Here is a 71,039-nt window from a genome sequence, read left to right as displayed (position 1 = left end):
ACAGGCACCTTAATTACTTTATTGTCTAGCACATTGTCTAGCACAGTGAAGCATCAGAGTGGAATTTCTCAGCAATCATACCCCAACAATAGATGTGTCTAAGGCCCAAATTCATAGCAAGAAAGTATAGTAATTGTCTCCTATTTATACAGTCAGAGACCAATCCCCTGTCAGAGTCCTCAGATTAAAATATTTGACTGCTACAGCATCAAAGTGCTTTTAGGGTGCTTTGATAGGATTTCTTAAAACTAGGACTGAGAAAAAATATAAGTCTACATCAATTTTACTGCCCAGGTATAAATCAGCTCATTCACATTAAACACAAAACCATACACTCCAGTCTAAACAGACTCTAGAGGAAAATGAACAAGTTATACAGAAAATGTATAGCAGAAACAAGCTGCACGGTGACACTGCAGAAAACTTACTCAGATAGTTAGGTTTCACACGCTTTGTGCTACTTAGATGATAGAAGACAACTATAAATTATTTATATTTAATATCTGTTAAATATTTATATTTACTGTATATAAATATATAAAATACATAGATATAAATATATTTATTAAAATATTTATATATTATTGTTAATTATATTAAAAAGGCCAGTTAAGCCAGGTTTATGACTCTCTTGCATAGTGATGTGATGCTAGTAAGTACAAGGGACCCTGGAAACATGGGAAGATGACGTGTACTTAATACATATTTTCCTCTACAATTCTCTCTATAAGCCTGGACAAGTTTATCAGCATTTATTTACAGTACATGCCCAAGAAGAGGGTTTTAAGTGGAATTTATACCAAATTACTTCAAGGAAGAATCATTTTTTGAACCAAAAATTGAAATAAAATTAAAATATCCAACTGCAATTAAGATTTTTTTTGCCTTCTCTCTCAGCCTAGTAAGTAAAATAGGATGTTTTATACAGAACTTGTGTTAAGCCAAATGTAATAGTATATTCCATGCACAGAATAAACATCTGTCTTTTTTTCCTTTTCACTACTCTCATATTGTGGCTAAAAGAGCAATGTGCCATAGAACCATAGAATCATTTAGATTGGAAAACACTCTTAAGATCATGGAGTCAAACCATAAACCTAAAACTATGAAGTTCACCACTAAATCATGTTCCTAAGCACCACATCTACACGCGATGGTAGTGTTAACTCAAATATAAAATCCCTACATTCAGGTCACAACTCAATCAACTGCCTGCTCTAAACCAATCTACCCTAAGACAAGAAGCAAAACAAAGCCTTTCATTTTTCTTTTAATTATGCTATTCATTTACAAATGCACCTCTTAGAGCCATATTCAGGAAATACCTTCCAAAGAGGACTTCACAGAACATTCATACATAACTTTCTAATTAAAATGTGAAATGTCATTATTTGTGGCTTGATCTTCAGAGAAACTGAGCACTTGCTGCTGCTAAAGTCACTGGAAGCTACAGATTCACATCACTCCCAAAATAAAAATAAAAATCAGACCATGAATTTCTAAAATACTTCAAGATCTTTTGATTGTAAGTGTTACAGAAATGAAACTGTAATTATTAAAATATTCATCATTATTAAATATGCAAGGCACTTGCAAATGAGTCTTTGGATCTTCATTGCAGCATAAGAGAATGGGACTCGCTTTCTTCAGTAATGAGGAGGCTAGTGATCTCCAAGGAGAGTAGCAGATACCTGCTAGGGCCATTACAATTATACGAGTTGTTCACTATATACTACTGACAAATTATTATGAAGTTTGAGGGCTTACAGATGTGCAAAATATGGTGAGAGGTTAAGGCAGGTCAAGATTTTTCTACAGCTCCCTAAGCTTTTTTTTTTTTAAGAAAAAAACCTGGAATCTAGTCTAAATTTTGATGGTTAATTTTATTGTTGCTCTCTCCCATCTCCCAGTTATTTAAAGACAGGATACAGAGCCTGAATCTGCATCAAGAGTTCCAAAGTCTCCCAGCCATCAGAAAATGCAGAAGGAAACAAAACAAGTAACTCTGAAAAGCAGTATGCAAGGGAAGGAGAGAGCTCCCAATGAACAGAGAGCAGGAAAAAAAAGCAGTTTCTATATTCTAAGTCCTATGGCAGCAAAACTTCCTGCCCCTTCTCCTGGAATGTCTTTGACTATGTATTTGTTAGAGACTGGTTTCAATCACAGTTCAGACACTGAGTGCAATGCAGTAAGCGCTGTCTGGCTTGTGGTACAGTTTCTGTCTGCTTCGTACCATCAAGATAAAGTTAAGGTGGCAAAACAATCATTCATTTGCAGATTAAATTGTATATAGCCAACTGCTAAGAGACATATATGTACATATAAGTACAGATGCTACTGATTAATGGCAGAACATCATTCTTACTTATAAACTCTCCATAGGGCCAGCAGCACTGAAAAAATACAGCTGGAGTAGCAGAGGACAAGTTCTGGCTCAAAGTACATTCTGAGATCCCATCTATTTTCCCTCACTGGTCCAACTACTAGTCTCAGGGTAAAGCGAACCAGAGGGTCCCAGTGCACAGTAAACAGCCAATCTGGTATTAGAAGGAACTGCAGGAGCCATTATATCAACAGCAGGTAACAGACAAAACCAAAACCCAACAACCCACGCAGAGCAAACAGCAATTCTTTATGCAATCAATAGACATTGGTTTAACTTTTAGCTGAATCCTAAACTGTAATTTACAGGGGAAAAGTTTACTTTATCCTTTCTTCATCTATTCACCATCAGTGAGTTCACAGAGCAACTTGAAGTTGTCTTCATGTCTCAGATAGGTTTTCATGCAGAATTTTTAGACCCAGTAGCACAGGAATACATTTCATTTGGGGTGCTCGTACAACAGTGGACTGCAGCAGCTGTGGTGAAGTCCTAGTGTGCGAATCCTCAAGAGAGATTAATATTCTCTTCTCAGCAACTCTCATGAGGTAACTAACAAATTGGTACAACAATTTCAGCATTTGCTGTTTGCCAGGAAGTTAATTGATACCCCTTATCACTGTATATCATAAGCACATACACTTCCAACACTTGTTTTTTCTAGGATGTGGGAGCTGCAGCAACTAAAGTCACAAAGAGCATCAGACAGAAGTTGATAAAGGTGGATCCAGTATCCAAAATGCAGAAAATGAACAGTAATAAAGACTGGCAACACCACAAGGCAGTATTTGTTACAGGTAACGTTAATGAACAAAAAGCAGATCTTTCAGGATCTTGCTGAATGTGATTGTATGCACCTTTCTAGTTTTTTTCAGTGGGAGATATAGCAAGGGCATATAAAGGATTAGCATGGTACAGAATGAAAGAGAGGGTCCAGACAACTTAATTTTTTGTGGTTTTGCTTGGTAGTTGCTTGCAAGATCAAAGACCAGGGAAAATTCTTGTATTTAGGGATTATTTTGTAGGTTTTGTGAGTGGTAATAATCAACTGTTATTAAAACTAATTTCATTATTATTAAGCCTCAAACAAGACATATCAAGCATCACTAAGAGTCAGAATTATTTTAACCACACTTAAAGTATGAGGGTTTTTTCTTTTTTGTTTTATATCAAAAGTCAAGGATTACAAATTGTATTAACAAGCAGACACCGTAGCTAGATTTTTTTCTCTCTAGACCATGCCTGTAAAGCAAAAAATCCCCAAGCATGTCTACTAAAGCATGCACTTACAATAAACATGGTTTGAGGTTATTTAGGCACGCCTGTTTGCATTAGGTTTGTACTTCAAAACAGAAAGTTGGATTTTGTTGGGCCTTACCCTGTAGGCAGCAGACTTAAACTTGTGCAAAGTTAACCAGCAGGCCAGAGGCAGTACAAAGCTCACTACTCACCTGTCTCATATTGCAGCTTCCCTCTGCTGGATGTCATGGCCTTCTACCATTTGTCCACAGAAGAAACTAAGTGTGAGCATTTAATCTAGACAGACAGCTGTGAGCCTTAGCATTTAGGAAAGCATTAGAACAGCAGTACCATTGGTTAGAATGAGATAATTTATTATAGGTTAGTAGTTGTCTGCATCGAAGTCTTAATGTTTTCCCCCAGGTTGTCTGTCTGAAGCTCACTACAATCCTGATCATGCATTTGTTGCACCTTTTTGACCATAACAATGAAGATTCAAAATAATATTATTGGTGTATTTGACTAACTCAAGTGCATGAAACAGAATAGAAGCCGAAACACCAAGAATAAAAGTTTTAATATGAAGAGTCACCAACTCGTATCGTAAATTCTCTTACCTAGAATGGGATTTAGATGAAAAAAATACTTTCATTCTATTCATGAGTTTTTCTGACACTTTGTCTCACCACAAAAATATTACATAAATCCAAATATAAAAACAATGGTAAAAAGAACAGATTTACCTCTGGACTGAAACATTTGTACCCTGAATGAACAACCACCACAGCATCCCCAGTGTCAGCATATCACTTAGATCAAGGGTCCTCAAACTTTTTAAACAAGGCGGGCGGATGAAGTGGCAGGCAGTCATCTGCAGCTGCTTGGTTTCTCCCCCCAACCCCCGGTGGAGGGGGGGGCCGTATCTGGCCCGCCGGCCGTAGTTTGAGGACCCCTGACTTAGATCAACAATGTACTACTGCAACAGTGATTTGGCCATATTAAGGTTTGGAAAGCTTTCTGTTTTTCCAGGAAAACCAAAAGAGAGCGACAGGGAAGAAAAGGGCCCTGTGCAGAGACGGCTCAAGGCAGAGCAAGGTGACTGGAGGCCAACAGGCTGTGGCCAGCACACTCACTTCCCTGACAACCAGCCTCACGAAGATGGCTGTGGCCTCCCCCCAGCTTGGGCCACTTGCCTCACAACAGTCACCCAGCCATCAGCACGCAGGACCAGTGGGGGTGCAGAGGCAAGAAATGGTGCTTGAGGGTGCAGGCAGGGACGTGCACTGAAGCAACTCCCATGCAAGAGGGATACAAAAGCAAGAACAAAGATTTACTCAGCATGTCTCTGCCTGCTACTGCAGCAGGGCAGCTCTGCTGCCAGCCTCCACCACCACAAGATAGCTGCCTCCTCAGGGTGGCTGTGCCCCAGCACTGAGGGAGAGCTGGGCCCCCTCTCCTCACAGGCACCTTCCCAGCCCTTCGGAGGGGCAGCACAAGGGGCTCCCCCCAAGGGCATGGCACTGGGGAACCTGCCCCCTGGCTCTCATTTTGCTGGTCCCACAGCCTCACAGGGCAGCACCTCCCCTCACAGAGCCTGGCCCTTTTGCCTGCCCCATGCCAGGCAGAGCTCCACAGCAGCCCCAGCTCATTTTTCACCCCAAGCACAGGTGTAACTGAGCTCAGGCCACCCCCACAAGCATTTATCGAAGCAACAGGCTTTCTTTCGGTTTTTATTTGCCTAAGCATCATCCACACAGGCAGGTATGGGATGAAGCTATCACTCCTAGAGGCTTTTGAAGCTTTCTAACAGGTTAGTTTGACAAGAGAAAGGAAAGAAGCAGCTCCCACCTCCCATCAGGCCAGGGCAGCGTGTACCCCAGGACAGCCAGGCTGAAGGTGATGCCAAGCCGGTTCCCCACTCCAACACACAACCAGGCCGCTCCCTCAGATCCTCCCCAGGGACAGGTAAGACATGCTGGTTTCTCACCTAACCCAGCCAACCTCCTCCTCCGGCCAGGCAGGTGCAGAGCTGTCCTTCCTACCGTTAACTGGAGCTTCCTCTGAGGAAGCCCTAGCAGAGGTGGAGCCCCCTTGCCCAGGCGGGCTCCTGTTCACGCCCTGTTTCACCCTTCAGTACGGAGGCTTTCCCTCACGCAGCGTACCCGCCTCAGCCTGACGGGAGATGTTTTCCCGCCAACAGCAAGAGGCAGCAGCACACCGGCGCCAGCGAAGTGGCACGGGACACAGGGCACTGAGGGGCGCAGCGCGTGCAACCCCCAGCCCGCCCGTCCCGCGGCCAGCAAAGTCCGCCCTTCCCAGTCGGTGACCAGTCTCAAAGAAATCCTCGAAGCCCTCCCCGCTGTCTTCTTTCAAAGGGACAGTACAGACCAAGGTAAAAAGGCTGGTCGGGTATGCTCCAGAGCTGTGTCTTCAATCCCTGCAGCTCCTGGAAAAGTTTTCCTCAGTTCTAGTTTAGTACCAGAGAAATACAAACTGTTTGTAACCTTCCCGCTTCACCATAGGGATCCTTTAGCTGACTGAGCAGCTACCAGACTTTTAGGTTTTTTGAGTCTTTACTTGTTTCTTCAGAGTGGCCTCTTCTCTGGAATTAGCTGAAACCCCTGTGCCTGCCCCCTCATATGTTACAACTTCAAAACATTTAGAAAAAAATACAGCAGAAAATATGAAGCTAGCAGAGGTTCAGAGAACACAGCTTAAGTAGAAACATACTGGGACACTAAATACTAGGAAATTAATGTAAGAGTCACCAGATATCACAAAGGCAAGCACCTACTGGAATAAAAACAAAACCAAAACCCAAAACATTTACCATATAGAGAAAACAGGCACTACTGGCCACAGTGACAGAAGTCCCACATAAGTTAAATCTCTTTAATAAGTACATAAAGCATATCTCAAGAATTTATATCCCAGTTCATAACAGATAAACCATCACTCACAGAATGTCAATTTGAAGTACATTATTAATTATATTCTTGTTCAGATTCCTCTTGGAAAATGGCAGGAAGAGAAAATCTACACAGGAAAAGGTAAGAGTAGAAAAGGCAGAAAGGTGACAGCTACAAGTGGAGAACAAGAGGAAGGAACAATAACACAAATGGAAAAAGAACAGCGAAGAACAAGTGGAAAAAGTGAAGGCAGATCTGGAAAAGGAACAACAGAGGAGCACGGAGAAGATGTGGTTAGTGAGGATAATGTTCTCATTTGAGAATGGAAGATTTGAATGGATTCATGACACAGAACTACTGTAGTCTTTACTTGTTGTCAGCCAAGCATATGAATCCAAACCCATCAGTATTTCAGCATGAAGAAACATATACATAACAATATTCTAATACAATAGAAGACTAATAACACAGAGGAGTGTGAAGGCGCCAGCAAACTGATCCAGTACCCCTGGGGAAATTCCAAAATAGAGGATAACATCACAGACCTTTTCATATGAAGCATGTGTATACATAAAGTTCCATCTTTTAGCAGCATATTAGGTTTTCCTAAGTTTAGTGTTATGTTTAAGTCTACTAATTTAACTTCCTTTTTTTAATACTTTCATCCACTTATCGTTACTCTGAATTCTGAGTATGTCCTAAAATTACAATTTTCCAAGTCATTAATGAAAAATCAGTATTGACAGTGAATCAGTCATTAAACAAATCCAGTTTTTCAACCAATTGTACCTAGCTTACAGTGAGTTCATGAAGATTATATTTCACACTTTCCATATAGCACGAAAACCACTACTGAGCATTTTCCTTGTTCAAAAACCTCAGCACGGTTACAGCTACATGATTATAAAAGACATATCATAGCAATGTAGGTTATTCCTTAATGATACAAGAATTTTATGCTAAAAAAAAAATGCAGTCAGAGCACTTTTGCTGTTTAACTCTGCTGACATAGCTTTAGAGGAAAAAAACCCAACCACCAAATACTTAAGGCAAAGCTCTGGAAACCCCTTCAGTATCGGAAAGAAGCTCTGGTGTAATATAATGATCACATTTCTATTCACCTTTTGAAATATTCTGCTTACACTAAACAACACATTCTGACACAATCTCATTGCTTTGCTTCTGCTGCACTTTTTCATCAAAAATAGTATTTACTGGGGAGAACAGCGACCTCCTTGGGTGATTTTGAAGAGCTGCAGCCTACCTGGAAACGACTGAACACCTCGGAGGGTATCCGCCTGGTCACAGGCATCTGTAAGAACCTGGTTTATGGGAGTAGCATGTTTTGATCAAATGGGTGAAAAGAAAGGAAATATCTGACTTATAAAGCATTTTTCGAGATTAGCGCAATGTCCTACTCAACTCTTTTTCAGGAAAAGCAAGTAGGCATTCAAGTCAAACTGCTGGACTGAAAACCCTGAGTTACTTCAGAAATTATCTTAAACAGCACTCAGTGGAACAGAAGACCTTTAGTTTGTTTTACCTTAACTTCCATTTCCCCAAAATAAGGAGACTATTCCATCGCTTCATGAATGCCTTGTCTTTCTTTCATGCTCCTTACTCTCAGTGCAAGTCCTCCTGCAAAAATAGCCTATTTTGACCACCATTCCATTCACACCTAAATCTCAGCCAAAGACTTTGCCAAACCATTGCCTCCTTGCTTGTTGCATAGGTTGGGGTTTTGTTCTGGGATTTTGTTCTTGATCCACAAAGATGCATTCCAATTTTTTCTTCCAGCTCTTGTTCTCTGAACTTTCCTAGCCATCCTGGTGCTCTCCTCCATCCCTTGTCTCCACTTTCTTGTTTCACGTAAGCTGTGTACCTATATCCCATAGTCCTCACACATCCTCCTCAAAAGCACACATGTAAAAGTTACAGTTCAGGTTTTCACGGCCTTACAGTGTGAAGGAAAGTAGACAGTACATTTTTTTAATACTAATTTGCAGAACTAACCAGGCATAGGTCAAATACTACTAACCAGCACCTGTTCTCTATTCTAATTTCTCTCCGCTTTGGCAATCTGCTTAGCAATTTGGGCTAGAACCTGCTCTTCTGGCAAGAATGTTCAGCAAACCCAGCATTGCTATAGCAATTAATAATCATTTATTACAGAAACAGAAACTATAAGAAGATGAAGGCACCAGGAGGAGGAGGCAGCAAAGAAGCCACAATTAGAGAAAGCAGGCCAAGAATGTACTTGGCAGCAGCAGGAGGATTATCATGGAAAGCTTTGGCAGCTCCAGAAGAGACAGCCAGAACAAGAAGGAGCAGGTGGTCTATAGAAAGGCTAATGCTTACTTTAGCTGCAGACAATTCATCTGAATGGATGATTTCTGGTAAGGACACAGACTTAGCCTATGTGTGACACCCTCCCAGACTTGCAGTACCCTCAGCTGCTCCTCATCCGTTAAACAGATGTGGTGACCAAAGTCCTCTCTTCCAGTCCCTGCAGCCTGAAGGGCATTTCCACAGCCAAGCTACGATGCAACTGCACAAGATGCTAGCAATAACAACATTCATGCTACATCTGTTCATTTCTTGATGTTTCCATTATACACGTTTTCTGAAAGCCTGAACCCCAGTAACCACAGCTGGAAAAAAAACCCCAGACATTCCTCTGCAACTATTTATTAGAAGGCTTGAAAACTTGAATGCCAAGCATATTAAAAAAAAATAATTACCCAACTACAATTTAAGATAAATCCATGTGTTTGAACCCAATATTAAATACTTGTAATGTCAGTATAACAGTATTTTCTTTCTATTGCTAATGGATGAAAAAATTATTTCCTAAATAGGAAGTATGTGAGCAACTAATAGTTGTTGGTGATCTGTTTCCAAGAGGCAGAAAAATGCAGACAGAAAGAAGGTGCAATGGGGTTAGAACACCAGCAGCTGGTGGAGATGGCAGAAGAACACCTAGAATATGGAAGAAGAAACTGGGAGAAGACATGGTATGAGGCTGAGGAGCAAATGAAGAAAAGAGGAAGATGCTAGATTAGTTCTAGAGGAAGCCAAAAACACAAGCAGAGTTTTTAATCAGGTATGTAGCTATTAAGAAGTGAAAGGTTTTTTTTCTCAGTAATAATAATACATCTTTACACCTAGTGCTAGTCTATACAAAAATACTTTAGTCAGGAGTTCTGTCAGTGTAGTTAACATTGAAGAGCAGCATCAGTACCTCAGTAGTTAAGCTGCCTTCAATTCAAATTCCCATACACAATGCAGTTCTTTTGCTATTTAACCAGTTTCCCTATGTTTCCCCAAATTCTATCAGCAATTCACATACATCATATCCATAGTCTTTAGCTATTTTAGAATTTGTAACACCTATCTACACTACAGAAAAAAAACCCAACTAGATTTCCCCACCCAACTGAAACCATGATTACCTTTACACAATCCATCGGCGCAGACTCCAGCACACGTGCTTCCTGAACGATCCCTACAGCACCTCAGGAGACAGGAACTAGTAGGATGTATACCACATCCTACAACACTGCAAATAGCATGATAGGCCTTCTTAAGGGGGAAGCCCACATCAATTTTTGAGCCACAAAGCACTATCAGGAGTAAGAAGATACACAGTAACTATGGCTAAGCAGTAATAACTATCTCCTTCTTGCTCTATTCATACTGCTGTGACAAAACATACTGGCCCACAACAAGGTATTAGCATAAGCCATATTTTCTTCCCCAACCCATTCCAAACCTTGCTCAAAGTCAACTCCTGGGGGGAAATCCAGTCTCCTGTCCAGGCTCAGTGTCACCGAAGGCACTGTATGCACTGTGGCAAAGTCAAAGAAACTGTCAGTGAACCAGCTCACAGAGCGTGTAGCTTTCAAGTTAAAGTTTCAGCTTTCTAACCCAAGGAGGAATTCTGTCCTTTGTCTGCAATCTGCTTTATTAACACTGTTCACAGACAAATAGCAGATCTGCAACATCCTCTGCAGTTCCAATGAGCACTACTAATAGAAGCTACCAGACTAGAACACGCTCCAGATGTTCCTCATCCATGGAGTTTTCTTACTTTCAGCTGCTTGAAAAGCTAGGCCTGAAAACCATATGAAAGAAAGAAAATACTTGGTGCCAGGAATGAATGGGTCATTGCAGTGAACTCTTTCAGTTGCCTTTTCAGGACAGGTGCTACTCTCACTTACAAATCTAATTTCCCAGACTGCAATAGTAGTCTGTGTGTACATCCTATTGACAGCAAGTAAAGCCATTTATGTTTCATCAGCCAGTAGAAATGAATCCAGACAGATCCGAGGTGCCAGATGGTCCATTTTGTGTTAAGAGAGAAAACAGTGAAACTATCAGTTTACAGAAAGGTATGAAGACCTCAGTGTGGACTTTTGGAGGAATCCCCCAAACCAATAAATTGCAATAAACGTGCTACTGTTTAAGAAAAGGCTAATTTCAGATTCAACAATAAGATGACATCAGAGAAACTATAGCAAGATAGGAACATTTCTTCCCTGGTTAATCTCATTTTCTGCTTCTCCAATATTATCTAACAGAAATGTAACACTTGTGGATCCCAGTCATATTACAGTTTCCTGTAGAGTCTCCTGTGGAGAAAAGTAATCAAATTTTGCGGTCTCTAAATTTAAGCTGAACTTCATTAAATTAAGTATGCATTAAGTACTGGTTCTAAAGCAAAACAAACCAGTTTACACTACTTCCAGCTTGCATAATTCCTATAGCTCTCTGTATGGTGCCTCAGAAGCCGATATTCTCATTTAAGAAAATTTACCTGAACAGCAGTAATTCAAAGCACATACAGATGTGCAGGTCAGCTCAGATATGTTAGTACTGTAGTCTTTAAAATAATTTCTATTTAAAGTAGGAAAAGCTAAAACGAATACACAGGTTGTAGTGCCTCTAAAAACATACATGGTTTAGTAAAATTTTCATGGCAGACCAAGTTGTAGCATTATCTGGCATCCTAATGGAAGTCCAAATCCTACCAACACTTACACATTTAACTTCAAAACAATCTCTTTTGTCAATAGATGATCACGTAAACATCTTTACATTTAAAAGAATGCATAAATCCTTAAACACATCAGCTTTAAGAAAGCTGTTGAGACTGATAGTTTTGTAAAGCACTTAGCAATACAGCTTTTATATGCCACTATAGTGCATATTAAATATATTAATTTCATAATTAGAAATAAGGATTAGCTTCCACCTCCTACTGCATAACTGAGTCAGTGAAGAGTGTTCATTCTCCACCACCACTTTTTTTAACCGCATAAAACCACCATCAACAGCTGAACTCATTGTTCTAATATACAGGTAATGACATAAAAAAGAAAAATTGCAGGAGGAAAAAAAAGATTATTTCCTGGTTTTCTCCAACATATGAAGGCCAACCTGAATTTCAGTCATGTACTTCAAAGCTATGAGCGGCTTAGAAATTCCACTCCAGACCATCTTTTCCAAAAGAAATTCTTTGAGAAGTATTAGTTCTTCCAGAGAAATTAAGGGAATTCAACTCTTGTCTACTGCTTGACTTCAGAAATTCAGGTTTTATTTCCATGTACAACTTCCAAGAATGAACTTCCTTAAAAAGGGTACTAGTGCATCTGTGTAGCACTCATTTTACATGAAGCTCTGAATACTAATCTTTGAGGCAGAGTACAGTTTTCCTGTCATTACCATTCCATCAAGTTATAACAGTACAGACGTTGCTTTAGACCAGCAGTTCTGTTGAGGCACTAGCAGTTTGAGGCTTTACAAATCTGAGAAAAAGGTCAAATCAGTTTCAGTGGTACCACATCCACTCTTCTATAAAGAGATGTATTTTAGGACAAGGTTACACAACAGAAAGAAATCTTCCCCTTGAGCTTCACCTTACTGAAGCTGCATTCTGCAGGAAACCCTCCTCAATCTCAAGAGAACTAAATGCAGTGCTTTAACTAGTAAGCCAATATAAATGAGCATAAAAAAAGATTGGGAACAGCAAGAAGCAAAGAAAGTTGGTGAAGCAACTGAGTAACCCAGGGATCTGGATTCACTTCTCAGCTCCACTTTCAGCTTCCAGAGTGAGCAGAGTAAACTACAATCCCCTGCACCTCAGTTCCTAATTTACAGAAAGAATAATGGAATTTGTCTACTAACAAGCGATTATATAAATTGAAATTAGAAGAGAGCTATAGATAATCACAAGGCTGTTTTATTTCTGGTATTCTGAGCAGATATATTTAGCATTCTAAAAAATGCAAGCGGAGTAAGTGCAAAAGAAGCCACGTTGGTTCTACAGCACAGTGCAATCCCTCTTCCCCCTAAGAATTAATTACATAGAACACTTCAAGAAAACCCCATATTCTGACATTTTGTAAACAAAAATTTTAATCTTTAAAAAAATTGCTTAGGTGCAAACTACGTGTACACAAGAGTATTACTAATCAGAAACAGGACACAAAAAAACAGCATGAAAGAAAATGCATTTCTAGCTTTACCGCAAGTGCCATAAAAAAAAGTAATCATCCAAAAACTGGTAATTTCTTCCAAGTATGCCAGTACTAAAACGTCTTTAATGAGCTGGCATTCATAGCGAACTTAATTTACTAACCATAAATGAGTCCCATTGTCCTGCAGAAAAGCTGAAGCAGGGACAGTGCAAGAAATCTCACCACACACACTACTCTGCCTATACCTTCCATCTCAGCTTTCATATCCTGCAAACATGTTCTCAAGTGACCATTTGAGAACTGCAATTAGGTAGAACATGAAGTGGACCCTCAATGATGCCGGATGAACTATCATGAGACACTTCCATATCATCCATAGAGAGATTATTTAATGGTACCATGATCATATGAAACAGACATTAAAAAACCATCTTCGTATTTCCTTCCAACCTGCTTTGCAGTTTAACTTCGTGTCATGAAGTGAAGCTGTATGTAACTGTATGTGGATATTCTCCAACAAGAAAAGGAACAGCTATTAGTCTCAAATAGTCAGCTGCAAACCACACAGATAAAGTATTTTACTGGGGCAAGTAGAAAAAAGTTTGTTGTTTTTTTTTTTAAAAAATGAGGTATATTTACAGAGCACAATTTTTTTCTGGCTTGAACATAGTTACTTGAAAAGCATACCCTAATTATAACCTGGTTTTGGTTTTGCTCATTTCCAAACACTTGAAAAGAAAATGCAAGTTGTTTATAAAATTGTTTTTCTTGTTTATTTTAAATGAAGCTGGTACAGACAATGTCCATTCAAAACCCACGTCCCAGGCCAAAATGTACAAACAAGAGTGTCAAAGTAACACCAGTTGTCTGCTGTGAACATTCTTGCATGAATACCTGCATGTACTAATTGCTATATGAAGTTAAAATGCTTCTGGGCTCTTCTGGCAAGATTTAAGAATCATAGGGTTTTCAATTTTATGTCTTCAGCAAAGCCATCTCTGGAGCAAGGTACAGATGACAACAGTTCTAGCTTTTCCATTTCCAACTTGGTAATCTTCTTCATTGGGCCATCAGCACAATTTAAGCAAAATAGCTCTGAGTTATGGATACACAATTTCTCCACAGTTTAGTTCTCTGAAAAACTTCATCTCGCACTGAAAGTTATAGTCCAGGAGTGAAACAGTCACACATCAAAACTTCAGGGCAGATATGGAAGTCATTAAGAACACTCGCCCACCTGGCAGATTTTACAGCCTTCCGTGCCCGAATGCACGAGACCCAGTGAACCATACAAATGCATGTGTGTACATGTATTGCTAAAGGGGGAGGGCAGAAGGGAAGAGGGAAGCAAGGCTGAGAGCTGGTTCACAAAAGTTCAGCACAATGAAAACAAACAATAGTGTATAATGAGCACGGGAATCAAAATACCAGACGCTTGAAAAGAAAACTCCCAGAGATGGGGTGCCAGTTTCAAAATTCAGTGTTGAACACCACATTACAAAAGAACTATTATTTAAAATAAAAAAGGATTAAGGGGGAAGAAAACAAACAGAAGGATCTAAACTGTTTGAGTGACCCCCCGTCTGTTCCTGATAAGCTTCAATCACATCTTCCTCCTCCATCCCCAGCTGTGAGAACAGAGAAAAACAGCATTAATTGTTATAAATCTGGTGTACAGAGTCGGAGCAGGGTCCTAGACAAGTTATACACGGTTTCTTCCTCTGTCCCACCACAATTCAACAAAGAGTGAAACAATGTCAGGTTGTTTCAATCTCACCAGCCAACACTCATGATTTTAGTCCTCTTCCTTCAGTTTGATACATCCCAGTCAAAGCAAAAGCCTGTTGTGAGGTCTAATCTGCTTGTGGAGCAGTACACATCAGCCTGGAAGTTGCTCAGCTTTACCTTTCTCTAAATCCCTTCTTGGCAACAGATGCACATAACCAACATCACGTGAACACATCAGCTGTACAGCCACGGAATTGAGATATAGCACACGACTAGCTCACAATACAGCCACAACCTACAGCTTGCAACTCAAAGCCTGCTTACAACGGTTCCTCAAAGACGGTAACTTTTTTCAGTTCCACAGTACACAATTCTTAGACTTTCAGAAGGTCATTATTATAACAGTGTTTCCTCCTGCTTTGCTGTAACAATTGGTGGAAGTCACTGGACAGCAGAAGTAACCCATTTTCTGTTTATTTACACTTTGATCTAATAAACGTGAACTAAATACATATTTATTTCAAAGTCACACCGAAGTTCTAGCTCAACAACTGGGAAGTTCACTTAGGGTTTCCCTCCCCCCAGGGTAAACAGTGACTACACCCTCCCTTCTGAGACAACATTACACATGAAGGTCCAATCAGCCTTATTAAAGATACTAGTTAGACAAATATAGTCAGAAAGTTGGCTATATTTAAAGCAGCACCTTTATTCTGGTTAACAGTTTAGCAGAACAGAGAAACTAACCAATTTGATATTTAATTTCTCCAGTGAACTACTTAACACTTTCTAGAAAGAAACTTACCTCCTTGGGGGTATGATTATCAGTAATTCTCTGACCCTCGAAGAGGAACCTGAGTGAATTCATTGGAACACCCTGAGAAAAAGGAACAGATGTAAAAGGGAAAAAAAAACACTTACTGAAACTTGTACAGATTTACAAGAAAAACAATTTTAATAAAAACACACCTGAAAGTCAAAACCAAGGAGCTCAGCTATTTTGCGGCAACCAGGTAAGCTATGAAGTGATTCAAGGAGCACAACGGTGCTGAAATGCATGTTTATTCCAAAGTCTCACTGGAGTTCTAGCTCAACAACTTGGAAGTTTCCGTAGCTTTTTTTTCTTGTCTTTATGTTTATTTATAAAGTACTGACTACATCCTCCCTTCCAAGACAACATTACACATGAAGGTGCTGTCTTTTTCTGAATTGCATATCAGCCTTATTAAAGATCCTAAGACAACAGGAGGAACGTGATGCATACGTGATGCAAAAAATGGGGGAAAGAAAGAGCAGAGCTGAGGGGGAAAACAAGGAACAGCATTCAAACAGAGAGAAAGGAGCATACCAATGGTGAACAAAGTTGCAGTACATCTGTTGTACAGCGTGCCTGTGTTACAGAAGAATAATACTTCTGTATTATTCAGACACCTCATCATTTTCTTCCCTTTCAAGTTATGAGCAAAAGACACACAAGTGAAATATGACCTGGTTTGTGCATCTATGAGATCTCAAATATTGCCTGCAAATAGCTAGGCAGAAAAATTCATAGGAAAGAGCAGCTCTTCACACTGTTCCAACAATCACTCCGGCCACCTTGGAAGAAGCGTTCATGGTCTCTTTACCAAAGAAAGGCTGCCTGACACCAAAAAACATATTGACTGCCGATGAAGGAAATCACAGACTCCAGAATTCAGCCCAGGACACAAATACAGCTGTGTTCATTCAAACAATTTTCTTTCTTAAAAAAAAAAATATTCCACACAAATGCATTTTCATCAGTCAATAAGATGGCTGCATGAACTATTTCCAAAAATCTTATTTTAAAAGTTCATGTTTTTCATAGAATCACAATTTTAATCATTTGGATACCAACACATACTGGGTGTTTGATCTTTCCTTTCCCCTACTCCAGAAGGATCATAAAAAGAACACTTTCTACAGAAGAACATTCAACTGAACAAGTTCAACTTGTCTCAGGTATTAGAAAAACCCAACCTATTATTCTTGTATCTCCTGAGCGAACATTCCAACACAGTTACTCAAGAAAAGGCCACGCAAGGCATCTGTCCCCAAAGCTGGGGGTAAACTAGGCCAGGGCTTCTGGAAATAGTAGCAGTGAACCCACAGTATCTGCCACAGAACATGGACGTGAAAATTCATTTTTGTTCTGTAACAGTAGTTAATATTACCTACACAATTAATGTTGTATATTTCTTTAACTTAGAGCATAATAGCTAGTGTTAATCAATCACCACATTAATGGCTGTAACAATGCCTAAAGCTGCCTCTTAATCCTAAGCTGCAGGTATTCTACAGCTTTAAAGAATTTCACTTGGCGACAGAAGATTCACAGCAATAAAAGCATGCACTGGGCATTTTAAAATGTAATGTCTATGTTTTCTGAGCAGCCACTACATATTTTCAAACAGTAATTTTAACTTACTACAAATCACAACCATCTTAAACAGAAGTACCTTTACTTGTCAGAAAAATTAGGAGATCCATTATATTTGTACTGTCCAGACACCCGTCCGCTGGTACTAGACAGAAGCTTCAATGTCTCAACAAATGTCCTTATTGAAAGAACACTGAGAAAAGTAAAGCTGAGTGTTTGGCGTTTCTATTTCCTTTTTAAGGAGAATCATCATTGTTTCACAAAACCTGTCCTTTGAAGTATGATTCTTTGAGTTTCTTGAGGTGTGTTGTCATATTTCACCTTGAAGTGAATTTCACTGCTGTCCTACGGACCAGAAAAGAAAAAGTTACTTTCTTTGCAGTAATGCTTGCTTTATCTATGCCAATTTAAAGACTTTCATTAAGAAAAATTTACATAAAACTAACACGGAATGCAGTTTAACTATCACCATGCATATATCTTGATGCATCATAACATGAACCTCCAGGATGATTTATCAGTCACTAAATTCATCATGCACTTCCACAGGAAGCTCAGTTTTAAAACAGATGGCATAGTATAGCTTTAGGTTCACTATGGAGATTGGATTTAAAAGTACTAAAACCATACATGGTTCAGCCTGTGCTTCCATCTACCCAGCTGATGTACTTACAAAATACAAACATACATATGCAGGGACTTCTGCTCTAAGATTCCAAGAGACAAGTTAAAGCTTGCACTTCAAATATATATAAAACCTTGTTCAGTTACAGTAATTATGTAGAAGTTAGGATACAGATACACTTGGCAACACAACACTAACCTAAGGAGGAATCTTAGGTCTTATTATTCTATAGTGCTTCCAAGTAACTACAACTGTCAAAATGGCTACAGATAAAAGAGACTGCAAGAGGTTTGTGCAAAAAGCACGTGGGTCATATTCAGCTTTTGCATGTGTTCTCATCATGCCGATTAAAGCAGCAAGAGGTAAGCTAGTTTGTGTTAGTCCTACTTTTAAGTCAACCATCTCCAGTCATAGCACAGCAACGGTGCCAATAAACAATACTGAGTTAAATCACATGAGCTAGGGGTTCTTTGCACAGAGGACTTCTGTTCAAGAAAGATCTCAACATTCACATCCCAACAACTTGAATTTGGACTTACAATCCACCATTCACATCTATCAACACGTCAGCCAAGAGAATCCTCTTCCTATCCCTGTTCAAGAAAAAATGACTTCATATTTGGTGTACTACATGCACTCTAAAGACCTGATTTTTTGATTTTGTCCTGTATTTCATTCAGTATCCCTTGGATAACTAACCCCTCAATGCATCAGGTCCCCTAGTTTTAGGACGGGGATCACACTGACCAAACCCTGAGTCATAGGGATAAATTACTCAAGCTTTTAAAAAACCACACCAGAGAGTACACTAACACACATTACTGGCAATTGCCAAGTAGTTTATAGCAGGGGAGGATCCACATTGGAGAACTGGAAGTAGCAACTTGCATTTGTTCATTTCTACAATACAAAAACCTCACACCTCCACGAAACGTCCACAAATAATTATGTAAAAACTCACCTGCCCAATGACTTTAAGTTTAATGTATTCCCCTTCTTTCTTATCTCCTAAGTCCTCAGCTGAAGGTTTTGCTTCCTGCACAAAAAACATTTAAAAAAATCTGATCAGTTCAGCACGTTTTTATTTTGACTGGACAGTATGACAGCTGTCATCCTCTATTACAAGAAATCAGAATATCCAAGGCACCTTATTTCTTCCTTTCTATGTGTGAAAACAGCTGCAATATAGTATTATGAAAGGCTGTCTGTGAAAAGTTGAATTAATGACAGAAGAGAAACACTATGAAGAACGTAAGAGATGAGAGAAGGATCATTTGGAAATAGATGACAGAAGCAAAAATGAGAAGCATGATTTTATACCACTACCTCAAGGTCAACAAACAGACTGAAAAAGAATAATACAGGAAGCAAACTAAGAGGCTCAATATTTTACAGGAAAAAAAACCATAATGAGGAGAGTAAACCGAAAGCACCTATGACCACTATCAATGTAGGGTGAACCATGCAAACATTTTTCAGTGTACTGCATCAACAGTAGTCACGACTTTCAAAAGGATGGTCAGCCACCTTCTTTTCTGTAACAACAAAACATCATCAAGTAACAGCTTCCTTCTCACATGTTTTAAGACCACAATTCTTAAAAGTTGCCATTCTAAAGAACCATAGTGTTTTAATGTCTTTCCAGAACAAGAACTGTACAAGGCAAATTTGATTCAACAACTCGAGCACTAAAGCTTATCAAAAGGGTTTAAGTGTTTATGTTAGATAAATACATGAATTAAGGACATCAAGTTTTCATGTTAGCTGCCAATAGATAATACATGATCTCTCACTTGTCTTATTAACCCCATCTCTTGTCTGTCAATACATATTCTGACCAGGCCTTTAGTTATGTTCCACTGCAGCACAAAGGGATTTACACAGATGCTGCCTTCAGGTCCAGATGGTGCTCGATGAAGAAATCTTCCCAAGTAGTCAGAAACAAGGATCCCTGCTAATCACATTTCAAATCTTCCTTTTGTATTTATTGCTTAACATAGTAGACAAATAAGTAAATATATACAGGTGCCTACCACATAAGTTTTCCCAGCCCCAAAGGGACTTTGCTGAGTATACAGAAATATCCTTTTATGGGTGGACTCGAACTTTAGGATCAAATGCCAAAACCATACTAACCTTCCATATTAAGTCCATCCAGATAGGTCTCTACCTCCAGATAAAATAGCAGACAAGCTTTTCAGGGCATTTACTTTTTCCTTACAGAGGTTAAACATGCACAACTTCTTTGAATGTTAAAAAGTTCAAGGAAGGACAGAGGGGAAAGTTTGCGAACACCTGCCCTATCTGTACCAGTCTCAGGTCTGGAGGGAAAAAAAGAGAGAGGAAGTGTTCTTTTGCATCAGTTTGACTCACTCTGCCTCAAGCCAGATCTATTCAGTTTTCTGTGACAGCAAAAAAGTATGAGCCAGAGAATACAGCTGGTTTGAATACTTTTTTTTTTTTTTATGCCCACCTGGGGCACAACCTGGACTGCTGGGACTGATTCATCAGCCCCTTCAAGCTCAAACCCCAAAACTGACCCCAAGCTTTCAAGAAACCAGACACTCAGCCTCAGGTCTCCAAGCAAGTCACCTTTTGAAGTGTGAAAGGAGTCCTTCACTGGTACACAGTCACAGCACTGTGCTCCCCACCAGTTCTTCCCTTTCTAACATATCTGAACTTTAACTTCCTGGGACTATTTGCAGGAATAATATATACGTGTTTCCGACTCCCGACTAAAAAAGAGAAAGAAACCAAGAACCTGTGATTTGTTCTGTTAACTTGCACAAGCAGCATTTTATTTTCCATGTGCAGGATTACAACCTTCAGAATCAAAGAGAACCAGATCTCTACAGGTCTGAAGCATGTAACTTCAAAACTATCTCCTGTTTTGCTATCACTGGAAGATTAAGAACATACTGTCCCTTTTACATGGCATTTCAGAGTCAGTCACTGTCTTAATTTACTTTGCATAGAACGAAATGGCACAGCACAGAAGCATTTGTAGTAGTTTATTAATTCTATGCATTGTAACAGATCTACCTACTCACTTTCAAATCATCTTGTACAAGGTATGACAAATCATCATTGCTACTGTGACAGTGCCTCTGGCCACTAGAGTGGAAAGCAATGATTCTAAGAGTTTGATTCCTACCTCAGGGAAAGAGGGCTCTAGTACTAAAAACAAATAGGAGAAGCAGCAAACAGTAGAAAAAGCAGAGGGAATTGGAGTCTTGAAACGTCATACCATAAAGATGCTTGTTTAAAGCCCCAGCAGCTTCTCACCCACAAAACAAGAGTGAACAGAGCTGCAATTTCAGGAGAAGAGAAATCAGATCAAATCAATGTTGACAATGCCAATAACTGAAGCTTAAAAAAAGCACAAAATATTTCAAATCAGAACATAACAAGACCCAGCAAGTCTGAAACAGGCTCCCTGCATTTTCTCAGTGAACTACTGCCATTCAATGCCAAATGGTAAAGCCAACACAAAAACACTCAAGAACAAGAAAGCAAGGAGACTGCAAAGTTACTAAACTACAAGCATTCACTAACAAAATCCTGGATCAGCAATCTCCAAGCAAGCCTCCAGACTTTTACTTGAACCATGAAAAGAACTGGCGTTTAGGGTATCTCATGAAACAGTACATTAAAAAAAAAAACACAAACAACAAAAAACTGTACAAACAGAACAGGAATACCACAACACTCCAAGTTTAACTTTTCATTAGATGCCTAAAGTTTTAAAGGCTTCATTCCTCGGTTTTCTAAATAGAACAGAACAAGGTTCCTAGTACTGTCTTCACATTATATATCAACATTAAATTCATGACCGTAAAAAGCACCCAAAGTTTCTTGGAAACACACTGGTATTGCTATTACAGCTAATGAAAACACAAAACAAATATTGTTCAGCAATATATTGCAAGTTTCCTCCTCCAATTTTCTGAAGTGCTCAAACTTCAATGTCCAAGTTTTAAAAAAAAAGTCCTACACTCAGCACATGTCAGATAATGTTTAAAAAAAACCAACAACAAAACCCACAAATTTACTAGACGAATAGGACTACAACACACTTCCTAACACAGCAAATAAACTCTTACGTTTGTTATAGGAATGGAAAAACGCATACAAACTATAGCATTCTTTATTAGTAGTACATGAACAGATAAAATGCAGCATGTAGATTCCACAAAAGCAAAATAAGCGTGAGACCCTAGAGTGGAAAACCAATTTTTTTTGTTTCTGCCTAGAACCCACCAAGAGGCCATGTGTTTTTTGACATATGACCTTCTTGCAACTAATTTTACTTATCATAAAAGTTAATTTTCTATTGGAAATAAAGTAACTAAATCAAGTATGTGTCTTTATACTAAAAAGACAAGCCAAAATTATCATAATTGGTGAAAAATTATGTCATCTTAATTATAGAGTCAAAAAGAAAGACACTGTAAGAAATCTACAAGTTTGGGTAATCTAATTATTCCTGTAGGATTGATAAACAGAGCAATGAGGTTTACAGCAAATCACTACTGTATCCTGTACTGTTACTTAAGCATCTGCTTAGCTCTTGTTGCACAGTCCCCCCCAAAGTGAATGACACAACATATAACAATGTTTAGCTTATCCATTAAAAAAAATAATCAAGGTTCTTATTCAAAAACCTTTAAGTTATGTATCCAAAAAAGCTTATCACACACAATGAATTTTACATACTTCAAGCAGTCCCAGAGAACAAACATGTATGTGTTCTTGCCTGGAGAAGGAATTAATGAAAGCTGCTATGTGTTAAAACATGCCTTGGTTCACAGATGCAGACAGCTACAGAGCAGGTCACGTGAAGATCAATCTACAAAATCTAGTTCAGATTTATTTATTTTTTTTAAACCGCAGTCACTTTCACGTATTTTACTACACTGGAAACATGTCCTAATGGGTACCAGCGAGAGCTGTGCTCCCAGCAGCCACTCTGCAGACACAAACAGCGGCACCATCCTCACCAGCAGTTGCATCGTGCTTGAAAGTCGGGGGCGGGGAGGCAGACCACCAGCGCATGTAGCGATGGTTTCTATTCACGGGGCATAATCTATCAAGGCTATTCCTCAAAGCAGACACCGTAGATACTAAGCTTAGCCTTGTCTCTGGGTACTTTTAATTTCACGGCTGGCACTAGTACTACTCTCGACTTCACAGCCCTGCAAGAAACATTTGTAGATACCGACACCGATTTTTTCCAAAGTCAAATCATCATGACAAAGTTAGAAAACAGTGCCATATGAAGGCAGTATGAAAAATAAAGCAAAACAGAACGCAAATTAAAATCGGAATGCTGTTTTAACTTTCCACCAGCAGGTTACATAGCCTAAAGCAGTAGTTGTAAGCAAAGGACTGTATACACACCACAGCAAGCCAGCCAGGAACTTAGGGTAGAAGTAAGGATCCGAGTCCCCCGTTGAGAAGCCAGAATTAGATGGGGACATTAACGATGTTCAAGGAGCGAAGGCAGGACAGAATCTTGGTGAAGGGCGAAGTGTTTAATACAGGCAAGCAATGCTCAGCTAAGACAGACTGGTGTCTTTCTTACATTCGTGTCGTCCCCGTCTCCCCCCACCCCCCCTTTGCATTCATTCCTAAGGCAAACAGAGGACCCGGCAGGTCTAGCCCAACCCGCACAAAGCCTGCTGCGGGGAAAGAGCATCCTACCACGCACCTGGGAAATGGAAAATGAAAGCAAACAGCAGTTGTGCAGCACGGCTCACCCCTCGCTGCACTCCCGTGTTTCCAGGGCCAGGGCTGCCCCGGCAGCGATCCCGGCCTGGGCCCCCGCGGGGTCGCCCCTGCTCCGGCCGGGCGCCGAGCCCCGGGCCCCGCGTACCCCGCGCCAAAGGGCAGGGGGATTAAATAAGGGCGGGGAGAGTGAAGGGGCGGGCGACAGAGTTTGGCGGCAGCCGGAGGCTGGCACCCCCTCACACCGCCCCCTCACTGAAGGCAGCGTCACTCCCAGCGCCCGCGGCCCCGCCGGCCCCCCGCCGCCCCTCGCAGCGCGCTGGGCCGGGCCGGGCCGGGGCTGCCCCACGGCAGCCAGGGGGGGCGGGGAGAGCGCAGGCAGCTCCTCCTGCGCCCGCGGGGCTGCGGGGCCTGCCGCCGCCCCCTCCCCCGCGCCGGCGGCAGCTCCCCCCGAGGCCGGTGGCGCCCGTACCTGGTCAGACATGGCTCGGCCCCGTTGCGTGCGGCAGGCTCGGCTGGGCCGCTGCAGGCGCTCCGCTCCTTTCTCTGCCCGCAGCGCAAACACAGGCCGCGGCGCGGGCGGGATTTCCTGTGCGCCTGAGCTCACTTCCCGCCCGGCGCGGCCCGCCGGCTCCTCCCAGCCCGCCCCGGCACCGCCTTCGGCCCCGGAGCCCCCGCACCCCCGAGGGGGTGCCACCGCCCGCGGCTCGCCGCGCCGCCCCGGGCCCGCCAGAGGCGGCCAGGCCGCAGCGCGCCCCGGGGCCAGGCCCGCCGGCGGCGGCCTACAGAGGCCCGGCTGCGGGAGAGCACCTAACGGCAGCCCCAGAGAGGGGCAGGTAGGGGGGTTATGCCCAGCCCCCGAAAGCAGGGTCTGCGCGGCCGCCTGCCCTGCCTAGGAGGGCCGGGCCGGGTCACGGAACCCTTCCAACAAAAGCAGGTTTTACAGCAAAAGTCACGCCCGTTATACCTACCCGTAATAATTTACTAAGGTTTCTACTAAAAGATACATGTAAGAACAAGACTCACTTTTCTATTTACGCACCGTTTGCATTTTTTTAGTCACTGCAACCACACAAGTAATGGGGTCCACAAGCATTAAGCAAATGATGTACACTGAGGCAGTTGCATTTGCACAAACTTCTCATGATGCACTGTACTAGCACGGAAGATGTCCTACTTTACATTGGCACAGCACAGCTATTTAGAGATTTGCACAAGAAGCAACACCTACACCTTAAAAACATTACATTTAGACTTAACCAGCTGTTCAGACTGCAGCATTGCAGTACTAATATCACTCTACAACAACTAAGGCATTTCCTGCACGGTATCACTGCTGTAATAAGTGCACACTTGGCTCTAAATCACCAATAAGTAGAAAAAAAAACAAAACCACAGGAGAGCCATATAGTAACAACGTCATTGTGAAATAAATGGATCAACAGAAGACAGCCCCACTGAAACAGATTCTTTCCTGGATGCTACTGGACCAGTTTTTAACTTCACCACCTACCTTTTGGGCGATCTCTACAGCCTCTTAAGGCTCCGTGTGCCACATTCCTTTGTTGTAACACAGAAGCAGCTGCACTGCATGCCTGCATTGCTGCATTTCATTGAACAGTGTTACAAACATAACTACACCAGGGATGCACTTTCACTAGACAGTGAAACTATGCAGTATCCAGACTCACAGGAATTAGTTTTCATCACAACTGTTAAAACAATTCAGAATTAACAAGGGAAAGGGAGGGGGAAAAGCCTAAGAAGAACTAAACCAGATGCTAATACAGAGCTACAGAATTAATGTGATCTTTCTTAGGCAATGTCTAGTAGGCAGGAAGGCCAAATATGTTCATACTATGCCAAGCTCACAGTAGGAACTTGTTATGAGCTTAATAACACTACACAAAGCACCAAAATAAGTCATTCAAGGGCTTCACAGCAGCACATGATACTAACAGAACAAAAAATGACAAATGCTTCCTCCATCCTAAACACCACTACTATTCATAAATGAAATCAATTTTAAGAGCAGGGAGAGTAGCCTTATAGCAATAAGGCTAAGGTCTCAGGCTCTGGCACGAAACCTGAGCGCAATTTCTCATGTTACCAATTTTTCTATGCAACCTTGTAATAAAAAAACAGTACTCACACGTGTCAGAATGCAGTTACCTACCCCTATGCACAGCGATGAGGACATAATGTTGAAACATGCACATCTGCATACACAACAAGTAACAGTAACACCACCTCACTTTACTCTCTTCTTATTCAGTTGGCTGTGGACACATTACCTGTTCAAGATACAAGCTACATTTGTACAGCATCTGTAAAACTATTCTTTGTTCAGCCAATAGAGGTACCAGCCCACTATGGAGATATATCAGTAAAACTCACACTTTTCTTCTTTGACAACCCAAACTCAACAAATAGCATACTTCAAATTAAGGCACAACAGAAATAATGCTGTTTTAAAGACTAAATATACCTATGCAAGCTTCTTCCCACAAAGCCACCCTTACTGTAGCAGCCACCATGAAAGCTACTTACCCTTATAACCTCACTTAATTCTCAGGTGTTTTATAACTTCTCTGATTTCCCTGCAATCACCTGAAGTCAATAAAATTCACCTCTGTTCTTTCAAGTTCTGGCTAACTAGCTTCACCAAAGCAGCATGTATGGTCTAAGAGCCAAGAACTGTTAATGGTTTTCTGAAAACTACTAGCCTATGTGGTCTCATACAAAGCCTTTTCAGTCCATCAAAACTAGATTTCTTAATCTAGTTAATTTCTTAATCTTAGACATTAAGGTAAGAATAATCTATACCTTATAATACCAACATGTTTGCTTGAGAGCAGTTAGTGCTAGCAAACATAATGAATACAGTGTTTAAGTCAGACAACTGAATGATGTTTGCTCTTCACAATAGTAGTATTCCCCCTGAGGCAGCAGCACCAGTACTTTAGAACAAGGGGGAACCTGGAAATTCTTTCTAGTTGAACACAATTTCTTCAGCAGTATTACCAGTTGTAGGACTTAAAAAAATTGGTTATCTAAAGCACAAAAAGCTTTCCTTAAAAAAAAATATTCTTAGAATTATGTGAATCCCCAGATTTCTCTGGCTGTTGGCTTTCTAGCGTATGCCTTACATGAGAAGCAGGAGAGGAAATGAAGCCATGCTGACTCATAGAGATGGTTGCGTAAAACGCAGCACGAACGCCTGATATAAATCAAGCCCAAGTGTTGCTTGGAGCCTCTCTTCCTGCAGGCAGGAAGAACTCTGCCTCTATTTTCGTTACAGGTAACCCTCAATGTGAAATAAGTGGGAACTTCTAAGGGCAAGGGCTGGCGCTTTTCGCCTGCGCTCCACTGGCGTGCAGCTTTTCAATTATTCAGTAGGGCCCAGATCCAGGTGCACAAGTAGGTCAGGCGCAGCAGCGCGTACAAAGACGCTCCTTGTCGAGACAGCAACCAGTAGGCGGCACAAACGGGACGGCTTCGGGCGCCTGCGGCCTCTGCCTGCCCCCCCACAGGAATGCCCGCGTCCTGGGGACACTGCGGCGGCGTGGGGAAAGAAGTAGCCTTTAAGACTTATGTTTTATATGCACGTGATTTGGTATTTCCCTGTTGGAGAAGCAAACCTTTAACATGCACGCAACTGCACAGTCGCCACAAATTCTTCACGCAGGAGCACTGTATCTGTATGGCGGCCCGCGGACAAGGCCTCAGCAACCTGCCCAGAGAGCCAACCCGGTGCGGAGGCCCGAGAGCCCGCCGACCCCGGCGCTGCCGGCTCGGGCCTGCGCCGGGGCTGATCCGGGAAACAAGAACGCCCAGCACGGGCGCCAGCCCTCCGCGGCACGGGCCAGCCGCCGCGGCCGTCCCCGCCGCCAGCCACGGCACCTGCAGCGCCCTGCAGGCACTGGGCAGGGGCCCGTTGCGCCTGGAGGAGCGGGTGGGCGGCTGCGGCGGGGCCGTGCCCAGCGGCCCGTAACGCGGGGGGGCGCCGCAGGGGCCGCCCCGGCCGCATCTGAACGCGCAGAGGAGACTCGAACCTTAACGACCGCGCAGCAGCGGGGCGGTGCGGCCCCTGGGGCGGGGGCAGCGCTACCCGCAGCGGGCGGGCCCTGAGGGGCTGGGGGGGGGAGGGCGGAAGGTAACGGCCCTCGCGCAGGCGCGGGCCCCGCCGCCCGCCACGTGGCTCGCGGGAGCGCGCGCAGAGGGCGGCCCCACCGCTTCCCCTTCCCGCCACAGCTGCGGTCGCTTCCGCTGTCGTCACTTCCCTTTCCGGCGCGCGCCTGTGCTTGACTGGGGGTCCCGTCCGGTCGCGCACGTGGCCCCCGCCGCGGGCCGGGCCCGCCGCCGCTATGCTGGTGCTGTTCGAGACCGCCGCTGGGTACGCCATCTTCAAGGTGAGGTGCGCCGTGCCGGCCGGGCGCCGTGCCTCCCGCCTGGCCGCGGCCCGTCCCCGCCCGAGGGGGTCTCGGCGCGGGGGGCGGCTACCGTCCCGGCGTGAGGCGGAGGGGAGAGCCGGGGGCTTCTCGGGGGGTTACCCGTGCGGGGGGCCGGGGACCGGGCAGCGGCGGGGGGAGCAGGAGTTGGGAGGCCGTGTGGTGAGGGGGGCGCGGGCAAGGGGGTGCGCCGGAAAGTGATTAATGGGAGGAAGGTGGGGGGAGGAATGGGGGGGCTGCCCCAGCGTTCCCGCCAAGCGCCACCCGTGGCTCTCACTGCCTCCCACCTGCAGGGGTCTTTGTGAGGGGCCGTGCCCCTGCCCCCTTCGGAGGCTCTGGAGCCGCCCATGGGTGGGCACGTTGCCCGCCTTTACCCCCCCCGGCTCTCCGCCGCGCCCGGTGTTCCAGCAGGCCCCCGCCGATGGGGCTGGCGGCGGGTTCCCCCGCTGCCGCGGCCCGAGCGTTCCCAGAAGCGGGGCCTGCCCGCCGGCCGCACACGGGCAGGGCAGCGCTGGCGGGCGGTGTGCCGCCCCGCTGGGGGGAGCAGGCCGCTGCGCCGGGCCCTGCCGGCCTCCCGCTGAGGTGCCTCAGCGGTTCCACGGTGGTTCGAACAAGTCCAAGCCAAAGCTGCTGCGGTTTTGTGCTCCTCTCTGCTCAGTTCTCTTGCTCGAGTGTTGGTGCTCATACAGTTCCACCAGTTTGCTTATGGAATTTGATCCTAACACTTGTATCCTACCCTGCCAATTTAGTCTGCTTTTTTCTGAGTTTAGCTTGTGTTAACACAAGTGCAGGTGCAAAGAGAGCAAGGTGGTAGTTTTCTTAGTCAGCTGCAGAACTACGCCCTTGGTGCTCTGCAGAGTATTACGTTTACTTGATCTGCCCTGAAACCTTTTCTCCTCATTGCAGTGCAGCTGTGCAGTTCAGGCAAGGAGAATTTTAAGGTGTAAGCCTCAGGGAGAAGACAGAAATACTTCTGTCCTGTGCCCCCTCCCCAACACTTAGACCTGGGAAACTAACACGTGCAGTGGTCTCCCTGAAGGTTTTGCTCACTGGATGTTTACACTGGCTAATATCCTGCACCTTCCAAGTTACAAAAAAAAAAAAAAACAACAAAAAAAAATACCTTTTGAGTAGGCTCGAACTTCTTGTGTGGTGCACTGTGGCTTTTTAATCTTTCACAGGAGCCAGGAGAGGCTTAAAATAACCCATATTTTAATTTCTGAAAGCAGGGTAGACATAAAGCCAAGGTGGGAGTGGCATAAAGAGAAATGGAAGTTCTGCAGAGGTGCTGCAGCCCCCTGCTGTAGGTGTCGCCGGCTGGGGCGTGGGGTCTGGCTGCCGTGTGTGTGCAAAGCGGCTAGAGGGCACCAGGCGCCAAGGCAGCGTTAAAGGCAGGCTGTTAAGCACTTGCTTCCTGGGAAATGCAGTGGCCTGCAGGTGGTGTCTGGGCTGGATTGGATTGGGAGAGAGGTGAAAGCGGTCTATCGGATCTGAGCACAAGTATTTTATTAAAATATATGTTTTGAGACAAGCTTTGATTTTCCATGCCGACGCTCTTTGCAGCTGCCAAGGCCAGATCTGGCGAGCTCCAGCCACTGCACATCTGCAGGGCAAGGCTCTCAATCACATAGCTTTCCTTTCCTAGACAGGGTAGCTGTTCAGCTGCAAACTTGAGTCATTGTTACACTTGTATGCTCATTCTGTATCAAAATATTCTCTTCAGTTTAGGTTGGTTTGGGTGGTTTTTGTTTGTTTGTAAAGCAGTCTTTAAAGGTTGTCACTGCTCGTTTTGTTTGGGGAGGGTGTTAGGGGTGTGTGTGTTTGGGGGGTGTTTTTTGTTTTTAGTTACTTGAATGTTGAACAGAATTTGTGCTGCTGAATTTTGGGAGACGGTCATGGTCACAGAATCACAGAATGGTCAGGACTGGAAGGGACCTCTGGAAATCATCTGGTCCAACAACCCCCTGCTAAAGCAGGGGGGTTCACTTAGAGCACATTGCACAGAATCACATCCAGGTGGGTTTTGAATGTTTCCCGGAGAAGGAGACCCCACAGCCTCTCTGGGCAGCCTGTCCCAGTGCTCTGTCACTCTCAGGGTAAAGGAAGTGCTTCCCCATATTTGTAAGGAGGTTCTTATGTTGCAGTTTGTGCCTGTTGCCCCTTGTCCTGTCACTGAGCACTGCTGAAAAGAGCCTGGCCCCATCCCCCTGACACTCGCCCTTAAGATATTTGTGTACATTGGTAAGATCCCTCTCAGCCTTCTCTTCTCCAGGCTGAACAGGCCCGGCTCCCTCAGCCTTTCCTCACCAGGGAGATGCCCCACTCCCCCCACCATCTCTGTAGCCTCCGCCGGCCCCTCTGCAGCAGTTCCCTGTCTCTCCCGAACCGGGGAGCCCAGCACCGGGCACAGCGCTCCAGATGAGCCTCACCAGGGCAGAGCAGAGGGGGAGATCAGCTCCCTCGCCCTGCTGGCCTTGCTCCTGGCCTCGCTCCTCCTCATGCCCCCCAGGGTGCCATCGGCCTTGGCCCCAAGGGCACACTGCTGGCTCACGGGCACCTTGCTGTGCACCAGCACGCCCAGGTCCTCCTCTGCAGAGCTGCCCTCTGGGTCACCCACTTCCCTTTTCAGTACTGCTAACAGATGACCATTGCCAGCATAACTGCTCTGCCCTTATGCCTTGGTGATCAAGAACTGTTCTCCTCTGCAAGCTGTGTAGGTCTTGGTTAGTGCTTGTAGGTGTTACTTCCATCAGAGGAACTAACACTCTAAATATAAGGGCAAATGGGACATAACCATGTTTGAAATCTTGAAAGACTTTTTTCAGTGAGTATTTCAGGACACAAAATATCTATAGCATGTAATTTCTATATATTAAAAACATTGATGTAACAGCTTCTATGTCTTTATTTTTCTCTATGCACCCATGTCTTTATAGAGGCTGAAAATACTGTAGGCCTCAGGGTAGGAAGGATGAATGGTAGGAAAGAATCAGCAGGCTGAGGGAAGGAAGAGTTACCCTCTCTTCAGAAGAGAGGTTTTTCTGTGAACAGAAGGTTTTTCTGTGCCTCAGAGTCCTGTGGGAAATGAGTTGCTATGTTTATTTTCTCAGCTACTAATCGAGTTTAAAAAAAGACAACCTCTTTTGGCTGGGGTTTAAAAATTTGCAAGGGAGCAAAATCTCATGATCCCAAGAATGATTTCTGCACCACTGCACCAAGTCAAATGGCAATTGCATTGCATTCACATTTTGTGGTTTTGTCCCCACAATTTTTGAGTGAGGTGCAGAAAATATAAAGATGTTGACTGTACTGTTCTCCTGGGCACTTTTCTAGGAATCTGCAGTACATGCTGCATTTTGTGAAATGTTTGTAGGCTTTAGGGGTGTAATTGTTAATCTTGTCTGGTTAAAAACTGAGGGGGAGCCCCTTTGTACAGAGATGGGATTAAGCCATTGCTGCCTCTTTGGTAATTCTTGGCTCAGTTTACCAAACTGCGGTGAAAAGTCGTCTTTGTAGAGCTGTTCTCTTTGTCTCTTGGGCTAGCTCAGATTAATGAAAGTAACTTGTGGGATCACGCCTTCCTTTTAAATGTCCCGGATGTGTTTGTATTTTCCCAGAGCAGTGGCAGGTTTGGTTTTGGGTCAGTGGCGTTGTGAATGAGTCTTGCAGAGGAGGTGGAGCAAGCCCAGCTTTGATAAACAAGGAGAGGGTTTTGCTTTAATGTGCAGTTTCAGAAGAGCCCAGCCATTACTGAGCAACTTCTATAAAAACACTGTGATATTGTGTGTATATTAGTAGGATAAAGCTGCTAAGAGAAAATGCTGAAACTGAGATCGTCGAAGCTGAGTTTGTTGCCTTGATCAGTATTAACTTCCAGCGGTTGGATACACTGTAAATCTGCTTCAGGTCTTCTCTACTGAATGCAGGGTTGAAGATTGTTCAAAAGCACTTTAAACACAGTTGTGTGTGTGTGGTTTAATATTTTTTTTTCTTCTACAGGTTCTGAATGAGAAAAAGCTCCAAGAAGTTGACAGTTTATGGAAAGAATTTGAAACTCCTGAAAAAGCAAACAAAATGTAAGCAGCTTTATGTGGGGATGGCAGCCTGCCTTTTGGAAGGACATGACTGCCTGTAGTTATGTACATCTGAAGTTCAGAAAGTAGTATTGATTTTTACTTTTCAGTACTGTAAAACCTGAAAGCTGTGAACAATAACGTGAAGTCAGCTACTCAGAGAAACTTAAAATTGAGTATCAGTGGAAGAAATAACTTCTGCAGCTTAATTACACTGCAAGGAAAGAAGTCATTACCATGTGTCACCGAAGCAAAAAATTGAACAATATTTTAAGGAAATCTGGATGCTTTGACAAGAACATCCAAGCTTCTAATGCTGGAACTGGATGAAATGACAGGGTTTTGTGCTCACAAGAAATTAAAAAATAAAAAAAGTTTAATCCAGCTGAAACTAATAGCATATGAATCACTGTGAGTTGAGAGTTAGTGTTGTTGCCCATGCAATCGGTGAATGTTAGCACCACTGCATAGCTGCACAGGGATTGCAGTGTCTGCTGACCAAGCTGGCCTTTCTAGCAAATTGCCCTAAAGCTGGGGACAGCAGTGGATTCCTTCCAAGCCTGTCTAGGGCGTTCTTATTGGAAGATTTCTAACCAGCTTTGGTTGTAACGGATACCTCTGAACAAGCTATGCCTTGTGATTTGGATTTATCCTGCTCTGTAACAGTATTAAGAGGAGAGGCTGGAATATCCCACATCTGCCTGTTTGTAGTGTTGTTAATCTTGTCTTGGAAACATCTTGGCCACTTGTGAGACAGGATGTGGCTCTTAATGGATCTTTACTCTGATCAAAGTAATTCCTCTCTCTCCTGCCTTTCTAAAAAGGCATCAGTATAATCCTGGAGCTTCTGTTGGGCTCTGCTAATGCTTAACTTAAGTATTCAGCTTTATCTGTGACCTTGCTTCCTTTGCAGATACTTGACTCACAAAGAGCAGTAGTTAATCAGAACTGGATTAGTCAAATGCATGTCCCTGACAAGGAATTTACTGGATTGAGATAGCTTCTTAACTGTAACTGTAGATATCAACACCACAGGCTATGTGAGGGGGAGAGGAAAGCTGGGCCTAAGGATCCAGCACAGTGTGATTAAACACTGTCCAAATGATTTTTGACTCTGGTCAGCAGTTAGGGCATGGAAGAATTTTCTGTTGTTTGTTTTAAGCTCAGCTTAGAACTTGTATTCTGATGTCTAATTACAGGGGAGGACTTGAGGATTCATGGGCAATGAATCAGTTCAGTTTTAAAGTCTTTGAAGATGCATTTGGTTGAAAAGCTTGTTAAATTTGAGCTGTGCTGGCAATACATTCCAGAGAGGCAGGAGGTTCCCATTTGAAGATGAGTGGGAAGATGCTACCACCAGTCAGTCAGCAGTGACACCTAGTTAATCAGAGTGCAGTGTTGAAATTTAAATGAGTGATGTCTGTCTGTTAGATATGAACTACAAAACAAAAAGTGGGCTTAGGTTTTCTGATTATATTGGTCCGAGAAATACTAATTCACAGTTTTTTCTTTTTTCTTTTTTTTTTTCTCCTTCTGAATAAAGTTTGTGGGACCCAGCTGAGAAGTCATATAGGGCTCAAACAAAACTGCAGTCTTGGAGAGAAGAGGGGAACTATAATAGAGACAGAAAAAATGTAAAATGGTTCTAGCATCTGGTTTATGCATGTTCGTTTACACACTTCTATTTTTTTTTCTATAGAGTAAAGCTGAAACACTTTGAAAAATTTCAGGACACAACAGAAGCACTTGCTGGTAAGTGGGTTAACACCATTCTTAAAAATAAAAAATATCCCTGTCATGCACTAGTTCAGTCATTGCTTACCTCTGTCCCTTCTCTGTTTCCTTGCTTATTTTTTAAATTACACATTTTTCAAAGTCAACTGTTTTTGTTGTATTATGAAGTCATCCATCCAGTCTGTAGTGCAGTAGAGATGTAATGAGTCCAATTTTTTTCCACCGTGCTTATTTCCCAAGCAGCTCACTAATGAGCACCATGTAGAAGGTTTTGACTGATATATGTAGCTTGTTGTCAATGACGGATTTTTGTTGAAGCTGAATATAACTGATTTGATCACTGTTTAGTCACTATGACAGAGACAGACGGATGTCAGAGTACCTATATTATTACCACTGCCCTTGTCTTGTGGACATGTTTTGCCTGTGTTTAAGCCTAAAAAATGTCTGTGTTCCACTTAGAAGAAATTCAGGTGTTTAAAGAGAATTAAAAGCCTTATATTCAATATTTTTACTAATTCAGCATTTAAATCCTTGGTGCTGTGGACTAGTTTGAACAGAAATCATAAAAAGTTCTATCTAACAATTCAGAAATTGTGTGACTATTACAGCTGAATTTGCTTTATGACCTCAGTAGGTGGATGTTCCAGGTCACATTTACAGCTAAAGAGCAGTTCTTCATATTCTGATATAGTAGGGTTAGCTTATAAAGGAAGCTAAGGAAAGGAGAATGGAGACACTCCCATCATGCATGAGATGCAAGTGAAACAACTGAGATTGAAGCTTCTGTATATTACTCTCCCTGGCATATTTTTTTGAATTATGTTGCTTTTGCATAGGTTTGGATTCAGATCATGTGTAGTTAGGCTGATTTAAAAAACAAACAAACAAACAAACCCCTCGCAGAACAAAACACAGACACACACCCCAAAAAAAACCCCACCCAACCAAAAAGTCTTGTACTACTTTGCTTCAGGTTTACTTATCTGAATGGGAGATTATTCAGACTGTCACATTTATTTTGAAAGGAAGACTACATACATGGCTGTTGTAAGTGGGTTGGGAGCTATTCGCTGGCTTGAAAGGTGGAAACTTATCTCCATTGTAGAAAGGTTGAGAGGAAACTCAGCACAGCATTTAGATTTTACCCTTGCATTTCATTAAGGTTCTGGAAATCAAAAATCACTGGCTTCTGCTCTTATTTACTGTGATGAAGATGGTGCATCAATCACAGAAGTTAAGTGGAGCACAGAGCTGACCCACAAAGACAGTTGTATAAATACCTGCTTAAAATATATTGTGTGGAATTGTAAAGCTTTTTCAGATCTATTAATACTTGAGAATGAAGAACGTCCTTTTAAAATTTTTCAGTCTACATGCTATATTAAAAGTTTGTGTCTGACTGCCCAGTCAGTGTGTTTCGCATCATCCTTTGTTGAGCTTTAGGTAGTACATTATCATCATTACAGGATGCAGATAGGCCGTTACTCAATTTTTAGGATATCATAGTTGCAGACTAAAGGACCTGGAAAATGGCTTGTTAATTAAATGATACACAAAATGTTCTCATATAGCCATGCCTTCAGGAATGTTAAACATATATCTAAAGCATATGGCATACTGTTTGTAGAGATCCTTAAACAAAATGAACAGAAATAGAACTGAAACCACATGGAGAAAGGAGAGGCGACTGGGAGAAGGGTTTCTGATTTAGGCCTCCAAAGGAGCAAGTATATAATTTTCTTCTATTTCAATTTTAGCTACTGCATGGCGAAGTAGTATTGCAGCTTAGACTAGAAGTACTGTGGGCAGTTAAAATAAAAAATACTGAGTTAGGAGTAGCATTTTTACATGTTTTAGGAGCAGAAAGAAACTACATCTTTGGTCTTTTTGTTTTATATAGCATCCACAGCTCTTGTAGAAGGCAAACTCAGCAAGAACTTAAAGAAAATTCTTAAGAAGATAGTGGCAAAAGATGCCCATGAACAGTTGGCTGTAGCAGATGCCAAACTTGGAGGTGTCATAAAGGTGATAACTGATTTTTCCATTCTTCCTTTTGTTTCATGCAACTGAAATCTTATAATTGGGTTTCAGAGATCTTGCAATTATTAGCAATGGATTATGCTGCCAGTGCTGTGTTTGCAGTTTGAAAGATAACTAATCCTTGCAGTCAAATGTGTATTGCATATATATGGGGAAGATGTCGTCTTGAGTACACAATTGAATGATATGGTAAAAGTGCGCTGAGGTGTTAAGGTTTGCTTGATTTCTTTTGAATATTTAAATGGTTAGAAACCCAGCAGATTAAAAAATTCATTTCCCTAGTGATCCCATCCAGAAGAAGTGTGGGGGGGGGAAGAACCAAAGAACTAGCCAGGCAGAAATGTTTATTTCTCAATAACGGATGCAGCAGTAGCAGGGTGTGACTTACTATCCTGTCAGGAATATGCATCGTTCTGCCTTCCTCGGTCTACCAGCAATTGTGCACGTCCTTCAGTCCTCACGTACTGGGGGAAGGAAGTAGTACGGTAGAGGTGGACTACTTTTTCCAATGTCTTGTAGGTGTCAAATATGAGGTTCCCATCTTATGTCCAATTACTCCCTGTTCCAGTGAATTTTATTCTGACAACCTCCTCTTGCTGTCTTAGGAAACTGGTGTAGGCTGCAGACTGAGGATTTAGTGTTAAAGCGAATAATACCAAAGACTCTGAACTAATTATTCAGTTTTGTTCTCGGAAAAAGACTCAAAGTCCCCAGCGCTTTACCTCTGAAATTCTCTCTGTGGCTAAACTGTTTCTAGTAAACCGCAAAATCTTGAATATTCAGTTCCAGTGTCTGTATAACAGATAGAACGCTAATTATAAATCTCTTCTTCAAACTGGAATTGTTACTCTCTGGGGAACTGGGGGTGTCACTACCTCGAGCACCAAAGATGACTGAAACTGTTGTGTGATCATGGGATTGTAGTGGGAAAACCAGGTATAATGCGATAAGGCTGGTGGAAGAAGGGCTTTAGAGGAATGTTATTGTCACGCCTGACTTCAGACTTCCATTCTGCAGGATAAGCTGAATTTGAGTTGTATACACAGCCCAATGGTTACAGAGCTGATGAGAGGAATTCGCTCCCAGATTGAAGGGCTTATTACAGGCCTCCCTTCTCGAGAGATGGCAGCTATGTGTCTTGGTCTGGCGCACAGGTAAGTTCCTACAACAGGTCTATTTCATCCTGTGTCTGCTCCACTCCTGTGTTCTTGGCTGTGCTGTGCTGCTTGGAGTGTCTCTGACTATGTTACGTGGTCTTATACTCCGTAAACTAAGCCATATTTGTATCTGAAATCTTGTTTTATAAAGAGCTGTCCAATTTGCACACATCCTTTTACAGAGAGGCTTCATCTTAACCTGAAGTTGTATTTGATAGCTTTCCTTTGCATGTTATGTACTTCAGAATTTGATTTGCAATGTCTGTAACAGCCAGATGGGTCATTTAAACCTCCATTGCCACTGAGAGACAAGGTGAAGACCATGATTTGCTGAGTTATGCCAGAATAAATACCCATATAATACATAATGTAAATGTTAAAGGCAGAGTTGTCTTCCCACCTTGCTATCACTGCCTCCTAGGTTTAGTGGAACAGTAGTTAAATGCAAAGTTGTTGGATCAGCATGGGGTCAAACATTCATTCATGAGTAACTTTTAATCAGTATCCTGATGTCAGCTTGTCCTGTCCACGAGCCATTGGCAAGTTAAGAGAACTGCTTTGCTGTAGCCAATTCCTTAAAAATAAATGCATGTTTGCTTAGAAAATGGGCATTAATGTTGAAAAAGAACTTTGAAGATGCAAGTCCTCATTGATATCAAGTGTCTTGTACTGTAGCATACTAAGAAATGTTAAACATACATTAAAACCAGATGGTAATGGGCTTTCTCAGACAGTAAGAATCTGCTCCAGGAAGTTTATTCTGTTGTTTCACATTAGCGTTGCTGATGCTTGCTGCTGGGTAGGTAGAGTTTTGTGGATGACCTCCAGCTGCTGCAGAACTGGAAATGCTGTTGACAAATATTTTTTGTGGGGAACCATGCGGAAAGAAACCAACAGCCAGTTTCCTACCACAGCCTTCATGCTCAGTCTGCTGCACGTGGTACAGATAGCCTTAACTTTCACCCTGGTCACAGGGTGTGCACATGTACACATTGGAGCTGTTGTGAAACTTGTGTCAGTGTAGTTTCTGGCCACAGCTGAGAGCAGTCAGTGGCATAAAACTGAGCTGGTATGAATGAATGTATGGACAGCTGCATTAATACAAGAGAGGAAGAGGTGGGACGTACTTTCAGCAGGATGTCAGGATGCTGATGAAACTGTATTTCTGTCTCCTCAGCCTTTCCCGGTACAAGTTGAAATTCAGCCCAGACAAAGTAGATACTATGATTATCCAGGCAATTTGTAAGTATATTTAGAGCTTAAATTATTAATACATTCAGCTTAGGATAGCTGACTACATTGGTTACAGAGAAGTATTGCTGTTGGTTTCCTCCTAGCATCTTTCAGTAGACTGGGCATTGGTGTTCAGGATGTGTTTTCTTAATAGGGTTTTCCACAAGCAGGAACATTTTTTGGATGATACAGTAAATTGTCATCCACTCTTTCTTAGCATAGAGAGCGGCTGAAGGTACAGGCAGTGTTAGCTTAGTCCTCTGAGGACTTCACTTCCCAACATGCCTTCTGAGTAGTGTTGGGAGAATGGGCCCCGCAGGATTTTCTGTGGATTTTCTAGCCCATCATGTTGGTGGTATCTTACATAGTGGGCATTGTAGAAATACATTCTGTAATTGGGCATGTAAAACTCACTGCAGTGTGTAATGCTGCATTCCATCTCCTTGCGTTCTTAATGGAAAACAGACTGAAATTGTAAATGCACCTAGGGAAGTTCATTCCTTATTTTTTCCTTGAAGACATCTGCATCATAATCAGCATGCTTGCTGTGAAGCAGTGGTGAGGAATCCTGTTTGAAATATTAATTCCCAGATTGTTGTCAATGATGAAACATAGTTAAGCTGAAATTAATGATTTGATTTCTGTTCCTTCGTCACTACCACTGAGACAACAGATGGGAATGTTGGTATTGTGTTAGTGGGAAATATTTTACCCTCAGGGCTCTGTAGCAATATATGCTGTGGGTGCTACACTCTTCTGTTTTAAATCCAGTTACTGGTCATATCTGGTAAACGGTAAGACTGTTGTATTTCTGTTGGGTATATTTATATTATAAAGGCAACTAAAGGGCTTAGTACAATCTTTTAAATGAAGTAATTAAATACCAGATCAGTTTCTCACCATTAAAACATTTTTCCTTAAAGTTTATTAGATGGCTAAGTTTAACATCAGTCTTGTGTATAGCATTTTGGCTGACTGAGAGGAAGGCTGACTGGCTGCTGCTCGCCTTTCAGGGGAACGTGCTTTGCAGCTGTTAGTCTGTACCAAGACTGTCCCAGTGATGAAACTTTCGGGCCACACTCACAGTAATACTAGAATTCCATAATATTGTGCCTGGGATTATGCAGTTCCCTGAAAAGTAAAGACTTCTAATGTACCGCAGCTTATATTTTATTCTAGCTTTTATGGGATAAAACACTTTATGCTATTTAAATCTGTTGATTTGAGAGTTTTCCATTTTTAGATTCTTTTTTAAAAAAAAAAGTCCATTCTTCTTTCTCTTAGCACTTCTTGATGACTTGGACAAAGAACTGAATAACTACATCATGCGCTGTAGGGAATGGTATGGTTGGCACTTCCCTGAACTGGGCAAAATCATCACAGATAACCTAACGTATTGTAAATGTGTGCGGAAAGTTGGTGAGTAATAAGGAGACATGAGCCTGGAGAATGTTGCATGTTAGTATGCAGTGCATTAATGGCACTGATTTGTAGACCAGCAACTCGCTCATCCAGCTAGTCATGACCCTGTATACAATCCTGCCTTCAGCAGCAGTGTAAATACGGCCAGTAGAAAAGTAGTGTATGGTCGCGTCTGTATCTTGATGCAATTTATCATTTTTAAGCTTAAAAGAAAGCTAATGCCATATCGTCAGCGAGTTCTTCCTGGACCACCAGCATATCTTCTTAGAATTACAATTAATCAGCAGACCACTTTGGAAATTAGCTGCCAAAAACTGATACGAAGAGAATTGCTGCATGTTTGTGAGTGATCTCGGAGAGAACTACTACTGTAGTTGTTCGTAAGAGCAGAAAAGAATGACCACTGTAACATTTCGGACACTTGCCTCAGCTCTTCAAGCATGTGCTTTGTATTGAAGATTTTTTTTTTTTTTTTTTAAAAATAATGACATTTGCAGTCCAGAGAGAGACTTGTGATTTTAAGGGAACTCTTTTCCCAATTATAGGAAGAATTACATAGGTTTGGTTAGTGGTAAATGACTGCTTGCTTCCTGGAATTCTTTGTAATCCTGTGACTGAGAATTTTGCAGCAAGTAGCTACTGAAAGATGAAGTTTCTGCAGTTACAGAATAAGGGCGCTTTTTTCCTAGTTTCAAATTTGATATTTCCAACCATTCTCAGCTAGTATAAGCGTAAGTCAGAACACTGACATGTATTTTGGGAGTTTGGAATAGCATGACAGCAGTCTTGACTCACTGTTGTTATTTTGGCCTTTTATCTTTATCTGTTTCTGTGCTTTTTTTACTAGTTCATCTTGCCCCCAGCATGAAACATGCTTTCATCTGTCCCCCATAGGAGACAGAAGCAATTTTGCCGCCTCTGATGTTTCTGACATCCTACCAGAGGAGATTGAACAGGATGTGAAGGCTGCTGCTGAGATTTCCATGGGGACAGAAGTATCGGAGGAAGACATAAACAATATAATCCATCTCTGTGATCAGGTATGTACACGTGGATGAATAGTAACAGGAACTCCATTTTAGCCATATCGGAGCCCCTTCTGCCAAGGAGAGGTTTTTCCTAAGGTATTGCTAACACGCGATGGCAGTGATGATTCCTATATTGGTGCTTTCCTGATATACAGACATGAGGGTGCATAGTCACTACCTCATCTGAGCCATCTCAGCCTGTTGATATCTGCACGGTCTTCCAAAAGCGGCAGTCTTACTTTTGTGTGACTTTTGGCATCGTCGTGCTTTTTTAAGTCTTTGAGATAATGGTACTGTATAGCATCTTTTTAGTCTGTCACTTTCAAAGCTAGGTGATAAACCCTGGGTTAAAAGTGGAGTGCTGAGGCCTCAAAAGGAATTGGGAGACCTATCCTGCTTTCATCTGGATTGTATGTGAACTCCCTCAGACTTTAGTGGTGCCAGTTGGATCCCTTTGTGACTACCAGGGAGTGGCAGGGTTAGGAGTTCCTGTTCCTGGTCTAGACCCTGCTGCTTTTTTATGTCTGTTCTAATTGTGTGTATTTGTATGGAACAAGTAAAGAGCATTTATCCCACTTCAAGAGAATGGTGGCAAAGATTTATGTGAAAACTGAATGTTCCAGGGTTTTGTCCTAAAGAAAATGTCTTTACTAAGTACTTTTGTTCTGCCTCGCTGTCTTTGGCATGTTGTCAGCTGCTTTATCGGGAACGTTGCTGAGAAAATAAGTTGCATAAGGGAATAAGCAGTACAGATCCAATATACTTTGTGGATGGAGGTCTGTTCTGGGAATATGCCTTATAGAAAGCTTTCTGTAACTCTGGCTCTTGGCTGTTTGCATTTTGTTAATCTCCTTCATTGGAATTCTCAGCACTTCCTCTTTTCAATATGTTTAGCTCTTAAATCTTTATTGGTCAGCTGATACTGATTCCTGTAACCAAACTCTGTCTGCCAGGTAATTGAAATCTCTGAGTATCGAACACAGCTGTATGACTACCTGAAGAACAGAATGATGGCTATTGCTCCTAATCTTACTGTCATGGTGGGCGAACTGGTTGGAGCAAGGCTCATTGCTCATGCAGGTGGGTTACGCTGATCAGCATAAATAAAGCTTAGGTGACCTCATCAGAGATTTTCTCTGACTGGTCAGTTAAAAGGATTATGCAAGGCCCTGATGAACATCTCATGGTAAAGTGGGGGAAGGTGGCTCTTGAAGAATCTGAGAATACCAGCATGAGCTTGGAAGTAGCCTGTGATGACAGAGTTCTTAGTTGGCCTGAATTCTTTTTGGAATATGAGGGCAACTTAAGTCACTACCTCTTCTGAGATGCTTACTGAGCCTCCTGCTGATAGTCCAGTCGCTTCTGAGGTAAAATGGTGGCAAACTGGCATTAGACTTTTATAGTCAGACTGACTCAAGGTAGCAGCCTTATTTCAGTTATCTAAGCTGCAGTTCTGTGATGACGCATTCTTGCTGCCAGACTTTGTTGGGAGTAGGCATTACTCCAGTGCAATATGTTTTATTGAGTCAGCCGCCTTTCCTGTTGCTGAAATCAAACCGAGACAGTTAGTTGAAGCATGAAAGACTGAAACGGGTCACCTGTCCTTCAGGAAATGAATGTGAAGCAGCTGTCATAGAAATAGGAATCAGATGTCTCTGAGATTCCTCCTTTTGAATAGTGTGGGAATCTAGCCTCCTGATTCTCTAGCTGATCCTCTGACAAATTACTGTTGCTGTGTTGCCTCTTTCTAGGTTCCCTCTTGAATCTGGCAAAACATCCAGCTTCAACAGTTCAGTTACTGGGTGCTGAGAAGGCACTCTTCAGAGCACTGAAGACTAAACGGGACACACCTAAATTTGGCCTTATCTATCATGCTTCCCTAGTGGGACAAACCAATACTAAAAACAAAGGAAAGGTGAGTTGCAGAATTGTTTACCAGCTTGGCTTTTTCCAGAGCGTGAATGTCTGCTGATGACGTGGCTTGAGCTTCACAGTGCACCTCTTTCCATGGCTTGCTTTACTGTATTGCTTCATGGTTACGTGGAAAATAACACTGTCCCACAAATCTTTGGATGTCATTCATTCCTGTTCAAAAAAGCAAACAGGATTGTCCCTTTGATGCATCTGAGTAATAACAGATGCGTAGCTGCTGAGTTATGATGTAATGGTGAATTTCTCAAGGGGTATGTTACTACTTTCTTCTACGTGATAGTAAACTAAGCTGTTACAAGCTTTATTTTTGCTTGAAAATCAGTTGTGTTGTGCTTAAGCTAGTAACTTTCGTGGCTGGCTTTTAAGGAACTTAGGCTTTTACCGTGCAGGTGTTTGAAAAAAAAAACCAACCCAAACTAGAAAGCTATCCAGACAGAAATGACACCTCAAACTAATCTGATCTAAAGGTTGGGCTAGTGTGGGATATGTATAACGAACTTGCTGTCTCAGATGCTTCCCCTCTATTTATCAAGAAAATAAGGTGTAACATTAACAGTATTTCAATGTTGAAAGAATGATGTACTAACTCTTTTGGACTAAACACTGCTAGTAAATGGTTACTTTGTTCTTTTGTTTGTGAGTGTGGTTTCCTGTCGTTGCCTTACGTGAAGTCTTGGCATTTAATACTCTTTTTCGGCTTTTCCAGATTTCTCGAATGCTGGCAGCTAAGACTGCCTTGACTATTCGTTATGATGCCCTTGGAGAGGATACTAGTGCTGAAATGGGAGCTGAGAACAGACTAAAAGTAGAGACGAGACTGAGGCTTTTGGAAGAGAGAGGGGTAAGTCTGTCAGAGGGTTGCATGAAGCTGACATTGTTGTTTATGATATGATTTTCTGATGCACTGCTTTCTGAGTCTTTTCCCTTCACTCAGTTGTGTGATCTAGTGTCACTATTACTCTACTTTCTCTCAAGCTTGGCTGAAGCAGTAGGGTTTTTAAGCTGGCTGCGTCCATTTGTTTATATGTCAGTTTTTCTTCTTTACATGCCTGTCTTCACTTACATTATACTGAAATATCTTGATTCTGAACAAAATAAGTAAGATTGTGTCTTTACGTTTTACTAAATCTCTGTATTAATTGCAAAAATGTGCTTATTATTTCACAGCTTCTTTCTCTTCACCTTTAGAAGAAAGCGCATTTGGCTTTTCTGCCCACCTCACATTTTCCACTGTGGTTGCCCAAAATCTGAACACTGGTGATGCTTTGTCTTAAGGAGCTTTCTCTGTAGCTAATGCAAGATGTTGTTCTGCAAATTGCTGCATTGCCCTCTCATCACCTAATGTATATCCTGCCTCTGTACCTGCTGTTCCATCTGTTGCCATCGGCACAGCATGCTGGGAGAGCATAGGGTTTGTTTTTCTCATTTAGGTGGCATGCCTGCTGCGTGTGATCTTGTAAATGATGACTAGGTTCAGCCTTCCGAGCTAGGAGATCTGATACTAATGCTTTGGTACTGGCATCACTAGAACAAAAAAGAAAAATCCAGAAAAACCTGCCTGCTCCTCCTTAAGCATTTCATGGGAAGCGATACTTCCCATCAAAACAAAGGCAAGGAGACATGTTAATACCAAAATGCAAACTGGTCACCTGACAAGTACAAATTTAAATCAAATCCAGTTTGGGGCCTGTATTGTGGTTTTAAGGTTGGCTTTATGCCAGGTGATACCTGCCCTGACATGCAGTTACTCTTGCAGAAAAAAGTGCAGAAATTTGAGCTGATCTTGGGAATTTAGAGGTATGATGTTGTATGTCATGTGGCTGTGGTATGTTTGATCCAGTACTAGATGTCCCTTAATTGAGTTTGGCTCTTGAAGAGCAATATTATGAAGGCACATGACTTTCTCACCCCACTTACCTCCCTGTCACTGTTCTTCCATGTGTGAGACTCATACAGGTACACAAGAGCCTGACCAATAATAAATGTTTGTCTTTACTTTTTTAATTCCTTTCAAGGGCTGTAGAACTAATGTTGTGAATTGTTTTCATGATAAGCAATTTATTTTTCACATCCAAATTTTTCTTGTAGATAAGAAGAATAAGTGGTACTGGAAAAGCCTTGGCCAGGACAGACAAGTATCAAAACAAGAGGTGAATAGTTTTTCCTTTGCGCTTGGCTGAGTATAAATAGCTCTCCATGTTTTTATTTCTGAGAAGCTTTTTGGTTGTGGGCTGAGTTGACTTAAGATCCAGAAGACTTTTTTTTTTGTGTCTTTAAACACGGATTACAAGTCCCATTGCTAATGGGAATTTTCATTTTTCCACACTTTACAGTTGTGGTAAAACCAGTGAATAGGAGAAAGTCCTGATTTTCTAAGAGTAATTTACTGATGTAATCAGGTAACAAGTATATTTAGATACTATCAGTGTCAGACCAAAAAACTGAACAGTTTGGGGAGTTAATATGTAGCAGCTTTATTTAATGCAAATCTGAATAAATTAAAGTTGGCAAAGTCAGAGCTTGAATGAATTTCTTTGTCAGGGAATCATGGCATCACAGAACGGTTTGGATTGCAAGAGACCTTAAAGATAACCCAGTTCCAATCCCCTTGCCATGGGCAAGAACACCTTCCATTAGACCAGACTGTTCAAAGCCCCATCCAGCCTGGCCTTGAAAAAGCTGTCCTAGAGACCTACTTAGTCATCTTATTCTTAGAAAAGAAAAAATCCTCACTTGTTTTGAGCAAATCTTCACCTCCTTGTTTAGGTTTTGTATGTAATAAGTAATATGTATCTTAAGCAATATATAGGTTCTGTACTCTGGACACTGTTAGAGCAGTTTCTTGTGCCTGAAGTGACACTGTAGATTGCAACTGGGACAGCTGAACATCTGTGGATTTGAACAGGGTATTATTAGTCTGAGCTGTGACATCTGGATATTTTCCTTCATTTGGTTGCAGGCTTCTTGCTTAGCTTGGCATGCTTATTTTGCTGAACCTTTGGTGTAGAGAGGGCAAGTACTTAGCAAAAGCAGGGCTGGGTGCTAGTTCTGTGAGGAAAAAATAGCACTGTTGCACCCATCTGCAGTCCCCAAACATCTTTCTCAAGCCTAGCTGTAACTTTTGTTTCCATATGCTAGACATTTCAAAGCATAGTGAGATGGCTGTGATTTCTGGAGCAGCTTTTGAAAAGACAGCATCAGGGTGTGTAAGGAGTTAGTAGATTAGGGGAGGAGGGTGTTGAGGAGACAACATACATGCTGGTTTTTGACCTCTTGAAATGAGGAGTCATGAATTCCTGCCAGGACATGTGTCTACTGTTAGACATGCTTTGCAAACATGTCTAGGCTTGGGGGAGAGACTGAAGACAGTTCCTGGCTGTTTGGCTTAGTCTGGCTGCCTAAAAGGGAAACCGATTCAGTCCCTGTCAAATTGTCCTTGTAGTGCTGCTTTATGGAGATTGTTTGAACTAGTGCTTTAAGGAGACTGGCAAGAATCTCTTAGTCTTGCATGGAACTATGGATCATGTATGAATTAGCTACATCAAAGTAGTATTTCAGAAATGAATTATGAGATAGTTTTTAGAGGTGATGTTTAAGTGAAGCATTTCAGTACACTTTCCAAAAAAGACATGAGTTTGCATTACCTATCTTTGGCATATTTATTTGCTGGGTTTTTTTTTTTTCATTTTTTCTTCATTAGCAGTATTTTGACAATGACAAGGAAGCCAGTGAGCTCTTGCCTGGGTTTAATGGAAGCAAAGCCCACTATTTGCAAAAGCCGGTGTAATCAATTTCTGTAAAGCAATATACAGTGTTAATACCAATAAGAATAATTTCTGATGCTTGGAGGACGAATTGATTGATTGTACTGTCTGCTAGAATTACCACATGCTTTCCAGTCTAGTCACTAGCCTCAGTTGGTTTTGTAACCTGTGCGAAGTGGCTACTTCAGATTCCTACTTTAGAGAAGTTCAGATGCTGAGTATGTGGCTGGGGCCAGGGTGGGGATAGTTTAGGCTTACTGTTTTAAAACCCTTTTCTCCTTCAGTAGGAATTGTGTTCTGAATAAGTAAAAAAAAAAAAAAAAAAAAAAGTCTTCATTACTATTAGGTGATTCATTTGCCCCTGAAGAGGTCCAGCTAAAGGGCATTGGGTTTCAGCGTGGCTGGTTCTCTGCAGCTTGTAGAGGAGGTTGGGACCAAACAAAGGAGCATGTCATATTTGAGAAAAGGCAGCTTCAGGTGCGGATTAGATAATTGAGAGTCCCAGAAAGTTGGTGATACAGGAATGAGCCATAGCATTATCCTGCCTTGTGAATTGTGCCCTGTGAATGTAATGCAGAGGCAGCAAAAGTAAAGCTACTTCTACTCCTGTGTATGTGTATTACCCTTAGCGTATGCTTATATGGCCTTAACAAATTGTGGGGAGCTATGTGCTTGTGACCATACAGGTATGCTGGAAAAGCTTTCAGCAGCAGAGATGTCAATCTAATAGGTAATTTAAGTGCTCTGTAGAGCCTTGAACAGATATAAACCAGAAACAAATTCTTACTTAACTGATATCTTCTGTTTAGATTGGACAGTTGTACTTTGTGTGGTATCTCCTGTAGTCATGATTACTGATGAGCCATTCATGCATTGGAGAAAGGGCCTCACTACCTGTAGATATGCTTTGTTAACTGAGCAAGATTGATTTGTCAATATTCTCAGGAGGTTGTGTTGGAAAGTTTATGTTCAACTGCAGGATCTCACCGGGGGGCTAGCTCTTCTTTTTGTTACTTAAACTGACTTGTTCTCTTCATTACAGCGAAGTAAAAATATTTGACGCTTCTGGTGACTCTACACTTCCTGCCGTTTCAAAGAAACGCAAAATTCAGGAGGTAGAAGAACAAGATGCAGAGGTTGCTGTGAAAGCAAAGAAGATCAAAGCAGAGGTGAAAGGTTAGTTGCTGCATCTGTGCTGCTGGCTTGTTGCTGTGTGCATTGTGCAGTGGGGCTTAACATCTACAGCTAGCTACAATACCTGGTTATTCTCCTTGCGTATGACAGTGTATTTTAAAAAAAAAATAATAATCCTTTATGGACTGACACCAGAGTGCAGTCAATTTACTTTAAATACATGCTTTTGAACAGTTGTAAGCATATAAGAACACTTAAAACCAAAACTCTACTCATATTCTTCTTGCAGAATTTCCTGCTCAACACGTTTGTATTTAGTGGGCCTCGGTATCTTGAAGACAAAAAAAGCTCTTCTCTGTAAAAACACAGCTCGCCTAATTTTCTTTAAAGAATACCATTTTATTATGTATGGAATTGTTTTCTGTCATATTTCAATATATAAACATTGAAAGTCAGAATTTGAGGTGAAATAACACCTGGAAATTTCAGTCTGAATTTACATAATATGGGAACAGTTGTTATTCTCTGGAGAGCTGAAACTGAACTATGGCCATAGCTGTTCTTCCCTTCTCTGATAAGTTACTGTGTGGAGAAGGATTTTGGACTGCATCTTCAGTCTGGTTCATTTTAAGAAACATTCTCTCTCTTCTTTACAGTGTGCACTGCAGCACCTCTAAATGGCTGGCCTAATACTTGCTGTGATAGTGGAGTACTCGGTGTGTAACTTGGGGGGGGGGGGTGGCAGTGGGAAAGGAAAAGGAAGATGAATTTTAAGTCACTTCTGTGAGACCCTAAGCCACATCTGCGTGTGAGCTACTCCCAGGTTTTGTCAACTACTTGTGCCTGCAGCAAGGGAAGGCTGTCAGAGCCATCCTTTTCTGGTGTTCTCTATGCTGTTGTGTTCTGGACTATCAGGGTGTAGTCAGAATTCTTGTTCTGTACCACTTCATGCTCAAGGTGCGACCTTTCTAGATGCCACTTGGTTCATGATGTCTGTGTACATGGATGGAGCAGCTTGTAGGAATCTAAACTTGAAGTTACACTGGAGGGAGAATCGTTTGTGCTGTAAAGATGAGATCTGTGCCTCAGCTTGTTCACTTGTGCTTATCATGAGACAAGGACACAGGAGTACTTTGGAGGCTTGAACTTTGCCTGCTTTTTTGGAGAATGTGGGTATGTTTAACAGCTACTGGTTTTGATAATCTTTTGAACTAACTTCCCTTACTATAGTCTTGGAATTGCTGCCTTGGGCTTCCCTTGCATTATGAAAGCAAGTGTTGACAGCTCACAGACATGAGCTACTCACAGGTGAAGTATTACATTGATTTCTAGCCTGGTCTCTTAGAGTATGAGTAGGATTTTTCTGTTCATAGATATATTTATTATTCAATGGTTCATGCTTTTATACACAAACCTGCTTGTGTTTGCTTCACTTGCTTTATTGAGTATCGATACTTCCTGGTTTAGGGGTTGGGTGGAGCTTAGCAGTTCTCCTTGAGCTACCAAGAATTATTTGAGCAGTAGATAGTGTTCGGAATGCTTGTGGCCTACTGAAATTTGTACTGTTTGCTTGGGGTTCTTTAACTTCCTAAAACCTGAAGTACAGGATTTAGATGTGTTGCTTCTTGTCACAGGTTTTCTTGTTGAAATGCTAGGGCATCCTTCAGATGTGTGGTTCATAGCGCCTGCTTTCTCCCAGTTCTTCATATCAGCTGGATCATTTAATTTGGATACTTGGGCATTAGAACTAACTGTGCCAGCTCTTCAGACTATGGAAGAAGTGTTTTCAGATAACTTAGTTATCTCATATCTTCTGTATGCAGAACTACTCCCTTCAGCCTTTAAAATAATACTGCCCCTATGTTTGCAAATTCTGGTTATTAAATACCACCCAGCAAAGTACATGCATTTCCCTGACACCCACTAGACAGACCTTGACCTTGCTCTTTTCTAGTACTGTGTGTATGGCTGCACAGCGTGCTAGAAGGGGGGGTGGTGGTGGTCCGATAAGTTAGTTCTGTAATACACAGAAGAGTGCAGAGGACATCCCAGTGTTAAGATTTATGTTGCATGTCCACTTAAATATGCACGAGCTTTTAACATTTATATATTTTATTTCTGCTGTTCTTGGCTCTATTCTTTTTAATGCAGTGCTTTATTAAGCTTTTCCCTAGTCAGAGATTACACATCTAGACACAGTGTTGTAAAAGAAAGCTCTGCCCCCTCCTTCCCCATGCTGTTTGTGCATGTGATAAATGGGGAGAGGAGTGCAGGCAAAAAGGGAAATTAATCTGGCTGAAGAATTCCATCTAGTTTGTATTACAGGAGGAAGGTAAGGGACGGGAATAAGCTGGGAAGCTGCCACTGAAAAGTGATTTGCTTTAATACTTGTTGTAAAGAGAGACAATATTTTGAATTGTGCTAGCCTGAAATGTAAATGTTACTGCGAGATTAGATGCGTGATGTTTTCTCTCCACGTTTGTGGTGCGTGTACGGCAGTACTTTGGATAGGGACTGGCAGGGGGGTGCGAGTGAGGCATGACTTCAAACTACTTTTACCTTTTTACACTGAAAAAGAAACTCAAGTGGAAGGATGGAGCCTGAAACAAGATATAATTCATTTAAAGAGTTGTCTGTTAAAACCTGTTTGAATGTTGGGGGAAGGGAAATAGGACAGGTATTTTTGTGACTACAGTCTTGGCAGTTGGATAAAATGCATACCACTGACAGGGCAAACCAGTGCCCCTAGTGAAGCATTCGGCTTGTATTTAACCATCAGGATATAGTAGCAGCTAGTCACTTGGAAAAGACTCTCTTAAAAAGAAAAATACAATCTTAAATTAATGGAGTGAACCCTGTGAGGCACAAAGCCTTAAACGACAGCAACATCATGACCCGGCATCATGAGTTTTGCTAGAAAGCAGCAACTGAAATCTTCAGGAAGGCATCCGCTGCTAGCTGTGAGAAGTGACAGTGCCTATGAGTGCACAGTGCATCATCATCTGCGGTTGTAAATTGTGACAGGTTCTGCTGCCTGGTGTGTCAGACTTAATGGCATGTAGGGTCATAACAAGGAGTTACTTTTCCAAGGTTACCACGCAGCGTTTTGCTTGAGAATGCATAGCTTACCAATCCAGCTGACCAAAACTGTTACATAGCAAAACATGGTGCGTATGCCTCTGTTTGTATGTACCGTATGACTTTAATGTAGTTTATGCTTATTTTTCAGCTACTTTCTATTTCCCTGTGTTACAGGGAGGTGAAGATACTTACTTTTACACGTTTTTGAATGCCTTCTGCTTGCACACAGTTCACTGTGAATGATGTGTGCGGCAGAATCCACGTACAATTATATTTACCCATTCCTTTATCTGGAATCCTTTGCTGTTTTGCTTCTGGCATTTTTTTAATGTCAGAAAACTGCATGTGTTAGCTGCCTGTATTTTCCTGTAGACTTGTCTAGAAATCTTTTACCCTGAAGCCAATTTTTTTGTCTGAAGCTTATGTTAGAAGCAAAGATTTAAGTGTATTTTTGACTCATCATCCTTCTGCTGCCTCGAGGAACTAAACTTTGTGACAAAGTACAATCAAGATGTTAGGAGGTTGTGTGTTTAGGTTTTTTTATAATTGCCCTGGTTTTGGTTTTGTTCCTTTTGTAAGTGGTGAGTGTGTTTCAAAATTAACTTGATTTGATTGTTTGGGGGAGTACAGTGAGAAAATTACTTTTTGAGTCACACCTCCAGTAGCAGCTGTATGCACCACAAACACCATGGGTTTCAGCTTCTTGGTTTTGTAGCTACTGAAGGACTGCTATATCATGAACTTACTCATGAGTACTGCATACCAAGAAACTTGTTATCCAGCACTGGACTCAGCTGTTCAAATAAATTTGACTTGGGTATGCTCCGGTAACAGCCTGGCTACTGCATAGGTGGTCAGCTTGGTAATGATTTCTGCTTGGTTTCTTTACGCAGAGATTCCTAAGACTGTGGTGTGTATTCTAGAAAATTAGTGGTGTATCATAGTGCCTTTGCCACTGTGATAAGATAGACCAGCTATTGATGAATAGTTCTGAAAAATAAATGTAAGGGGGCATAGGTGAACCTTTCTTGGGTTAACATTCCTCTCAGCTAATATAAATAATTCAATTCCTGTCTTCCAGGAGAGGAAGGAGTTTCTGCTTTTGCATTAAATGCTTTACATTAGCTCAGCATTAAGAGATCTTAGTGTTTGCCAGTCTAAATGGTAAAAAAACTGATCGGCTTCTCAGCAGATGTCCAACCTCAAGATAGGGAAATCATCTGCAAACAAGCTGCTGCTGGCTGAACTGATTTCTAACATGGGTTTTAGTCCTTCCCCAGCTCTTGTGATGCTGGTGAAAATATTTGTCAAACTGTGGACAGTCTGTTTTCAGAAAGAGTACTTGAAGGTAATTTGGCAGACCAATGAAAACATCCAAGCTTGTTTCAAACTTTGGGAGCAGCATATAGGAGTGGCGTTTGTACTAGGAGATGCGAATAGTGCTGTCTGAACATTGTAATTTGTGTCCTAGGTAGTTGTATATTTTGATTATAGCAATGAGTAGTCATGCAGGTCAGGGCAAAGCAGAGGGAAAACAGCTGTAGAGAGATATAAAGGAGGGGCAGTGTGGTGTTCGGTATTTTTCATTATTAATACCATTATTGCATCCTCCTACATAGTGTAGAAAGGGTTTTTTTGCCTTTTACATGCTTAACTGACAACATGCCTTTCATTTTTCTTCTGTGGTACAGAACAGACAACTGTAGAAGATGATGAACCTGTCAAAAAGAAGAAAAAGAAAAAAAATAAGGAAAAGCAAGCTGAAGAAGAGGCACTGAGTGAGGAACCCCTCATCAGCCCCGTAGTTGAGGTGAGGCAGAATTGCATGGCTCTCTGATCCTTTATGGGAATGGACACTCTCCAAAACTTTTGGAGTGAGGGGGGAAAATGTATTCTCATCTGTGTAACCCATGATATGCAAGGACAGCTTTACCCTGATAACTATTTCGTTATGTCCATTGCCATAACGTCCAAGAGATTTGCATTACAACAAGGTCTGGGAAATTTGTGACTGTAATGCCTCCATATTTCCCTTCCCTTCCTTTCCTCTGTCCACCCCCAGCTTTGGTCTTCTCTGTTAGTATGTCTTTTCTACTGGGCAGGGTGTCCCTTGGTGCTGATCCACAGGCATCTGTCTGGTGTTTAGGATTTGTAGGGAGTGGAGGCTGTTCCGGTTGAACTGATGAAGTATCATTTGATGTTTTCTAGCAACAGTAGAGTGGATGGGGCCAAACTAAACTATTTGCTCAGTTTTGAAATCTTGTTCGTAACATGGGGTTTAATTTTCTCCCCTTGGTTTAGTGCAAGTTGGCTTGGTTTACTGCCTGGCTGCAGTGCTGAGCTCCCGGCTTCCTTTGCCCACTGGCCCCACCGTGCTGTAAACATCGAGTGCATTTAGCAGTAGAGGAGGGACATCTCTTGGGTTGTGCTTTGCTGAGTATGGCAGCTGCTGTGATGCTTTCAGGTGTAAGCTCTGTTGCCTAGCTACATGTGTTGCTTTACTTTTCTATTATGCTTTTATCATAGCAACGTTTATTTGTTTGCAGAATACAGAGAAAAAGAAGAAGAAAAAGAAGAAAGTGACAAATGAGTTTGAAGACTGATGATGAGCCGGGGGAACACTGGCCCTTGGACAGCTGCTTCAGAGTAGTGTTTCTTGACGTAATTTCTTTAGCCTCTTGCTGAAAACTGACTTTCCTGTGTTGCGAGAGGGCAAGGAGACGATTTTGATAGCTGTCTTCTGCCCTGGAACTGGATATGTGTCTCCGCTACTTAGGAGGATTGCTGGCTTTTTTCGGTTGCTTTTATTGAAAAGCTCACAATAGATCCTCTTTTCATATGCGGTCTCTACCGATAAGGAATAAACATGTTTTTATGGAGATTTTATGCCTCTGTCTCTTAACTTGTTTTCTAAACGTTATTGAGAACATTTCTGAGATTTATTGTTTTCAATGAATGATCAGCAAAAAAAAATTAAGTGTGTACATGTTCTGTTGCAGTTTATTCTCTAAAAAATTCAAAGCTTGTAATCTCAAGTTCTCTGTAAAATTGATACAAATATATCTGCATAATATCAAAGATGCATTGAACAGCTGAAGTGTGTTACTGAGTTTGTGCTGTAGTTCTCCTGAGAGCCTTTTTTTTTTTAATGATTTTTCAAACATTTTGGTTTTGCTGCACTGACTGACAAGATTCAAATGCATGTTTTGAACTAATGTGAGTTAGCTTCTAAATTATTTCTGTGGTGATTGTGGCAACTTTTTTTTTCTGAATAAAAAAAAGCTCAAGGCAAAGTTAATACTTCTATCTCATAATGAAGCTGAAGAGACAAATGTTTTTTATCAGTAGTAGAAATTTGTCAATGCTGCTATTCTCTGTAGGAGATACGGATGCACTGAAGTAGCATGAAATGATTGAGACATTACAGCTCTTGAAGCTTTATGGTGGAAAACAATTTTTATTTGACTATGCTTATCACTGTTTAATAAATGTGATGAAGCTTTTATTTTCCCTAGGTGTAGAATACTTAAACAAAATAGCAGTGTCTATAGTTGGATAACATTTGGTAACTCTGCAGCCAGTGTAGCTGGCTTTTTTTGTGGAATACAGGTTATTAAGCAGCTCTTGGTATTTAATGGCCTGTGGCTGGCTTACCTGTTAGTGTAAGTGGATATACTGAATCCCTAATAACATTGGTAATGTGGTTATTAATTCAGGTTGACAGGTATCAAGAACATGAACTGCTTTTTTTCTTTTTTTTTTCCCCGCCTTACTACGGTTGCAGTGAGTTTAACTGCTAAAATTGAGAGGCTGGTCAAGGAGTACCCTGAAACCGCATACTGGGGCTGTGCTACCATATTGCAACCATCTCTTGTCCCAGGTGCTATGTATGGATCCTTCTGTTGCACTGTCTGCAGTCAGTGATGATTTACTATGCAGAGCTCTGGATTGCCTGGGAATACTGAGACCTGTCCAGATCATCTGCTTTGTGCTAGACAAGTAAGATTAATTTAAGCTGAAATGTTTAAGCAGGCAGCAAAGGTATTAAAAACTATTCATAATGTGATGGAAGACTTGGCTATTTAGTGCCTTTAGTTTTTCATTGTAAATGCATTTTCAAACAGAAATCCTTACAGACAAGAGTTCAGCTTCCTCTGAACTGTTAATGTAGTCGCTTCCTCAGAAGTATCAGATAAATTATGTATGTGCTGCTCAGAAACTGTCCTATATAATTTACCCTAATCAGAAAATTTATATGAACATCAGTTGCTCAGTAAGTCTATGGGATCAAAATGAAGATAAGTTGTTTTTGCATGGGCACTTTTCTCCTCCCTTTTGCTTACTATTTTGATAACAAGGGAATGAGATTCACCTCTTCTCACATAGTGCATTTTAGTGGTTTATAATTGGGAGCCAGTGTCCACTGCAGGCCAGCTTCCATCTCACAAGGCAGCCCATTGGGGCTGTAATGATGAAGCAGCATGTCTTTGCCTCTCTTCCTGCTCCAGCATTGGGAATGTTGATTTCAGTATCAAATTAACTACAGCTTCTACTTTATTCTCTTTCAATTGTTTTTGCTGAATGAAACTCCTCTGAAGGAAAAAAAAAAAGAGCACTGAGAGCTCAGTGTGACCCAGAAATACTGGGTGGAGAAAAGGAAGCAAGTTTTAAGCTTTTCAGTACTGGATAGACCATGCACTTAACCTGCCAGCACCTCTTTTAAGCAGGTAAGGAAGTAAGTACTCCGGGTTCTGGTTTGAACTGTTAGACTCCTTGTCTTCAAAACATTAAGCTGCATATCCCAAAGGGCTGCTGCTAAAACATTGATAAGTGTATTCATCTCGAGTGCTAAATATGACCAATGAAAATAAACGGCGGTGCTAGACTGCACTCAGTGTAAGCCGGCGTCACTGCTTCCAAGTTGCTTGTCCATTCAGGCAGATACGGCTGGTTTGCTTGTGCATGGTTTTCCACAAAGGAGGTCTGGGCATTTGTGTACAGTCTCACACCTTAGTAATAATAAAGCCTACAGGTATAACTGGGAAACACTGTAACCACTTTGCACAGAGTTGTTCTTGCCCAAAAAGTAGGACAGGCCTTTAATTGGGACTTTGATCTTTTTACAGTAGAAGTTTAGATCCTGAGCCTTGTAAAAAGTAGCTGTGCAACTGGGCATTTATATAGAGCCTGTGCTGTTGGTCACTTGTCTTTGTGAGGGGGTTGATCAATCCAAAACTGGAACTTCTATCTATTGATAAAGAAAAACCAAACAAATGAAGCCCCAAAACTAATGCTAGATTAAGGTTAAATGCTTTCAGTTGCTCGATTGCAGAAACAACAGCTAGCCAGTGACAAGGGCACTTCAGGCAAAACACTGAGATCTGTGGAACAGAAGAATCTAAAATGTTTTAATATGAGCCTTGGAGCATTTTAGCAGTATGGGTTTACTCTTACAACAAAGAGGGATGGCTGATGGTTTGAAATCATTCCATGCAGGTTTCTTGGGTGCTTAAATGCTCTGTCCCCAGGTCCTGCCATCCTGGGATATAGTGTGGGCTGCGCTCGTGCTGTTGAAAATCCAGCCCCGTGTTGACCGAGAGCTGAAGGGGCAGTCTTCCTTCACAGCCCAAGTTATTCAGTAGCCAGCGGTCCCCTTGACAGTGTGATTACAGACCCTGCCGGGATCCTCCTGGGGAAGGGGTTACATGCAGGCTCCAGTTCCCACCACAGGGGACACAGCCACCAGACCAGCCTTCTGGGAGCTGCCGGGTCCTCGTCTAGTGGCAGCGGAGCTCTTCTGTGTTGGCCGGTGAGAACCTTTTGTGTTCCCTCTGAAGGGACCGGTTTTGTGAAGTATGTGGGTGTGAGTGGCTCTGGGCTGAGGTTCTGGGGGTCTCCTACCGGCTTCTCTCTTTGTTGTTCACACTGACCCCAAAGGAAAGCTGTGCTGGCTTTTTGGCTTTCAGCCGCAGAATCAAAGTGGCAAGAGTGCCTGGTTAAAGTGTTTAGGAGTCTTTTGGGGGCTGACTTTTCTTTTGGGTTTTGTTTTGGTGTTTTAGGGTGTTTTTTGATGGTGTTTTCTGCTGGTGTTTTTCCACTTTGAAACTGTGGAGCCGTGCACCATGCCCCTTCCCTGCCCTGCAGGGAGGGCATTGGCAAGCACAGGAGCTGCTCACCTTCTGCTCCTGCTGGGGCACCTTCTCACCAGAGGCATCAGCTGGTTTTTTAGTTGCTACACTGTGAAAGCTATTGGCAGAAAAATGAGTGTTTTTTTTCAGGCTAAGACTAGTCTTTTGGAAGACAGATGTTTGGGTGTTGGGGTTTTTTTTCTTTGCTACTTGGGAATTTGCCTGGTGCATGCCTCCCTGCGCATGAGGATTTGTTTGCATGGGACTGTTGGGATGTGGCTGCCACCCTGCCCTGCCCTGCAGCAGTCCCTCACCCCAGTGCCTACTGGCCATAGATGAGCGCTTCCTTCCAGACATCTCCTGCTGCCTGTGGGCATCCTGCTTACTCCAGCCATCCACAAATTGTTCCTCCTACCCACAGACACACACCCTGTGCATGACTTTCTGTGTCCATGCCTCTTCTTGGGCACCAGAAGCCACTTGGGGTTTGTTGGGACTCTGTTTTTTCCAGCCACAAGGAATAGGTTGGGCAGGCACCCTGTGCTGATCTGGCCACTGGCCCTTCTGCTCTGGAGACAAGGAGTTCCCCGGAGCTATCCTGGGATTTTGTGTGCCTCTGCAGTGAGAGGTGCCTGCTGAGACTGAGGAGGAGAAGTGGGAGGTAGCTGCTCTGAGGTTACAAAGCCTGCCTGCTGGGGAAGGACAGAATTCCTGCTGTTTTTCAGGTAAAATCTCAAGCTCGCCCATCCCTCTCAGGCCATTTCTTCACATGGAAAATCCTGCAAGTCGGCTTCCTGCCGTCTGCGCCGCATCCTGGTGCCTGTGTGCCCCTGCAGTGGAGCTTTCCACTTTATCTGGAAAAAATAATTTTTTTAATAAATGATAGACAGCTCAGCAGTAGCTTCCTGTCTTCCCTAGGGAGAAGCACAGCAGCATGCTGTCTTTTAAGGTAGCTTAGGATTTTGAATAGAAATCTTGCTTTCTTAATCACCAGGCTCAGACCCTGTGCCTCTCCAGCTGTGGGGTGTGATGTGCAGCCCTTGGCATCAGGCAGCCTTGCTCCCACGGAGCCGGTGAGGCCCCGAGCTGGAGGCTGCCTCCTTGGGCTAGCACAGAGTGCTGCCAAAGGCTCCGTCCATGCTTGCACTCGTTTATGCTTAATTAGAGCATAAGATCTAGAAATCCAGGAGCTTCTGCAGTGAGCATCCATCCTCCACAGGTGAGCCTTAGCTCAGAGCTTCCACTTTCTTTCCACGTTCTTTGCATTCTGTCTTATTTCTTAAGCAAAAGGTTATTCCTCTCATAGCAGTGAGCATCTCTCTGTTCAATGACTCTGTTTTCAGTAGTATTAATTAATCTACAATAAAGATTTTTCTCAAGTTCAATTTCTCATCCCAGTTAACTGGCTAATGGAAACAGCAGTTTTGTCTCTACAGACCTTGTGCAAAACACCATGAGGGACCAACGGTGATGTGCTGGTGCCAAATTTGTCAGCTGCCCTGGAGAAAAAGGATGGGGTAGGACTGAAGTGCTGTGACAGAGAAGTGGGAAAGCTGGGCCAATGGTGGGAAAGCCAAGAAAGGCACCAGATCCAGGAGAAAGGATATAGAAAAACTCCTGTCATTTGGATCACAGCCCACCGGGTTTGCTATCTTTAATCACTAATCTTCATATTCCACATCTTAAAAAAGGAGATAATGCCTCCCAAATCCCATAAGTGTACAGGACCCTCATTATTGCATTATTTATGAAGCGTTGTGAGAGATCTGAGTAGGATGTGATGTACAATTGTTGTGAAGAAGGAGGAAATCTGTTTGACAGTATAATGGCTGCAGGCAAGGTTGTCTGAAGTCCACGATGAGATCTCACTTGATAAAGCTGCAGCCAGTCTCAGGGCAGCCATGTTAAATTCTTTCTTAAAGAAGGAATTAAAACCAGCTGTGCCAAAACACAGAACATTTCCTTTTGCACAGGGGCAAAAAAAGGTTCGCTTTTGTAGCAGTGTGGAAGCACATTTTAAAATGATCTTTTTAAAACTGGTGTGGCGCTGGGCAGGTGGGGGACAGCACTGTCAACCTGGGCTCAGGCTTTATGGCTGCTCTCTGCTGCAGGATCAGCAAGGCCATGCGGGATGGAAGGCGCTGCAGATGGGAGACGAGCTGTTACTTATACAGCTGTGAACATAACACCATAACACTGGAGATAAAGATAAAGGCAACATAATTGCCAATTACTCAATTAGTGTATTGTGACATGCTGAAGCAATAATGGGCAGTGCTGTGGCAAGGCAGCTTCTTCCTCTCTGCACCCGCCTGGGAACAGCAGGACGAGGTAAAAACTGCCCCTGCCCTTTAGTGCTGCTCTCCACGGGTTTGCTCAGTTGATAGCAGGCAGGTGTGGGAAAGGAGGTGCCAAGCAGGATGAGGAACACCAGCAGGTCTGTGCTCCTGTACCTGGAACCAGCATGATGGGGCCTCAGCCACGTGTGGTCTCCCCAGGAGGCAGCTGCAGCTGTGGGGACTGGTGCAGCCAGCTCTCGGAGCCTGTTGCTGCATGACAGTGCATCCATGCAAACAGCGATACCCATCCATACGGTACCTTTAGGCTGTGGTAGTTAAAGAAAACAACCAAGGATGTGGAAACCATCCCCAGTGTGTCCTGGATATGTGAATCTGTCACAGGTAGAAAGTGTAAAAATAGAAATCCAAGTTCCAGGATCTGTACTGTAGTGTCTTTTTAAAAAAGTCGTCAACAACAAATCAAAAAAAGAAGCCTTTGTCCAGACGCTTGTTTCCTAACACTGGATGCCAGCAGTTATGCTCCTGTGACTTTCTGGCTGGGGAATGTTCTTTTTCCAGAGGAAATCCCTTTAACTTTCAGCAGTTCAAGACTAATTGGGTGAAATAATAGCTTGGCACTCCCCCAAACAATATGATTTTTATCTTTTTTGTTGACTGCAAAAGTCTGGCTTGTTCCAGTCCTATGAGTCATGGAGGGAATGTGCATGTCAAACTGCCCTGGTATCTAGGGATGGACTTCTGGTGAGATGGGCATGGGGTCCTCAGTCAGAGGTGACCATGGGGGGGGTCTGCAACATCCTCCACAGAGCTGAGGGAGTGCTGCCTGCCCCTCTCCAGCCTTTGCTAGGGCTGATGTCTTGTCGCTGATGTGCGTGTTTCTAGGCATCCTCATTCTCATTGAGCTATTCAGAGGGGCTTTTTGTTGGCTACTGCTCTGGTTTCTCCAGGTGACTCATCGTATAATAACTACGGATTCATGCTTTGACTTTGCCAAATGCTAACTATTCATCAGCTCCAACTAGCATGTTTAGATGTTTTCAGCAGAGACTTAGATTCTGATGGTTTATTTAGCCCAGAAATGAGCCTGATAGTAAACACTGGAGCTTTGAACCTCTCCAGATTTTGTTTCTGTATGGTGGATTAAACAAATCGAGGTGTTTAGCACAAGTCTCTCTTCCTTGTCCTGAAAAAAAAGACCTCGAGCCTGAGGGTGCAAAGCAGCACCCATGGCTTTGGCTGTAAGTACCCTGCCTTCCTTGTGTCCCTGGGGCTGTGCAGCCGCTGGTGCGTGGCTCTGGTGCAGGAGGGGACCTTCTGGCCAGGCCTTGCTGCTGCCATCGAGGTCGGGTTCGTGTCAGGGACCACGGCTCAACCACGTGAGGGTGAGGCGCGCTCTGTACTTGCGAGATGCACCAAGCGAACCAAGCGCAGCAGGAAGTTGTGTGGATGACCCCATCTCAGGTCTCATCTGTCTCATCCCAGTTTATCACCAGCTAGCTGAATACAAACAGGACTGCAGGGGTCCCAGCCCCGCAGCTCCTCCCTGTGCTCATAGCAGGGCTCCCGTGGGGCTGCCGGTGCTGGTTTTAGCCTCCAGATCATGGAGAGCCAGAACACCATGTCGTGCATTGCTGTTTCCCACCTCCATGTGGAAAATCCAGCTGCCCCTGAGCTCCCAACCTCACACCATCCTCGCTGTCCAGCAGGGCACTCCATCCTCCTTTTGTGGTGGCTTGGGGCAATGGGGAAAGGACCAGAAACAGATGGACATATGTGTACCAGGGAACTGCGCTGCATAAAATTCCTGCGGGATGGGCAGATGCGCAAGGCTGGGCTGAACAGGACTAGTTTAAGCTAAACTGAAACCAGTATTTCCCCCCTGAATCCTTGCCTTGCTTGAAGCAAGGTGTCCAAGCAGCAAAACCTCCTCCAAGAAGGAAGTGGTGGGCCTCCACGGACCCCCTGTGAAGGTCCTTGTTCTCCCTCTACATCTATGGGATATATTGAATTCAGGGCCTGACCAGCTGCAATAGGAGGCCAAACCTGGAAAAAAACCCAAGCAACCAAAAGAAGCTAAGGGGATGAGAGTGCAGATGCATCCGTGTTGTGTTTGGTTTGCCAGGAGCAGGGCTCACGTGGCTGCTGGGCTGCCTGTGCCATCCTTCGCCTGCTGCCTCTCTTGCAGGAGCTGCATTTCATCGTCTTCCTCCACATTGTGCCACCAGATGCTTTTCCTCCTGCTGCCACGATGAAATACCCATCAGGTCAGCAGCTTGTACCTGCCTGGGAAGCGCCAGCCCGCACAACTTGCTTCCAGGTAAGCTTTGTCACCACTAGCCAAGCAGCTCCCAGTGTAGGTGGCCTTGCTGCCAGCGTCCTGGCTGCTCCCTCGGGACAGTTTGGAGGTGAGGTGGGCCGGAGCAGCTGGACGCGGGTGGGCTGTCCCACCCCATGCCAAGGTCCCTGATGCCCTGTCCCAGCACCAGCTGCCTGAGGAGGTACGGGACAGTGCAAGCAAGCGGAGCTCGGGGGCTTCCTAAGGCAGGACATGATGCTGTTTGACTTGTGCTGTTCATGTTTGTCTCTGTGTTACTGTGCCCTTCGCAGACAAGTTCTTTGTCTCCTGCGCCAGCGCCGCTTCCCTTGGGGCGTTTTTTTCCTTCTCCTTTTACCATCTTTACAGCTTGTTTTCCTTCCTGCATCTGCAAGGCTGCCTCCAACAAAGCCCTGGCAGACAATCTTATCTTGAAGCACACCAGTCCCGCTCCTTTCACTACGATGTCTCATCCGCTTGAGCGCTTGGCTGGAGCAGGGACAGGGACCCCGCTGGCGAGCAGGGACCCCGCTGGGAGCAGGGCTGCTCTGCGTGCACCCCTGCCCGTGCCACCAGCAGCTTTGCCCTCTGGCAGGGCCACAGCCAGAGCCACATCCCGTGCCCCAGCAGGGAGGGCAGGAGAGGGGCAGCTGCAGGAGCCTGGCCATAAAAAGGCACTCGGGGAGGTTTGCAATGTGCTTGCTATTTCTGGAGAGGAATGCTATTCATTAAATAGGTAGGAGAGATGACTGAATCTATTTCCCCCCCCTCCCCTTGGCTTATTCACTTGATTCAAAAGGCCTTTTATCTTTTTGCCCCTGAGTTTGTGGGTTTTAGTATTTTGGCGATGAAGTAGTTCTGCTCTGGAGCATCTCTGGGAATGGGCCTCACACCTATTTCTGGAGAAGAGGTTTTAAAACCCTGCAGGGGAAGACAGATGGAGAACTTCCATTGCTTATGCCTTGAAGCAGATACTCCTGATAACTAATGGACCTGAAACTACTGAAGAAAGCATAGATACAAATAGCACCAAAATGAATTAAAGAAAACGAACCATTCCTTACATCCCGCCGCACCCTGCAAACTAGGACATATCTCCTCTTATGCAAGAAGTGGAAAACGCTGTACTGTCCTGGCCAGAGCAGGCTCCAAGTCTCACAATATTCACTTTGTTTATGTTGCTGGGGCAGGATGGTGAATTTAGTGGAGCTGCAAGTGAAAGTCTTCATTCTCCAAAGGCTTGCAAAAAGCTTCACATCCCTTGAAAAGTCTGCGGGAAATGGAGTTATTGGATGCAGCATTCCACACTGCAACTCTGGCTAGCTACCATCAGTGGTGACCTTTCTGTGTACTTTTAAAGGCACTTGTAAATGGCCTCCTCAAGACTGTGTTGACAGGCAAATGCTCAAGAAGACTTGTTTTGTAGTGAGGGGTGGTAGAGCTTTGTTCAGTAATCAGCCACCTGTTTTATCAGATTGTTTACCTTTTGTTTCTGAAGTCCAGCTGATGCGCATCATTTTACCAATGAAAAGGGCTGGGAAGACCACTTTTGTCAAATACTGTGCCTAAAGCACAGAGCGGGACCATACATACTTCTTTATACTAAAGCTCTTCCAATATGCAAGATTTGGGTTTATTTTTGCTGCCTCCAGCTCTTTCTAACTGGCATTTCTCGGAGCCTCCTGCTGACTGCCAACAACAGGCAGCGACAGCAGGCACCTCTCCTGCAAAGCGCACACCTTTCCCTGGCGCGGGGATTGCACAAGGCTTTGTTGGATGCCGGCGGCGGTGGATCCTCCAACAGCTCATGGTGTCGCAAGTGCAGGCACAAAGCCTGTGACAATGTAACAGCCCAGTCCGAATGTACCTGTGCAATAAAGTGCAATCTAGGGTACAATCTAAAAGTAACTCCAGGCGTTAAGGAAGAAAAATCGAGTGTTATGTCCCACACAGTACTGTGTGAGTAAATGGGCGGTCAGAAGCACCAGCTGGCATGGTTCGCTGTGAATCATTGGAGCTCATGACTGATGCTGACAGTTGAACAACTACCATTTGCTGAGGTCAAAACTACAAAAAAGGATTCTGATTGCGTTTTTAACCTACAAAAAATAATCTGAATGCATCTGAAATTAATAGTAGAATCTGTATTTGTTACATTTCTCTGATTTCTCAATCAAATTTGTTCAATAGGCAACCTAAACATCTGGGTTTCCTTGGGCTGCCAGCTGCTGATCGCCATCCCCTCGTGAAACCTTGACCCTGTGAAGTCACTGCAACAAGCTGTTTCGTTTACCCATAGGTAGGTTTCACGCCTGCGAAAGATTCAGGTCTTGCTTCATTGTTTGTTTGTTTATTTGGGTTTTTTTAGGCACATTCCTCATTTCTGGTCTCTGAGCTGCTGGCTCAATGGCAGAAAATGTAGGAAATGCTGCCCTGCTGGGGCAAGTCCCCTGAAACAGCAATTCCCTGCCACCACCTTCCCCTAGATGAATGAAGTCAGGGGAAGAGTGGTGCCTCTGCCTCTTTACAGAGGGTGGATGAGGCCCTGCCAGTTTGCTTTGAACTGCAGAGCACCCTGAGCCACCAGAACCAGTGCGGTTTCCCCCCCGAGAACGGCATTTAGGGCTGAGGTCCCAGTGTGCTGAGGGGACAGCTTGGGAGAAGGGTGAGGGAAGGAGGGAGGAAGCATGGTCCTGTGCATGTCCTTTCCTCTCTCCTGTCACCCACCAGCAGGCCGGGGGTTTTTCTGCAGGCACAGAGCAGGCAGGGGCCCACCCTGGCCCCCATGGAAGCCTGCATCAGCCACCCGTGCTCTGAGCTGGGGAAGGGTCTGGGCCAACTTCATGTCTGGGTTTGGCTGGACTGGTTCTGCAGAGTAAAACTGAGTGTCCTTGCTCCGAAGACTGTACTCGGGTGTTGGGTTTGACACAGCTCCATCATTGCATCATATAGACACGCTTTAGAAATTCCCTTCAGCTGAGCTGTGTGACTCATCATAAGATGATGGCTACAGGAAGAGGAGCGCGCTCGGTGAGGTCTTCCAACAACTACTTCTCTAAGACGGACAAAGAAGTCCAGGTGCTCTCTGAAGTATTTTTGGCTGTGCAGGTTACATAGAGAAGACAGTTTTGCTCATCTTTCCACAGATAAAAAGTGATACTATGCCTTATGCAAAGGAGGATTTTTTCCCATGAACATGCATATGAAAGCAAATAAAAAAAGAATCCAGTTTTCCCCTGGGAGTAACTCCCTCTCAGCAAGCTGCGCTGCCCTGATGTGAGAGGGGGACCACCACGAGGCAAGCTTCGTGGTGCCACCGTGTGCCCTACAAAGAGACCCAAGGAAGAGGGTGCCAGAGACTCTTGCTTATCCCAGGCTGTCCCTGCACGGAGGGGACGTGCTTCCCATGCGCCCGTGGGCTGGAGGAGACAGGCTGGCTCTGCGCTTATCCACCGCACAGACTGCACGTCTTGGCCTTTCCCATTTACGCGGGGATTAGTCATGTCAGGGCTTGGATGTTGCAACTTTGATGGCGTAATCCCGCCATGGCTTTGGTAACTCAGAGTCTTCCTGAACAAGACAGGAAAGAGTTTAATGTCTGATGTGAAAAGCAGAAACATCTGTAAAGGTGAGTATTAAAGTCTTTCAGGATGAATTGATGTGTCATAAGGAAACGAGACTAGAAATCATGCAGAGCTGATTTTCTTTTTTTTTATCTGTCATTGCAGACCACTTTTCAACCATGAATTTTTTGATAAATACTTAACATTCATTATGCAATTCCATTTTGGCATGAATTCTCCGGGGACGCACAGTCCTAATACAGCAAAAACCCACATTTCTAAAAACAAATTTAAACTACTCTTGGTCTTGTTTGATGTACTTATTCTAATCTTTCCAGGTCCCTGTAATCTCTTTGCACTAGTTGAGATGCTACAGAGACCCCAGGTTTGCTTTGGCTGGTGATCCAGCAGAGCTGGGATGTCATGCTGGTGGTGACCCACTGAAGTCCCAGGGAACAAGCTGCCGGAGGCAGCCTGTGGAGACCGTGGCCCTTGTGATTCATGACAAACTTCACATGAAACGAGCTGCCAGGACTGGGGACACCCCAGCCGCCCATCATTGTCATCTTATATGAAAAGCAAGTGGTGAGGAGCGGGTGTCTGGCTGTAAGCAAGCTGCAAGGGTTCCTGCAGACCTGTGGCTCAGACCCATCCCTGTCAATCCAGGTGAAATTCTTGTCCTGAGGCAGCTCGGTTTGGCCTCTTTTGGTTCAGGCACCAGAATCGCAGCTTAAAGAAAACACCATGTTTCTCACGCTGTGCAGGCTACCGAAAACAGCATGCTTACCGTGGTTGGTTTTGTTTGCATCACTTCTTGCTTTTAGTAAGTTTCTGTTAAAGCATATCAAACATGCTGGAGGGGTGGTGAAGTTCCCTTCAGCCTTCACAGCATCCTTCATCTCTCGCTGGGTGCAGTCACCCTGCTGCTCTTGCACTATGGGGACAAAAAAGTGTTCTGCCTAAATATTTGTGAAACTCCTTGTGCTGCAACAAACCCTCTTGAGCCTTGACAGAGGCTGGGCTGCTGGGCGGAGTGGGGGGCACCTGAGAAGCGAAGGTCTGTGCGAGTGCCAGGCCAGCCCAGGGGCTGCTGGAGGTGCAGCTGGGCAGAGGGGGTGGAGGGGGAGAGTCCTGCCAGGCTGAGAGATGCTTTGGAACGCTGCAGTTTCATCTGATATGATTTCATAAAGCTAACATTAAGGGTCAGATGATGCGATACGCTGCCTTCAGACGCTGCATACATAAGCCCAGCCCACTGTTGAGACAAAAGTGGCTTTAAGCCTTGTCTATCCAACTATCTGATCCATCTCTTTGCCTTTTGCCAGCTGGCACGAAAGGGTCTTTTATCTGAAACTACTTCTCCTTTCAGAAACTCTGAAGTGTTTGCATGACTTGAAAGGGCTATTTCCAGCGTTTTTGGCGGGGCAGTATTCTAGCTTCAGATCTTACGACAGGTATTTGAGCATGTTCCCTTGCTTTTGGAAGGGCTATTACCGCAGGTCATTTTCATAGGAAGGGTGTGTCTCCTGCTCAAAATACTAACAATTTTTTCCTGTTGTTTTCGATATCTCTTTAGAAGTTGCAGGTTGGCAGTGTATTACTCATGGCAAGCCAAGTCCAAAGCATGAGCAGGGAAGACTTGTATGTGTGATCGGTCTCAAACCAGTATGGAGAGAGGTGCGGGAAAGAGAGTGGCATCTTGGCGTGGCTGGATCTCTTTGGGACTCGCTGGGGGCTGGGATTTGTGGATACTCCGTTTGAAACTGTGCAGAGACCTCAAGGTGTGAAGCCTAGAGCTGCTGCTGGGCTTAATAATGCCCAGGGAATGGGATGAAGCTTCCAGTGCTGGAACAAGGACCTTTTCGCTGTTCTTGCGTGCCTGCCGCTGAGACACTGGTTGGTTTTAATCTAATCAGCTCTTTTGAAAAGACGTTTTTGTTGCTGCTCAGCCCAGACATACCAAGGAACATTGCAGCTCTGAAAAAAAACCCAAACCACCAAACTACAAAAACAAAGGGGGAAAAGAAAAGGGGCAGCAATGCCACTGCTGGAGCACTCAAGTGAGCAGTGTGTGGTGGGCGGTGATGATTCCTACGTTTCCTTATGGCAATACCCAAGCTACTGCACATTTGGTTTTTCAGGAGTAGCTTTGATGCGTCTCAATGGGAGGAACTGCAATACGGATCACATCTCACTCGTTTCAGGGAGCTTTGTGCTTCCCTTCATATTAAACAGCCCAACGTTCCCACTTCCCTGCACAGCACCCACATAAGGGAGCAAATCCCGAAAATTGGCCTCATGGTTATGCTTTGCAGATGAACAGTGGCATAAAGCAGAGAACTTCAGCTATCTGCTGGGGAGGCGTTTGATGCGATGTCAAGGCTATTGCCTGCTGTGCATTGCCAGCCTGCTTAAAAAGACAATCTTTGTTATGTTTTGTTTTCTTCTTTTTTTAAGATGTAGCAATTTGTGGCCAAATCACAGGGTCTCGGGGGAGCGTTCTGGCTGAAAAGATGACTTCAGAATTTGGCCTAACATAACTTCAAGATAAAAGCTTTTATATAATCACTAATTCACAGTCGCAGTTGCTTTGGCTTCGCTCATTATCATTCTTAAGTTATTTTTTTCATGCTGGGAGTTGGATTTTCCTGGCACTGCATCTGTTTTCAGCAATGTATACACCACAACTGCTGACAACTAGGCGTCGTATCCCGTGTTCCTCGACCCTGACTGTAGTTTGTTTTTTCTGGCACCGCTTTAAAGTCTCCCATCTGCACTTGCCTCCTGATGACCAGCGGCGGTCCTTCAGCTGTGTGAGAAGAGCCTGATGTTATCCTGTTGTTCTCGCACTCCTCCAGCCCCGTTTCTGGGGCTGTGCCGGGAGCACGCTCCTGCGCCGGCTGCGCAGCCCTCGCCTGTTCCTCGACAGAGCCTTGTCGGGGCCAGCCGTGACAGCGTGGCCGTCCCCTTCCAGCCCTCCCCTGTGGCTGCTGCGAGGCCCGGTCACTTTGTCCCTTTTAGCCTGGCAGAAATGGTGCTCTGCTGCTTCTCTGGTTTCAGTCCTCTTTGCTTTTCCACAAAATACCGCCCTCTGCCCCGACCTCTGTTCCAGCTGGAATCTGTAGCAGATCACCTCTGCGCCCTCCAGCTGCTGAGAGCTGGAGGGAGAGCTTTGTGTCCGTATCTCTACCTGCCTCTCATCTCCACTGGGCCACTTTTTTCCAAGACTGGTTGGTGCTGGCTGCCCCGTACCCCAGCTCGCTCACAAGATGCTGCTGTTCCTCTTAGCAGTGTTTTGAACGAGCACAGCCGGTTTATGCTCACATTCCTCCTGACTTGGCTAACCGAGAGTATGGCTTTTTGAGGGATGTGTGCCGTTTGGTGACGGGCAGGTATCCTTGCTGAGCTGGGAGGTCGGACGTTTCGCCAGGCTTACTCTATCATTTTACGTGTGCACAGTGTACTCAACAGATTAACAGTATGTTCATTCCTTCCCCACTGCTTGTCTGGGTTTGTTTATTTTTGTTATTCCAGTTATATTCAGTTTCATTTGTTATTTTTGGTTTTGTTTTCCAGGCCTCTTTCCTTTGCTCACTTCTGCTCAGCTTAAAGGAATCCTTTTTTGAGCTTTCTCGGTATTTGCGGGGAAAACTACTATTCCTGTTGAGTGTTTCATGCCTCTTTATCGTGCCTCAGCAGCCAGGGCACGCAGGAGCTTGCACGTGCAAGTTCCTTCCCTGTCCTCACTCAGGTGTCAACTTACTTTCATCTTCCTACACCTCCCAGCACGTGTTGGAGCTTCACCTGGCGCTCAGGGTTCCCATTAGCTCCGTACCACAGCTGCCATGATGTAGCAGCCCTCAGCCATCCCACTTTCTGCTGTCATCCACTGGCCACCACCAGGAAAGCAATATTACCCCAGGGTGGGAAATTACTGGGAATAACTCCTTTCTCGTGGAGCCCTGCTCCCACTGGCAGCAGCGCTGGTGGTTGGGCACGTAGCCCTCCCTCAGGCAGGACGGGAGCAGCGTCCCAGCCCGGCTGTGTTTCGTGGAAAGCCATTTTTCAGCTGTTCTCCTTTCCTGCCTGCTGGTGCCCTGCTGGTTTCCATGGTATTTGTGGTTGTGTAGGGGTGGCAATTTCAGCATCCTGGCAGCCTTCCAGGCTGCCTCTCCATAAAACCCTGTATGGTTTCAAACGTATATTTTTTTTTCTTATTTTCTTTCATCCCACAGAGCTGCTGTGTGCTTTTAGGCAGTTAATCTATTCCATCCCTCGCTTATCTCACAGGCACGGTGTGAGGTTGTGCCCGCTCTTGCTATCAAGCTGCTTTGAGATCCTCTGATGAAAGGTTTGCTGTAAAGGTAAGGAATGATCGTAGCCATGCGATTGCCCTGATTTCTAGGTAACGGTACAGAGCATCCTACTGAAACAATAATGGGAAATCCCAGCGACAACCAGCTGATTCTTGGAGCTGAACTTAAAAGGGATGGCATCCCCTTTCACTTCTCCCCCGTTCTGTAAGGCTCCTGCCGTGTTTGCATCCATCCTCTGGGCGCTGCTGTGCCCACTCTCTGTGGGCACCTGCTCCCAGCCCAGCTGCACAGCTGCAAAGGCAGTGCAGGCGAATGTCGGAAAAGCTTGTTGCAGACCAGGCCTAATTCCTGACAATCCTCTCTTCTGTTTTGTTTAAAAAACAAAAACAAAACAAACCACGGCTTTGCTCTAAGCAACAGCTGGAGTGAGCCGAGCACACATCTGGTCTTAGCTTCCTGCAGGCTTTCATAATCGTTTCTAGCCATAATAGCCTCATTTTTTGGAAGCGAATCATTGTTCCTCTTTGGGTCGAATGAACTCTGATCAGGCTTGGACCTCCACGGATTGGAGTGAGAAAACCCCTCGCGCCTGAGCTGCGGGAGGCCAGAGGAGCTGAGGAGAGGGGTGCTACGTTTGGGTATGCACAGAGCGGCCTCTGTTCGGCTTCATTTGGGAAGGTGATTAAATGGTGACCTCCTCAGCTAGAGGCGGCAGGGCTGTGATCTGTGGCTTTGGCTGGTTTGGGCTCCATTCCATCCAAGGGTAAGACACATTTGGCAACATGGGCTAATACCAGATTGAAGGCCCGCGTTGTTGGGATGGGTGTAAGGGCCCCGAGCTGAAGAGGTGCTCCTTGGTGTGCTAAAGGGAGAGGAGCTATGAACTGCAACATGTATTAACTATTTGTATCTGTAGAAACCACAGGAGGAGATAATACAGTAGCAACAGCTGCCCCTGGAATTATTTGTGCACATGTTTGGCTCCAAAGCCTTCTGCTTAGCTGGCTGGAGGTCACTGTGAGCACTGATAAGTATTTGCCAAATGCCAAGAAGAAGACAGGACAAGGTCAGAAGCTCTTCTGGTAGCAAGGCAGAGCGTGTTTAGCAAACACCGCTATCTCCCGAATTGGGGTGAGAGATTTCATCAACAGAACACACAGGGGATGTCTGAACACTAGCAGAGAGCAGGAGGGATCTGCTTTACAGCTTTTGGCTAAGCTGAGAGAAATACGGGACTCGCTGTTTCCTTCTGAGCCAAGGATGATCTGCCGGCCTGCCCCAGGGACCTGCTCCTGTGGGTGGGCGCTGCGAATCTTCGGAGCCTTTTCCAGTTGCACCTGGCTACAGTGACGGCAGTGTGGCCAGCCACAGGGGTCTTCTGTCCCCCACAAAATGTCACTGCCAGCCTCCTGTCCTGTCACTGCGTATCTGTTGGGACCGGGCCAAATGAGCAGGGCAGCTGTGGGATGGAGAGGAGAAATGAAGCCCAGCTCTGGCTCTGCCACAGTTGCAGGTGCCTGCACTTGATTACCGGGACCTGGGGCCATCAGAAGCAGGGCTTTGTGACGGGCGGCCCTTCGCTCTGCCTGTCCTGTAGGGCAGGCGGGGAGTTCTGGCCCAGCGCAGCACCGTTCTGGGGTGGGACGAGCGGCTGGGTGGGTTTGCAGGTGCTCGTGCCTTCTGCATGCTGAGGTGGCTGAGGGTAGCGAGTGCCCTGTGAGCCCATGCCTTGCCCAGGCACCGCGAGTGGACGTGACCCTGGGTGGGAAGCTGAGGGCCGGTCACCCTCTGCTCAAGCATCAGCCCGGGCTGCCCCTCGGCGGGGATGGAGAGAGCCCAACCCACGGCAAGGGAGCCTGGAGGCGCCCGGGGAGGGTGGGC

General features: G+C 43.7%; 2 protein-coding genes and 3 non-coding genes across 5 annotated transcripts; 4 read left to right on the top strand and 1 right to left on the bottom strand.

Annotated features, from left to right (window-relative positions):
• Positions 1-13,629: 13,629 nt before the first annotated feature.
• On the bottom strand, positions 13,630-24,119 carry SUMO1 (small ubiquitin like modifier 1). The gene is given in 6 exon segments (XM_037396439.1): positions 13,630-14,635; positions 15,541-15,612; positions 17,400-17,447; positions 17,449-17,478; positions 18,720-18,794; positions 23,958-24,119. Coding segments are annotated over 6 exon segments (336 nt in total). The 5' UTR covers positions 23,970-24,119; the 3' UTR covers positions 13,630-14,536.
• A 3,636-nt stretch (positions 24,120-27,755) lies between these two features.
• NOP58 (NOP58 ribonucleoprotein) lies at positions 27,756-53,610 on the top strand. Its single transcript, XM_037396438.1, has 15 exons — positions 27,756-27,897; positions 31,936-32,012; positions 33,709-33,761; positions 35,647-35,771; positions 36,804-36,940; positions 38,121-38,185; positions 39,461-39,595; positions 40,493-40,638; positions 41,580-41,706; positions 42,378-42,541; positions 43,265-43,399; positions 44,647-44,708; positions 47,365-47,498; positions 52,229-52,347; positions 53,084-53,610. The coding sequence occupies exons 1-15, from the start codon at positions 27,853-27,855 to the stop codon at positions 53,138-53,140; spliced, it is 1,581 nt and encodes a 526-aa protein (XP_037252335.1). The 5' UTR covers positions 27,756-27,852; the 3' UTR covers positions 53,141-53,610.
• LOC119153037 lies at positions 38,765-38,853 on the top strand. Its single transcript, XR_005106026.1, has one exon. It is a non-coding gene; the product is annotated as a small nucleolar RNA SNORD70 (small nucleolar RNA).
• LOC119153032 lies at positions 40,737-40,820 on the top strand. The gene has a single exon (XR_005106022.1). It is a non-coding gene; the product is annotated as a small nucleolar RNA SNORD11B (small nucleolar RNA).
• On the top strand, positions 41,870-41,955 carry LOC119153031. Its single transcript, XR_005106021.1, has one exon. It is a non-coding gene; the product is annotated as a small nucleolar RNA SNORD11 (small nucleolar RNA).
• Positions 53,611-71,039: the final 17,429 nt, after the last annotated feature.

Source organism: Falco rusticolus, chromosome 8 (assembly GCF_015220075.1).
Source record: "Falco rusticolus isolate bFalRus1 chromosome 8, bFalRus1.pri, whole genome shotgun sequence".
Classification (NCBI taxonomy): Eukaryota; Metazoa; Chordata; class Aves; order Falconiformes; family Falconidae; genus Falco; species Falco rusticolus.
The sequence above is the reverse complement of the archived record's forward strand: the minus strand, read 5'-3'. Positions and strand labels throughout refer to the sequence as shown.

Coding starts and splice junctions, on each gene's coding strand:
- NOP58 (XM_037396438.1), top strand. CDS start 27,853: ATGCTGGTGCTGTTCGAGACCGCCGCTGGGTACGCCATCTTCAAG. Junction 41,707..42,377: donor AAGGCTCATTGCTCATGCAG/GTGGGTTACGCT, acceptor GCCTCTTTCTAG/GTTCCCTCTTGAATCTGGCA. Junction 47,499..52,228: donor GATCAAAGCAGAGGTGAAAG/GTTAGTTGCTGC, acceptor TCTGTGGTACAG/AACAGACAACTGTAGAAGAT.